The sequence below is a fragment of the Pinus tabuliformis genome, chromosome 2_2 (genome assembly GCF_031772625.1).
Source record: "Pinus tabuliformis cultivar Carrire ecotype Pingquan chromosome 2_2, CPIR1, whole genome shotgun sequence".
In the NCBI taxonomy this organism is placed as follows: Eukaryota; Viridiplantae; Streptophyta; class Pinopsida; order Pinales; family Pinaceae; genus Pinus; species Pinus tabuliformis.
In genome coordinates this window covers 898,333,255-898,405,343 of record NC_142300.1, presented here as the reverse complement: position 1 = coordinate 898,405,343, position 72,089 = coordinate 898,333,255, and positions in this window count along the sequence as shown.

The window sequence follows — 72,089 nt, the reverse complement described above, 5'->3', positions numbered from 1 at the left end:
TTTATCGGTCTATGATTGGCGGTCAAAACTAAGTGTGATGTTGGCCAACAAGCGTTTCACAAAATATCCTCAAACAGATATTCAAACTGCGAGGCAAGTAATGTCTTCCAAATTTGAATAATTGCACATTCTTTGACTCTGGTGTAGGAATGTGAGTGTAGGAATTTGATGTGTGGTACAGGAACTAGGCAATTTTATAATAAACTGGTACAGGAATCCTCATGAGTGTAGGGATCCCAATTGGTACAGGAATCTGATGCATAGTATAAGGAGGTGAGTGTAAGATCAAGGCATGTTGGCATATGTATAAAAAGGTAATAAACTAATTTTAAACCTGCAAACACACGAAATATTATTAATGATTATTTTAATGTTTAAATCTCATTAAAACAAGGGAATTCTGGAAAATAGTAAATACTTAATTTATTTTCTCTAATAATGCACAAAACCACGACAATAACCATTCAAAATAAACAAAATAAGGAGGGATTTCCAAGTAAAAGGTGATATAAAGCAAGACAAGAAAGAGGCCTAACAGGGATAGAGTGCATAAGAGTACACCACAAAATCTAGGAATATGGAAATAATGTTGGGAATCTCTCCCAAGAACTTATATGTATTCCTCAAGTATCTAAGGGTTCTACACATTTGCGAAAGAAAGTGATTATTTTCAAACCAAGAATGGTGGACGAGGTTAGAGTGAAGGCAAAAATGTGGAAAGCATAAACCAAAAGAAATGACAATGAAGTGGTTCAAAGTAGAAGGAACATTTTGAAGATTAAAAATAGATGAAGAAGAAGTAGAAAGAGGCAAAGGATAAAAATATGATGGCCACAAAAAAACAGTGAAAAAATCCTAGCAACCACTACAGCCACTACAACATTGATTTTCACATAGATGAGAAGCGTTGGAAAGTACATCATGTCCTCAAATCGAAGAAATATAAGAAGGATACAAATACAATTCTCATAGCCATAAATTACAATAATCAAATTGAAAGTAGTTTTGACATGGATGAGAATATTATTTACACGTCAATGCATAAATGGGCAAATTTGAGTAGCCGACATCAATAGGAAGAGAAGGAGATGACCAAACTCTTCTACATAAATATACATGTCTAGAAGATGAATATTTATGCTCTTTTCAACTCAAGCTCATAATTAAATCCCAGTGTAGCATATCTTCTCAACCAACTTGGATTGGAGGTCCATGATCATCCTAACACATGCCCATTGAAATGGGTTGACAATGAGTGAAATATAATGGTGACCAAATAGTGTAAAAGAAAATTTCTTATATGTTTTTATTATATTGATGAAGTAAGATTCAATGCAATGCCACTTGGTGTATGTGGATTCATGTTTTGGATTCCCTGCATGCATGGGGGCTTCACTGGTGGAGGAATACCATACCACATGCATTCATATTGGGGGATATATATTGAGGAAAAAATGACACAATATATTGAGCATATAAAAGGGGGTAACAGGGTTTTATATTGGCATGTATAAAAAATGGAGCTCAAAGTTAATGAAAAAATATAAAGGGGTATAAAAAATGTTAATGAAAAAAAAATGGTTACCTATAATATCTAGTGAAATTTTTTGTTTTTTAAATTGGGAAGGTGTATTGGGTTCGTATTGGTAGGGCATTAAATAATGTGTTTTTTAGAGGTAGTTTCCGATATGTAGTCAAATTAAGGGCATTGTTTAGTATTCCACAAATTCATGTGATATGTCAAAGGTTCATTAAGTGAAGCCCTTGTGCCTACATGTATACGAGGGATGCAATGTTCATACAAAGAACTAACTAGTATCACCTTATAAAGGATGAAAAATATTTCACCATTAATGCACACAAGGGAAAGTCAAATATTTCACTTGTAAGTGCTAATCAAGCCAAGAAATTGATCAATTTTAGTAAGAAATATGTTTTATTATAATTAAGAGAAAATCAATTTGTATAGGAATCAATGAGATCAAAGGAATGCCTAGAGGGGTGTCGTAATAAACAAAGAAATAATTTGAAGGGTTGCTAAAAGCATACAGGGGAGTGTTTTAAGGGAATAAAGGGATACCACCCAAGAGGGAAATGGAGCACAAGAACTAATTGTTACCATGCTCTCCATTTCCAAACATTGGGTTGTATAGGAAGTTTGTTCTAGAGGAAAACAATGTGAAGAAGAAATTCTTGGACCAAATAATTCACCATATGGGTCACCCATCATGATTGCTTCAAACAAGAATGGGAAATAATGATTGTGAATTGATTACAAATCATTCAACAAGATTACACTCAATAATAGGTATCCCCTCCCAGGATTGATGACCTTTTAAGTTAGTTGCAACTAGTAAAATATTTCATCAATTTGGAATTAAATCAAGGTATTACTAACTTCAATTCAAATAAGAAGATACCTGCAAAACTTCCTTTGAATATCAAAGTTGTATGGGTGGCTATTCATGTCAATTCATTCTATGCAATGCACTTGCTATGTCTATAAGATTAATGAATGATATATTGTACCCTTATCTAGGTTCATTTGTTACTATTAATTTAGATGATATATTAGTTTACAATGCTACCTAGGATGAGTACATATCACACTTGATGCAAATTCTGGAGACATTAAATAAGAACGAACAACTATAAAATCTAAATAAATATGAGTTTGCATAGCATACTTTGGTGTATTAAGGCTATGGGATTTGAGGAGGGGGTATTAAAATATATCTTGCAAAGATTGATGCCATCATGAAGTGGTTGATGCCTAGCAGTGTTTTGTAAATTTAGGAGCTTTGTTGGAATAACATAGAACCTAAGAAAACTCATAGCTTCATTTTCAAAAATAGCCACACCACTCCACACCATACAACTAGTGGAAACAAGATTTTCTAAAATTAGGAGTTTTGTTGAGGCAACATAGTACATGAGAAAATTCATAAATTCGTTGTCAATAATATCCACACCACTCCATGCCATAAAAGATAATGGAAATAGCTTTTAGTGGGGGAAGGCTCAGTAGAAGGAATTTGAAGAGATAAAAAGCAAAATAAGTTAAGCACCAGTTTTCACATTGCAAAACTTGTAGCAGCCCATTGAAGTGGAGAGATATGTGAGTGGGTATTCTGTGGGAGAAGTCTTGATGTAGGGAGGAAGGAATATATGTTACCATTCTGACGTATTTCATGGGGTAGTTCTTAAAAAGAATACTTGTGACAAGGAGCTCTATACCCTTCATACAAGATGTCAAAAAGTGGAAACAATACTATGATGGGTAAAGAGACCATCATTCACATAGATCATTAGTTTCTACAATACCTACAGGCTCAAAGTAAGCTACAACAAACCACAGATTACAGGTGGATAGAGTTATTATAGTAGTTTCATTTAGTCATCAAGTATAAGAAGGAAAACACAAACAAGTTGATTAACATGTTTTAAAGGCCACTTTCATAAAACATCATAGCTTAAGGAAATTTAATACACATGGATCCTTACATCCATGATGCATACAGAGAGGCATATACATAGAATGAGGACCTGAGGGAGGTGTATCAATAGGTATAGGTATAGAGTCATGTTTATGATGACTATAATCTCCAAAAATGGGTTACTCTAAGGCTAAAAAATAAATGTGTTCTTAAAGGTGAGTGATTGTCACTGATTAGAGAGGCTCACACATCAAAGGTTGCAAGGAATTTTGGTGTTGGGAAGATGGTTTCTAACTTACATAGGTATGTGTACTAGTCTAGGATGCAAGAAGATGTAGCTAGGTTCATTAGAGGATTATACTTTGTTGTAACAACAAACTTATAACAAGAAACATGGTCTATATCATCCCTTACCTATATCCACTAGCCCTTGCAAAATAATTTCCATGGATTTTGTGGGAGGTTTACTAGCTAACAACAAGGGTAGGGAAAAATGTAGGGGCTAATATTTTCACGTGGGCTAATTTTCCATGTTTTTTCTAAAAAAAATATTCTCCAATTTCCATTTTTTCTAAAAATGATTCACCCCGATTTTATATTATAAAATTATTTTACCTTAAAAATCACCAAAATTTTATATTAGTTTTATATATACTAATATAAAATCATTAGAAATATGAATATTTTAATAAAAATATCACCAAGCATTTTACCATTTGCATATGAGGGACTAGTAAGATTCGCCAAGGTTTCTAAAATATAGAATAAACTTCCATCCTTAAAATTTTCCCTGAACAAGGGACATGCATACTTATTAGTGGTAGTTGACAAGTTTAGTAAGATGTGTGTTCTCATGCCCTGTAAAAATACTATCAAGGAAAAAGAAGTAGTAAAGTTGTTCTTTGAATAGGTCTAATGCATTTTGGGACACCAAGGAGCATAATTTTAGACAAGGATACTAGATTTATCGACGCAATTTGGACTATGTTGTGGGACAATATGGGAAAAAATTGAAAAATATGGGAAAGCAGAAGTAGCCAAATGAACTTTGGTGCACATTTAGATGGGGTTCAATCAAAAGCATATGAAGGGTTGGGATGAAAAATCTAGTCTGTATATAGCACCCTTGCAACAGAGAAATCCAAACTTCAACTAGTAAGTCACCATTTGAGACTTGTTTTGAATATTTTCCACCTTCATAATTGGATGTAACATATGGAAAATAAGGAGATGTGAGGGAGAATCTCATGATTGATGTTTTAAAAACGAGAAAAATTGTTGAGAAGATTAGGTAGATCCATTTACGAGTATAAGAGGTGCTAGAAAATTCATAGGAAAATATAGAGCCATGCATGATCAACACATAACAAAGGCCTAATTTAGAGTTAGAGACAAAGTATGCCCATATTGTGCACATCAAATAATAGCTACAAATTTAAAATGCAACAAAATGGCATTATAAACCTCCACATAATTCACAACAACAATTCTCTCTAGGAAAATGAGGAACCATGGATACACTTTTTGACCAAAACCACCAAACAATCCAACCTACATATTTTGTATAATTCAAAGGAAAATGATGAAACCTTGGACATTCAAAAAAATAGACACAATGCAAAAATCAACCACATTTTATGCCAAAAAAACACCACCCAACGCTTTATAGAACTCAAACACAAATTTCTAAATCTAAAACACCTAAAAAAGTAAACAAAATGTGAAATTTCACTAAGGCCTCCACAATAGAATACATAAAACAAAGAATGTCTCATGGCATCCTGGAATGCAAATATCAATGCAAGACCTTGACATGAGTAGAACCAATTAAGAAAACGCATGTTGGAAAAAAACATAAAAGAACCCAACCATGCCATTAAATGTGGTTTATAGCACCAATACACATCACCAAAGACAAACTAGGAAATGCATAAATGTCACACAATGTCTAGTGTCTTTTCCTCCCCTGTAAACATGTTGTCAAATTGTTGACACTCCAGCCCCGATGGTTCTCCACTTATGGTCCATATTCATTTTGTTTGGATTTTAGATTCATGTGAGTCTCATATTGAAGGGAGAGATCTAAAATGCATGTGAGTCACAAGGAAGATAGATGTGCGTCATGAATGGCAAGGTAGGAAGTTAAGGGAAGTATTTTTTGAAAGGGAAAACACATACACGATTAGAAAAAAGAAAAAATTAAATCAAATCACTTGAGCATAATATGTTCAAGAAGATAGATAAGGTAAAGATCACCTTCAATTCCCAACATTAGTTCTTGGTAAATGAGATTGATTCTCAAAATCATAGGTAAGAGTAGATAAGATAGGTAATAGAATTGAGATAAGACTAGTAGATAAGAGTGGATTATATAATATCAATAGGTAAGATTAAGTAAGATGGAATAAAATCCTAGAGGAGAATATATGTTGCCCTTTAGTCCTCATATAGTTTGAAAAAAATAATTCAATCATGTACAATTAGGAGAAACATTATAACATAGTCACTATGTTTTCTTATTGTGATGACACATAAAACCCCCGACACTCATGTCCAGCATAACCCAACTAGAATTGGTCCACAAAAAATAGAGCGAATACCCAAACAACATATAAAGCTCACTACCAACAATTAGCCTCTAAGTCAAACTGCAAAAGAAATTGTAGAAATATATTCAAAATTCCCAACTACATGCATGTTTTGAAAAAAAATAGAAGAGTTAAAAGAATATTTTAAATCCATTCAAACTATGAATTATCACCATTGTTAGAGTAGAAAAGCCAACATACCGAAACATTATACAAGACAATCTAGTTTTCCAAGACCAAAGAACAAATATGAAACACCCAAAACCATGCATGAAAGTCAAGTTCCCACTAGAACAATGAGAATAGTAAGCTACCTTGAAATCACGAGACACAACAAAAAATCCCAACAACACCCACGAATACAAACACCATGAGTAGCACCTCCAACCTAGAAATGAACAAGAAACCACTATTTTTCAGACCATGCAAAAGCACAAAGTAGCACCCATAAGAATACTTAGCCTACGTTACTACAAAGAAAAGCTCCACCATGAGTAGAACACTACATAGATTGGAAGAAAATCATTGTCAATATAAATTAAACCTCAAGTACAAATAATTAAACTATTATTAGATTTTAGGCTTCTGTGGGAGTTTTTTGATTCCTGATCCGGATTAACCACAGTCTTCACTTCATTCTGCCAACGTTTCAAACCCCAAAGGGGGTCCATCATCAGGACAAATAAGAAAGAATAATAATGACAGATTATTGAGAGATTATTGTTAAACTATTCCCAAATGGCTAAAATATGATGACGAAACTACCCCTCTAGGAAACCAAGTCACCCCACCACTATGTCCTTGAATGCAAATCCCCACATAGGATGTCAACATTGGTAGAATCAACAAAGATAAAAAAAAATTGTCGGAAGGAAAATATAAAACATTCACAAGGACAAACACCATGAGCAACACTTCTACCAAACAAATGAAGAGTAAATATTTGTTTCGAAGATGCTATGAAGGGTTCAATGCTAACTAAAATGACATAAAAAAACTAATGCAAAACAACCAAATTTTATATGCATCCTCAACATACATTCCCAACATAAAGAGCTCCACTATTGGCAAAATCCCAAGACAAAACTATCACCAATACAATGCTAAACATCAAGTACACCCACCATGAAAAATACCACGAGTAACACCTCCTCTAGAGAAACGAAAATTTTTGAATATGATGGATTGAATGATAACCAAAAGGAAACAAAAAATCAACATAAGACAAATTAGAAACCATAGGTATCCTCTACGTGCAATCCCCACACAAATAACTCCACTATGCACAAAACTCAAAGATAAAAACATTGCCAATACAATGTTAAGCATAAAGTACAATGAATTAAATTGCTCCACACCATGAGAATAAAATGACAAAATTGTCCCTCCAAAAACCCACATCAACCCATCATTACATCTTGGGATGCATATCCCAATGCGAGATATGAATACAAGAAGAACCAACGCAGATCATCTAGGAAGAATCATGGATTTCAGTTGTTGAGACTACATCTAGGCTAATTGGGGTTTTTGAGGTCATTGAATGCATTTTTACAATTCCAACAATGGAAAATTGTAATTCCAACAACTCTTCTATAATGGGATTTTGGTAAGATTGCTAGAAAATGTGCAAATGATAGAACATTTGCACTCATTCAATGAGCGTAGTCTAAATGCTCTACACTTTGCTCTTTTTTGGACATATTTTCTAATCAAATTTACCTAAAATTTGACTAAAATTGTTGAAATTGTATATTTGAGTTGTTGAATATCTATAATTTGAATGGCTCTAGAGATTTTTTAAAATATTACATCCATTTATATATTCAATAATATAATTTTATCACTAATCTCCAATAAAAAAATAATATATAAAACATTTAAACTCAACCTATTAAAAGAAATTATATATTAAAAATATCCCACCTTCCGAAAAAAAACCAATCTTACCATTTAAATTTAAAAATATTATTGATATAAATTTCAATAAATTTATTAAATATATTAAATATAGAATTCCAAATAAAATTTACAACTTTCTTCGGTCTCACAATATCACAATGAATATGCTAATTTAAACCTACTTTGCATCCTTAATTACTTTATGCAGCAAGTACTCTATATGTTATTGTTTAATGAGTGACTAAATTCCTAACCATGAGCCACTAAATTTGTGCTCTATATGTTATTTTTTAATGAGCACGTGTGTATATCATGTAAATTCCCATGAAGCTCCGAAAGAATTTCTTCACTTCTCATCACGTCAATTTGTATGACTGTTCAACCTTCTTCTCTAACTTTTCTTATGGGCAATGAAAGTGAATTCATACGCAACGCTACATGGATAAAGCCGTTATTTCCATGCTTCTCAGCTTGTTTGGCCTTTTTCATAGATTTTGAAATCACATTGTCGATTGAGAACTTTTATGAAAAATTAACCTTTTTTTTATCATTTTTATGTGGTTTCAAATGTTTTTCATAGGGTATTTGATTAACTTATTTTCAATTTAATTTGTAAATTATGCTTATTTATGGAGTGAAATTGATGATTCTTTGTATTTATATTTTAATTTAGGTAAAAAATTAAATGATTATTGCAATCTTTAAATTTAGTGTATTAAGAAAAATAATTTTGAAAATACTAGATCAAGATAATCAAGTCATCTAGTCAAGTTGGAATATCTTTCTTTATTCATTAATTTTGTGAGTTGAAGTATTGAGCTTCTCTAAGAAGATGCACATCTCTATAAGTATTGGAATTTTTTTTAACAATCGTGTTGGTCACACCCTTTCAACTCTATGAAATTATACTTAGCATTAAGTAATAATTTTTTCATAAACAACTCAAGTGGAAGAATTCTAGTTGAATTGGACTTTTTTTTTTTTTTTTTTTTCGAAGAAAAAGCGAACTTTTTATTGAAGGGATAAAAAGTTACATTGCACATGCGTGGCATTTCTATGCAGGTATGGAACTAGTTGAATTGGACTTGCTATAAAACTTACATTCCTTTATCTATATTCCACAACATGTTGGGATAAAATTCCTCTATCTCTAGGAAAGTTTTCTTCTCTTTTTACAATATCTTGCTTCAAATAAGCTAATTGGTAATATCCTTGAAGTCGTTACCAAATTAGGCAAGTTGACCCTTCTAACTTTTTATTCAAACATGTTAAAAAGAAACATACTTGAGGTAATTTTCATTTAATCAAGTTGGAAGCCTTTATTTTCATACCAATAATCTCAAGGGTATCAACAAATATGTGTATCTAAGACTATTAAGTTTTTCCGCAAACAAGTTGCATGCAAATATACCCATGTATTGTTAAGACCTAGATATTGAGTTATTACATTTCTATTATTGTATTATTGTCATCCTTATTAGTTAACTAGACCTTTCAATGGTCAACTAGACTCTTAAATTGTAGTTGTATCATTTTTCTACTATATATACTAAGAAGACTTTGTTTAAGAGATCATCTCATCTTGCACATTTTCTATATTATGAATGGCAGTTGCCTCCCAAAGAGGCTTATCATTGATTGTTCTCCGATTCTCAAGGCACAAAGTTGCTTCTCTTTCTATTTTTATACTATTTGGGTGTTTAATGCATGGCATTGAACTCATTCAAAGAACTATGCCTCTAGAGAACTCATCCATGACACCTAAAGAATGTGAAGGCTTAGCGAACAAGGTATACTAATTGAGGAACCCATTTAATGGGATGTGTAATATTGTGATGAAAATGTTGACTTGGCATGTTCATAAGAAATCCTTAAAAGAGAAACTGAATGTAAAATCGAAATGTTGATGGATCACAATATGGAAAAGTTGATGGATTAAAACATGGAAGTTAAAGATAAAATGGAGAAGTTGATGCATCAAAAGATATAATCATAGAAAAATACATGGAACCCATGCTCCTACATACCCTAGATAATACGTTCCCTAAAAGTCATATTATTGCTTAAAGAAATCATGGAAATAAGGAGAACTAAATTGTTGAACACTAGTCACATATGGGGAGCATTTTAACACATTTGGAGGAAATAAATGTTGAGTCATAAAATTATGGTCATTCATCACTCCAAGATCCACATCATCAAAGGTTCAACTTGGACCAAGGAACTACTTAATTTGTAAGATTGATATAATAAAATGAATTGATAAAGATACCATAACATGTATATTCTAGATGGAGAAACTCTTTAATCTACAAAAATTCCCAAATTTACAAAAGGTAACTCTTGCCACAAAGGCTTCACTAGGGGATAAATACCATACCACATGCATTCATATTGGGGGATATATAATGAAGAAAGAATGACATAATATATTGTCGAGAAATGACAACAATAAATTCTAGTTTAATTTGTCCTTGAATTAAAATAGAATTCTTTTCTCATAGCAATTTGAAAATAATTAATTAAGTTTAATTAACTTAATTAATTTAGGAATTTGTTTTGGAAGTCTTTTAGAAGACATGTATATGTTCTCCCTAACTTATATGAGTTAAGGATGAGTTATGAATGATTTGTAATTAGTTAACTCAGTTTATTGAGTTAAGTCTAGTGAAATTAGTTTCAATTAGTTTTAGGAACTAATAGTGAGTAAACAGTGAGTTGGGACACTAGTGACCTAATTAGTGCTACTCTAGTTAACTGAAGATTCCACCATCAAAAACACATGCATGTTGATTCTGAGAAATACCTAATTGAGACTAGAGTGCAGGGACAATGTACTATTTATTTTAGATTTTTCTGAGTTCCACTGATAGTGCATGCATTCAGGAATTGATACTTGAGGAATTGTGCTATTTTTAGAGGTTTTATTTCCCTTTAAATATAAGCTAGTCTTCATAGGAATTACACTTTGGAATAGAGACTTATAGAGGTTGTGAATTGGATAAGCTTTGGCATTGATATTTCTTATGATTTGGAGATTGAATTTTCTGGGTGTTAGGTTTGTTCTAGAGAGAACAAGCATTGTAATTTCATCTTAATTTTCTAGATTAATACAAAACAGATAATGTGGTTTTGAGTTGTGGCTTTCCCCAGATATTTATTGTGTTATGTGCCTTTGATTCTCTTCCTCTATTGATTATTGTTTGCTCGATGTTTATGGGCTTCTGCTGTAAAGAGTAGAAGTATATTCCTGTCTCTAGTTTTAGTAGATTACATGAGCTTGTGAATCTACACGTTTTTTTACATGGTATTATAGCAAGATTGTTTTTTGGGTAGAGAGTTTGCAGAGAATATCTGAGAATTTCTGTGAAAAAATTTTAGAAACAAATTGCAGATTTGGATTCCTTGGGAAAGGATACCCAAATTCAAAAAACAAATCGGCCAAATCGGAGTTCAAAAGAGGGAGATATTGTTTATTTAAAACCACCTCTCTAGAGGATATTTTGAAGTTCTGAGTTTCTGGGTTACAGGTGAAAGTTGAATTTGCAATACATACTTCAGGATCGACAGATGACGTTCCATGGGTTGAAGCTTGAGTATGCCTTGGAGGGCAGCTCAAATTTTATAGCCTGGAGGGATAGGATGGTGTTGTGCTAGAAGATAATGGCTTGAAGGAATTCATTAATTAGGAAGTCCCCAAGCCAATAGCTATGGATGCATAGAACTTGGTCAAATGGAAGAAGTGTGTGGTGAAGGCAAGGAAAATAATCCTTGAGGGAGTTTGAGACCACATTGTCTCAAGTCTCCATGGCAAGGAAACTCCACATGCTATGTGGAAAACATTGATGGACTTGTATCAGAATGGCAGTGATAACAGTGGAGAATATGTCTCCAATGAGTTTAAGAACTTCTATGTAATGGAAGGGATTAAACGAGAGTTGACGACACCTCATAACCCTCAACCTAGTGGTTTTGCCAAGAGGAAGAACATGAGCATATTAGGGGAATCAAGGGAAATTTTGCATGATCAGGGCCTACCACTACACTTGTAGGCTGAGGCATGAAACACAACGGTTTATGTTCAAAATTGTAGTCCACATTGGATACTTGAGAGTAAGAGAGGAAGCTTATTCCGGTAAGAGGCCATATGTTTGGCACTTCAGGATTTTTGGGTAATTGGTTTATTTCCATGTGACCAAAGGTGCATGGAAGAAACTTGAGCCAAGAGTAGATTTGGGGATCTTTGTGGGGTACATTGATACTCGCCACAACTATCGGGTGTACATGCAAACCAGTCAGATCACACTAGTTCACATGGATATTAGGGTTGATGAGGAGAAGTCCATGCGAGTATCCCTTGAGAGGGATCTTGAGCTACATGCAGATGAGGAGCTTTTAGCTCCTATGGTTGAGGGGCCTCAGATTGATGTGGAGTAGCGAAATTCATAGTTTCAAAGAGTGGAGACATCCACTAAGGTAGAGTCTTCTAGAGAGGGAAGAAAGTGCACTAGAGAGGTTGGTAGATTGTTGGATGATGCATGGGAGAATGTGGGAGCACCCTCTTCTCAACACAGACATAGGAAGTCACCAGAGAGGTACACTGGATACATGGAAATTATGTGTGTGTGTTGTGACAGAGCCATCTTCCTTTCAAGAAGCAGTGTAGTAGCCAATTTGGGTGGATGGGATGGTGGAGTATGACTCCATAGTTCAAAATAGTGTTTGGGATGTTGTCCCAAGATCGGAAGACAAGTCAGTTGTGAGCTCTCGTTGGCTTTACAAGGAAAAGCAAGCTACAAAGGATGGTGTTGAGAAGCATAAGGCCATATTTGTGGCCCGTGGCTTTCCACAGGTAGAGGGGATTGACTATGATGAGACCTTTTTTCCTGTTGCAAGGTACTCATGTATCAGATCTATTTTGGTACTATCTACACAGATGGGTTGGGGTATCCATCAGATGGATGTGAAGACTACCTTTCTCAATGGCATGATTGAGGAACAGGTGTACATAGAGCAGCCCAGAGGTTTTGAAACCTTAGACCATGAGTCGCAAGTGTGCCGACTCAAGAAAGCGTTGTATGGGCTGAAGCAAGAACCCCGCGCTTCGTACACCAAGATAGATAGCTACTTGACTGGGATGGGCTTCACGAAGAGTGAAGTAGAAGTGAACCTGTATCACATAGTGGTGGAAGGTAAGTTTTTTATCATTGTACTTTATGTAGGTGATCTCATACTAACAGGTGATGAGAAACTCATCAAATCTTGCAAAGAGGACCTTGCAAAGAGAGTTTGAGATGAAGGACATGGGGCTCATGCATTACTTTCTTGGCATGGACATATGGCAAGGAGATGGGGAGTTGTTTGTATCTAAGGACAAGTATGCCAATGAGATACTCAAGAGATTTCGCATGGAGAGTAGTAAACCTATGGAGACTCCTCTAGCTAGTAACTAGAAGGAGGATGCTACTTCAGGAGAAGTAGTGGAAGCTACTATTTACAGGCAGCTTGTGGGTCCACTCATCTATTTGGTGAATACATGACCATATATTTGTTATCCAGTTAACCAACTTATTCAAGCGATGGTTAGGCCTACCAAGCTATATTGGAAGGTCGAAAAGAATGTAATGAGATACCTTAGAGGCACTACTCAGTTTGGGTTGTGGTACAGATGGACAGAGGGAGTGAAGCTTCAAAGTTTCATCGATACAGATTGGGCAGGGAGTCCATCTGACAGGAAGAGCACATTAGGAGGGATCTTTAGTATTGGGTCAACGACAGTTTCTTGGTACAACAAGAAACAGAGATCAGTTGCACTCAGTTCGGCAGAGGCAGAGTACATGGTTGCAAGTCAAGCAAAATGTGAGGCTATCTAGATGAGGAAGATCCTGGTTGGTTTGTTTGGTCAGCAGATGGATTTGACAGTGATTTATTATGATAATCAGAGTTATATCAAACTCTCTGAAAATCCAGTTTTTCATGATCGGTCCAAGAATATAGATATCATGTATCATCATCTCACAGATTGTGTATTGAGGCATATGATGTTGTTAGACTACATTCCCATGGAGGAGCAAGATGCTGACATCTTGAAAAAGGCGTTGCCAATATGTAAATTCAAGTTTCACAGAGACATGATTGGGGTAGTTGTTAATCCCTTTCTTGTTGAGAAGGAGTGTTGAGAAATGGCAACAAGAAATTCTAGTTTAATTTGTCCTTGAATTAAACTGTGAATTAAAATATAATTCTTTTCTCATAACAATTTGAAAATAATTAATTAAGTTAATTAATTTAGGAAATTTGAGTTGGAAGTCTTTTAGAAGACATGTATATGTTCTCACTAACTTATAGGAGTTAAGGCTGAGTTATGAATGGGTTGTAATTAGTTAACTCAATTTATTGAGTTAAGTCTAGTTAAATTATTTCCAAATAGTTTTAGGAACTAATAGTGAGTAAAGATGTTAGATGATCCAAAATACAAAATTCATAGTTCACAAAGTTAGGATAGAATATTTATTTATTTAGAATATTTAATTAAATATTTGAGATATTTAGAAGTAGAATATTGTTGTAAAAGATATGACATCAAGAATAATGTCGTATTTTTGGCTCCAATTTAGGAGTAGAGTTAGTAGATTGGTTAGAATTGCATTTATTGTAGATGGACACTTGTTAATTTAATAAGTAGTAGATAACTAGAATAGGCTAGGAAATTAAGCTTATATATAGTTCATTCTCCTGATTGCAAGTGTATTGGAGTGTGTGTGCAAACTCTTGCAAAATTATTATGTAATTAATTTTTTGATTAATAAATTGTGTGTTTGAGGACACTTCTACCATTATTGTGGTATCAGAGCTTCAGTAAAGTAGTTCATGTGAGGAGGAGATTGCATCTCTACAAGTTTTTGGAAAACTCCATTAAATTGATTAACAAATGATTGGTATGAAAATTGTCCAGTTTCTGTTCAAAAGGAAAATAAATTTTATTATTTTATTGATTTTAGATTTTTAAATCTGAAAATCAATTTTTTATTCTTATCAAAATTTGTTGCCTTGAATTTCTATTATATGCTCCACTTCAGCACACTGTTTGCTTATACGAAAAAAAAAGAATCTTCTCACTACGGCCTCAATGGCCTGGAAAGCCTGCAACACATGAATGGTCATTGAAGGAATGAAAGGGAATTTAGTGGCACCACCAGTAGTCTCCATCTTCACCACCGTTGTAAAATACATGGGGACTTCCAGGCTCTATTGCACGTTTATGAGCACACCCACGATGCTTTGCTAGCCGTTTGTCTCAACCTGACCATTTTCTAGGATATGGGAACGCCATACCTGTCCATTTGCAGCACATGTAATAACACTGCGGTCATCTGTGAAAGGCATAATCCTGGCCTGAAATACGTTACTTCCACAGCCAGAAGGAAAACTAAATACTTTAGTTTTAGCATCCCAATCCCAAAATATGATTTGTTTATCATCAGACTGTGACACAAGTATATTGCCTGTTGGATTGAACTGTACAGTATTTACATAACCATTATGTGCTTCCAGCATTACACATAGCTCCTCACCACCACACTAGTACAATGGTGCACAACGTGAGCCAGCCAACAAATAGCGTGAGCTAGCCAACAAGTAGTGTGGAAGCCAATGAGATAGTGTGAGCTAGTCAGCAAGCTAGCATGAGCCAACCAACAAGCAATGTGGAATCCAGCGTGCAGAACCTGAATGCGTGGAAGTTGCCAGCGTGAAAGTCGATCAGAAAAATAACAGAACCTGCGTGGTGGAAGTTGCCAACCTGAAATTCGATGGGAAAAATACCTTGGAGGATAAGTGAATGAATGCGTTAACTATTTTTTTGCTGTGCGTACATACTATTTTTTGGTGTTGTGTGCTTTCACAATTCAAAAAGGAGACAAGCATTGGTTTTATAAATTACATGTGTGCTTTCACATTTTAAAAAAGGAGATACCCATTCACTTTATGAATTACCTCCACTTACCTTTTAATTCACGTTTCATAAAGTTCTTTTAAATGAATGAGTTTAAAATAAATTAAAAAGGGATTAATGTTAATGGAGAGATAAGGATTTTTCTATTGTTTGTAACTTGGAGAGATAAGGAATTTTCTATTATTTGTAAAATAATATTTTTGGAGAAAAAGGTTGTGAGGGGTTATTTGTAAATGTTTGGGGCAGTAATTTTTGGAGTAATAAGGAGATTTTATTTGTAATTTTTATTTGGAGAGATAAGTGTGACATTGTAACTCAAAGTAATTTTTTACTTTGAGGGGGGTTAGAGTACACTTTTCATAAAACTTCGCAAGGATTTTAAATTAGTGAAATTTTGAAAGATTTCATTGTAAAATTCTTAAGAGAAATTGACTAGAGCCAAGGGCAAAGCTCAGTCGTTTTTCTCCTTCAATGACTATACGAGGGTCAAGGCCAAGTCTTGATAGATTGTTTTTGCGTGGGGTGTTTTGTGTGATGTGTTGCTCATCTTTCTTGTGCTTGATTTTTTTTTTGCAAAGCTTCAAACCTACATTGTCCAAGTTAATTAATATGTTCTCTGATTCTGATAAGCTTGAAGGGGTAAAATCATACAAGATATGGAAACGTCTCATTGAAAGCACTCTAATATATAATGAATTGTGGCAAGACATATGTGATGGAAACATTAAGCCTAATAAACCTATAGATGTAAGTTCACTTGCAAAATGGGAAGTTAAAGATGTCAAGGCACTAGCTCTTATAAAGTCTTCAGTTAATGATGAGATGTATATTCATATTGAAAGCGCCTTAGATGCATGAACCACTTTGTGCACATTCAAAGATTTATTTGATACACAACTTGAATCAAAAAATGTTGATCTAGAACTTAAGTTGCTTCAACAAAAACTAACTGAAGGAGGAGACGTCCTTGAGTACATCTCTAGGCTTAAAAATATTAAGAAAGAAATAGAAAAAGCCAGATTTCCAACAATAGATGACAATTTCATGACCACAATTCTAATTGTTGGATTACCTTATTCTTACACACATTTTTTGGAAACTCTACAAGTGGTCGGAAATTTAGATAAATTAATGTTTGATGAGCTAAGTGAGATGTTGGCTCAACACGACAAAACATTTGGGAAGAAGAAACATGGGGAAGATGTCTTCTTCACAAAGGCCAGCACAAGTAAATCATCAACTGACAATTCTAGAGGAAGAGGACATTTAAATGAACATCTAGCAGCACATAGTGGACAAGGTTGTGGAAGAAGCCAAAATAGAGGAAACTTTCAAGGAAGAGGAAACAGTCAAGGTAGAGGAAACTTTCAAAACAGAGGAAACTTTCAAGTTAAAGGAAACAGTTAAGGAAGAGGTCAAAGTCAAGGTATAGGGAAAACTCAAAGTAGAGGCAGAGGATAGTATCAAGGAAGAGGCAGAGACTTGAATCAAATTGTCTGCAGAAGATGTAACAAAGTGGGCCATTTTGCAGAAGATTGTAGAACTTCCATTGATAAAATTCCAAAGTTACATCAAAACACAGCTCAATTTTCCACTGATCAAGATAATGATGGTTCGGAATATGTCTTCACATCAAGCCAAAGATCAGAATCAATAGCATTAGTTTCCACTTTTTTTTCAAAGTGATTATGAAGATGCATGAATTTTAGATACAGGAGCAACTCAACACATGACTTTTTGACAAGACTACTTTTGGAACTTCCAACCATGCCACCTTAGTTCAATCTTTCTTGTTGATGATACAAAACATACTCCTTATGGAAAATGTGTCGTTAAAGTTTATCTTCTTGACATTGGAGAAAGATTGATTTCAAATGTATGGTATGTACCCACCTTTAAAAAGAACTTGTTGTCTTTAGTATCGATCTGACAAGATGGACATCAGGTGGTTATGGAGGATGGCCTAGTTAAAATTTATTCAATCAAATAAAACATGAAAATAGTAATGACAGGATATGAAGATGGAAAACTATTAAGGATGAAAGGAACAGTTATTCCAAGGAATTCTGACTTTGCAGGGGCAGCAAGCACAAACATTTCACCTATTAGATTATGGCACATGAGATATGGACATCTAAACTTTGACAGTCTCTCTCAACTGCAAAAACATGGAATGGCTAAGGGACTTCCTACCTTCAAGAAAGAAAATGCAAGATGTGAAGCTTGCATTTATGGAAAACAAAGTTGAGATACTTTCCCGACAAGTTCATGGCGAGAAAATAGGCATTTGCAATTAGTACACAAACATTTGTGGACCCTTGCAAGCTTCTCTAGGAGGGTGCAAATATTTCTTACTCTTTATTGATGATTTCAGCAAAATGACATGGGTTTACTTCTTGAAGCACAAGTCAGAGGCATTTGAAAAGTTGAAAACTTTTCATCAACTTGTTGAAAATGAAGTCAAAGAAAATATTGGCACTCTTAGAATTGACAATGGAGGAGAATTCACTTCAAATATATTTCAAAGTTATTGCAAATACAATGGGATCAAACGACATCTTACAAATGTCTACACTCCACAACAAAATGGAGTAATAAAAAGAAAGAATTGCACTTTGTTAGGAATGGCAAGATCTATGTTAACTTTTAAAAGGTTAAGTCCTACTTATTGGGAAGAAGAAATCCATACAGTTGTTTACTTAAGGAACGAGTCTCTCACTGCTTCTTTGGATGGAATCACACCTTAGGAATCATGGTTTGGTTTCAAACCTAAATTTAAATGCCTTAGAGTTTTTGGTTCCGTGTGTTATGCCTTAGTTCAAAAAGAAAAATGAACTAATCTTGACTCACGAAGTTTGAAATGCACAATGATTGGATATTCAAATGAGAAGAAAGGGTATAGGCTTCTATCAAATGGGAAATTTATTATCAGCATAGATGTAATTTTTGATGAAATCAAGAGTAGGAGTGCTGAAGAAATAGAACATCTTCTTCAAATATTGGAAACCAAAGGAGATAAAAGGAAAGGAAACATTCAAATTCAACCAAATTAACAAAATTGGTATGAACTTGATTTTCCTTCCTCTGAAGATGATTCATCCAGTCCATCTATTTCATCAACACAGTTTGGTCTTCTGGTAGTTCATCAGAATCTCCTAGTAGCAGTAGTTCTTCTGACAATGATTCTCCACCCCCAGAATATGCAGTTGATCAACGTACCTCTATTATATTAATCCTCTTTATAATGATGGTGACTTTTCAGAATCTCAAACAAGTGAACATCAATTGCCAAAATGGGTTGTTCAACTTTTGAAAGATGTAAGGCCTAATGAGAAAAATAAAATAGGAACAAGGGGGTCCACCAGGAATGAAGGAAATTTTGCCTTGATCACGAATGATATTACTAAATCCTCCACATACGAAGAGGAAATAAAATATAAAGAATGGAAACAAGCTATGATTGAAGAATATAAGGTAGTTCAAGACAACAACCCTTGGAAACTTGTTGATTTTCCTAAAAATGTTAAACCCATCGGATGCAAATGGTTTACAGAATTAAGTACAACCAAAATGGAGAAATCGACAAGTACAAATCTAGACTTGTGGCTAAGGGTTCTACGCAACAGGAAGGCATTGATTATGAGGAGACTTTTACTCCTACAACAAAATGGAACACCATCCACTTAACATTCTCATTAGCAACACAAAAAGGATGGAAAGTGCGTCAGATGGATGTAAAGAGTGCTTTCCTCAATGGAGATTTACAGGAAGATGTATATATGACACAACAACCAAGTTTTGAAATTGAAGGGAAATAACATAACTTTGTAAATTGATTAAGGCTTTATATGGGTTAAAACAACCTCCATGAGCTTGGTATGCCAAAATGGATGAATACCTTCAGAACGTTGGATTTCAACAAAGTGAATCTGATTTTACTTTGTATGTATGTCAACAAGGTCAAAATATGGTGATTCTTGTTATGTATGTAGATGATTTGATCATTACTGGAAACAATGATGATCATATTATACAGGTGAAAAAGGAGTTACTTGCAGGTTTTAAGATGACAGACTTGGGACTACTTTGCTATTATCTTGGAGTTGAAGTATTTCAACATCCACATCATATTTTCATTTCTCTGAGAAAGTATGCAGCAGAAGTTCTTTAGTGCTTCAGAATGCAGGATTGCAAGCTCGTTCTTACCCCCATGGAACAAAACTTGAAACTTTCAAAATTTGAAGGGGGGAAAGGTGGACAACACTACTTATAGACAGTGGTTTGGCAGCCTGATTTATCTGACAACGAATCAACCAGATCTATCTTATGCAGTTAGTATTCTTTCATGCTTTATGCGGGAACCATGAGACAACCACTGGAATGCAGCCAAAAGTGTTCTACGATATATCCAAGGAACAAAAGATTTTGGTCTTCTTTACAAAAAGACTAAAAACTTTGTACTTGACGTATCTTTAGATGCCGACTTTGCTGGAAGTATTGATGATCGAGCATCCACCTCCAGTTATTTAATGAACATGGGGTCAGCTGCAATATCACGGAGTTGCAAGAAACAAGCTACATTAGCCACTTCTTCAATCGAAGGTGAATACATATCAGCATGGGAAGCAGCATGTGAAATTGTTTGGTTGCGCAGAGTTTTGCAGGACTTGGGCATTCCTCAAGCAAAAGCTACATCGTTATTCATCGACAGCTAGTCAGCCATAAGTCTTTCCAAGAATCTAGTTTTTCATTGCAAAACAAAACATGTGGACACGAAGTATCATCACATTAGATCTCTCATTGCCAAGGACATCATCAAGCCAGTTTATTGTCCTTCAAAAGACAAGGTCTTCGATATTTTCACAAAACTACTTGGCAAGATCAAATTTACTAAGTTTAGAGATGAACTTGGTATCTGTTGTAATGTATCTTTGGATCAATGGAGGGAATGTTAGATGATCCAAAAAAAAAAAATTCATAGTTCACAAAGTTAGGATAGAATATTTATTTATTTAGAATATTTAATTAAATATTTGAGACATTTAGAAATAGAATATTGTTGTAAAAGATATGACATCTAGAATAATGTCATATCTTAGGATCCAATTTAGGAGTAGAGTTACTAGATTGGTTAGAATTTCATTTATTGTAAATGGACACTTGTTAATTTAATAAGTAGTCCATAACTAGAATAGGTTAGGAAATTAAGATTATATATAGTTCATTCTCCTGATTGCAAGTGTATTGGAGTGTGTGTGTAAAATCTTGAAAAATTATTATGTAATTTATTTTCTGATTAATAAAATTGTGTTTGAGGACAGTTCTACCATTAAAATAGTCTGTTGGGACACTAGTAATCTAATTAGTGCTACTCTAGTTAACTGAAGATTCCACCATCAGAAACTCATGCATGTTGATTCTGAGAAAGACCTAGTTGAGACTAGAGTGCAGGGACAATGTACTATTTATTTTAGATTTTTTTTGAGTTGCACTGATAGTGCATGCATTCAGGAACTAATCCTTGAGGGATTGACTATTTTTGGAGGTTTTATTTCCCTTTAAATACAAACTATTCTTCAAAGGAATTACTAATTTCATTGGAATATAGACTTGGAGAGCTTGTGAATTGGCCAAGCTTTGGCCTTGAGCTTGCTTATGAGTTGGAGATTGAATTTGTTGAGTGCTAGGATTGTTCTAGAGAGAACAAGCATTGTAATTTCATCTTCATTTTCCAGATTAATACAAAACAAATACTGGGGTTTTGAGTTGTGGATTTCCATGGATATTTGTTGTGTTATGTGCCTTTGATTGTCTTCCTCTATTCATTATTGTTTGCTTGATGTTTATGAGCTTCCACTCTAAACAGTAGAAGTAGATTCTTGTCTGTTGTTTTAGTAGATTGCATGAGCTTGTGAATCTACAGATTTTTCTACATATATTGAGCATATAATAGGGGGTAAATGGTTTGTATATTGACAAGTATAAAAAATAGACCTCAAAGTTAATGAAAATATATAAAGGGGTATAAAAAATGTTAATGAATAAATGAATACGTACAATATCTAGTGAAAGTAGGGGTTTTTTAATTTTGGAAGGTGTATTAATTTCATATTGGTAAGGGGGTTAAATGATGTGATTTTTAGAGTTATTTTCCAATATGTAGTCAAGTTAAGAATAATTTTTAGTATGCCATGAATGCACATGATATGTCAAAGGTTCATTGAGTGAAGCCCCCATATTGACTCTTGAATCCTTGTATCCAGAACCTAATCAATTAGTTTGATACTAATGCCTTTGTGAATGAAAAAAAGATTATATTATCTCTTGGTCCATTTTTAGGAATGAATTAATAGCGGTTTATGGGGATATTAAGGGAAATATATTTCTTTAGTAAATTAATAAATCTATAACAAAGAGGTCCAATAACAAAACACACTCATCAACTTTAAAACCTAAGTTTCCAATTAAAGAACACTGCAAATCATATTTGTTAGATCTCTTTATGAGCACCTTAAAGGAGAGCACACAATATGAGGTGCATTTCTTGGAACCTAAATCCACAGAACATTATTTTAGTCCAGTATGGAAAATTTAAAGAAAAAATATAGCTATTAGAAGGATTTTCACTGACAATATAGAGATAATCATGTTCCCTCTCCTAGCATAAGTTGACCTAAAATCATGGCACCTCAACAAATGGATGAATGAAGAGAAAATAGATTATGGTTTAATTGTGAAAACAAGTACAATAAAGTATATAAGTGTGGTAAGAGGATATTATCCTACATAGATTGTGAGGAGGAATAAGATCAATAATTGGAATTATTGCAAGATGCGGTATTAGGAAGCACTCAACACTTCTTAAAATTTCTATATAGAATAGTGTATCATAATGAAAATTTAAGAATGTTGATTACTTTTGGTAGTACCCATAAATTCATTTATTTCAAATTAGCCAAAATTCTCAATTGCCTTATATATCTAGCACTAGAATTTCAAGTAACAATTACAGATGGAGGTATTATACATTGTTCAAGGACGTGCATTAGTATTAAGCTCACCATGGGGGAGTATTTATTAGATAGTTCAATATTTTCAATTAAAATGGGTGGCATTGATGTTGAATTAGAGGTCCAATGGTTAAAGTCATTGATAATAATGGGTCTTAAGTATGAGAAAATTTGCATGAGATTTTTCGTAGAAAGTAGGGAAATGGCAAAATCAAAGGTAAGCATTTGAAACTCTATACAATGATAAGATATAATGACATGAAAAAAGTACTAAAAAATGGAAACCATAGTGTAATTGCACAAATGTGATCACTATGTGTTCAAATAGCTAGATCCTCTATTCCCATGGATCTTCTGAAATTTATTAGCAATCATTTTATTGACAGTGCTGGAAATCTTCCAACATACAAGGGGTCTCCCCGATATGAAGTCCCAATTAGACCTCACACTGTTTAGACTAGGAGCCCCATTTGGAGTATCGAATCAATGACCATAACTTAAGGTTTGCCTTGGTTGTGGGGAATATTATAAGAGAGTATGCACATAACCATTAAAATTAGCAAGTTGACATTGTGAAACACAATTTGCAATGTGTAAAGGGAGAGTGAAGAGTTAGTCTCTAGAAGGAAAGTAATAGTACTAACCTAAGAGAGGAACATAAGAGCAAGGAAAGATTCATTAGTTATGTAGAGAAATAGTTCACATAGACACAACGATCATTAAATCAAATAAAACACACATTCAATAATATAATCACCAAAACTAATGAAGTAGTTCAATTTCTTTAGTACATATGAACATAACATATATCGTAAACATATGAAGAATAATATTATAACATTCACGATACATGGATGAAAGTGTGTTGGCTCAATGAGCTTTTGATTATTAAGTGAAATATCCAAGTACATAGTTACAATGATGAGCCACTAACTCTAGTAGTGGAACATTAAGTCGTTCTTGCTTCTCCAAGGAATGATCTTCTCTCCTATGTCAAGGTCAAGAAGCCAAGGATAGCTCTCCAAAATCTAAGGCTCAAAAAATCCCTTTTCTTCAGTTATGAGGGTCTATTTATAATGAGAGGAATGACCTTCCATACCCTCATGAGTCTTGAGATACCCTCATGACTTTTAGACTCCTAAATTACCTTTAAAATTCTATATGACTCTTTGGTCCACATGTGACTTTTCATATTCCAAATGTGACTATTGGACTTCAACATATTACATTTTTTTCATTTTCCCTTTGATGATACATAATTATGTTCCACATGATTTGGCCAGACATATTGACACATGACATTGTGATGACACTTGTACAAGCCATGACTTAGCATTGATGACATGGAGCTTCATGATTATGTGGCAATGTCAAGTTTCTTTCCTTGCTACTATTTCTTGCGTTCTTCATGATAGATATGATTTTTTCTTCATCTTCATCTTCACCCTCTAAAGGGTCTTGGATAAATGTTAGAACCTTCTGATTCATCATGGAAGGTCCTTCTTCTATTGGTGTCGGGATCTCTTGATGTTGTCATGGTGGTTCTTCTTCATGCTTCTTCTCTGCAAGTGCTTATTTATCTCTCCTCCTTGAAATATTCCTTGAGAATATCATTTCCATGTTGAGGTGGTACACTTGTCAATGAGGATCACTCATTGAAAGGCAAGGTTAGTCTTGAAAATAATCTATTCTACTCCTACTTTTCTCATGGAAGAAGTTTCTTATAATGGGCTTATGCAATAACTAAGGAGGAAGGGTTTGTTGAGGATGGCAGATTTGATCTTAATAATGGTGGAGGAAGGGTTTGTTGAGGATGGAAGATTTGATCTTAAAAATGGTGGAGGAAGGTGCCATTTCTCACTAGAACTGTGTCATGCACTATGAGGAGGGGCTCTTCAAGGTCCAATGCATTCATCAAGTGCAAGAGGCAAGGATGATAAACTTGCTGAATAAAACTGGGAAGTGTATATGGCTCAAGGGAGAAGGAGACAATGATAGTGCAGTTGGGCTTCACAGTGGCTAAGGGAAGGCATCACTGTGGACTAGAACTACGTAATTTGTAGAGGGAAGAGGTAGGACAAGCTTCAACACAATGGGGGATTTTAGTGTAAAAGGTTTGATAACCTATTGACTAGAATTATGCCATGCACTGAGAAGGAAGAGGAGGCTTAAGTGTATATTTTCTTGTACATTCATAGCTCATGTATTTGCCTAAAACACAAGGCAAGAATATACTCTAATATTTACAGTGGAAGCACATAAAGATCGATGAAAACAATAATTGACAAGAGGAAGATAATTAATGGCACAAAACACAATATTTATCCGGGGAAAGCCACAACTCAAAACCCCTACTATATATATTGCATTCATCAGAAATCCAAGATGAGAATACAATTCTTGTTCTCGCTAGAACAATCCCTTCACAGGTATAATCAACTCTCAGCTCACGAGCTAGCTCAAGCCAAATCCTTAGACTATTTTCTAGCTCTCCAAGCCCCTATTTCCTCGCGCAATTCTTAGGATGAATAGCCCGTATTTAAATTGAATTCATGCCTCCAAACCTGTGAAATCCTAATTATGTTATTTTCATGATTGCATGCATGATATTTACAACTTAGTCAATCATACAAATGATAATACATTGTCCCTGCACTCTAGTCTCAACTAGGTCTTTCTCAGAACTGACATGCATGAGTTTTCAATGAGTGAATCTTTAGTTATTTGGAGTAGCACTTATGGATGCACCAGTGCACTAACTTACTACTAATCCTCTACTAGTTCAAAAAATAGTTAGAACTAGTTTAACTAACTATAACTCAATAAACTGAGTTCTCTAATTACAACTCCATCTAAACTCATACCGTGCCCCTAAAATTTAGGGAGAAAACTTACATGACTTCCAAAATACTTCTAACTTGAAATTCCTATGTTAACTAAGTCAACTTAGCTTAGTTAACTATTACAAGTTTCTATGAGAAAATAATTACAAATTAATTCAAAATTTAATTAAGGGACAAATTATATTGGAATCTATTTTCAACACTCCCCCTCAACAAGAAAGGAATTCAACTCTATCCTGATCTTGAACCTTTGGAATGTTCTGCATGCAACACTTCTCTCTAGTGTTGTAGGTACAACACCTCCAGAAAGAAAAAAAACATCCAACCAGAATCAACACGATGCATCTTTCATCAAAGTCTCTGACTACTACAGCCTCTTTCGACTGAAAAAATATGTGCTTCTGTTGACTCTGCCTTTCTGCAATGTTGTCAACCCTTCTTTGCACTCTTAATTATTTGACTTATCTAGTATTTTCCACTATGATATATGACTGCATCAATCAACACTGATCCATCCTGCTACTATGTATTGTGGTCTTCCATAGCAAGGTATGGTCCAAGAGATAAAACCTCTCAATGGACCCTGCCAAATTTCAACCCTCTGGGGACTATTATTTCACCTCGCACCACCTCACACCTAGAAATATTGATGCATGTGCCCCCTCAGCCCACTTGTCTTGAAATTTTCCCTTACTGGGGTTATTTGCATAAGTGGATGCCTCCACTCAGTCTCCTCTTTTCTTCTCCAATTGTGGTTGCTCCACTATTTCCTGAAGCTGCTTCTGAGGCTTCTTCTGGGGCTCACGTTGAGAGATAGTTTACTCTCCCTCTCAACCAAAAGGTCTCTAACCTTTTCATTGCTCCTCAAGTCTTTTCTTTCATCTTGTACCTCAAGAGCATACAAGTTCTTGACCCATGCACTGATATGTTTCACTTGTCTTGTGGTGATGTGTCTAAGGAAAAACTTTCCCTTACTAAAAATCACATCATAGCCACGATCTTCCAATACCATGACTGAAACAAGATTCATCTTTAGTCCTAGAACATAGATGACATATGTGATCCTGAGAGGGTAGCCATACTCCCTCTGAAAGGTAATCATAGCGATCCTGGTAGCTCTATACTTCCCATTATCTCCAAACTCTAAGCTCTGCTTGAGGTATTTCTCCTAAAAATCCCTAAAGAGATCTTTGTTCCCCGTGAAATGGAATGAGGGACCACTATCAATATACCACATGCCTCCCATGACACTATTGGCCATGCATGCAATCAGAGTGAAATCAATTTCGACTTGGGAAGCTAGAGCTTCACCTGTTGTAGCTACTATAGTCTTTTCTTGCTTGCTTTCTTCTGTGTGAAATTCATGGCATAATGCTCGTGCTTGTGATAGTGAAAACACTTGACTTTAGACAAGTCAATCTTCTTGTCACCCACCTCCCCTTGGGACTTATTTCCTATGGCCTTCTTTGTCTTACTCGCTAAGTCAAAGTCATCTTCCACTTCCTTGGAAGAGGTTCCATCTCTGGTGTTCCGTCGAAACTCCTATTTTTCCAAATTCGACCACAGTCATTCCCAATCTAGTATCTTCTCCCTCCCATTGACAGATTCCTGATAACTATGCTAACTCTTATGACGTCCTAAAAGAGCTAGGCTCACCATATCATCCTCGATAATAATGATTCCAATAGTTCCAATCTCATCCCAATAATGGGTGAACTTGTTCAAGTATTTTGGAATTGAGTCACCCGCCTCCATCTTGATTTTTCGAAGTTTGTCCTTCAGTGCCAACTTCCTATGGTCACTTTTTTTTTGAAACAGGTTCGTCAATTCTTTCCACATAGTATGCGGAGTTTCCTTGCCATGGAGACTGAAGACAATGTGGTCTCAAACTCTCTCAAGAATAATTCACCTCACCCTTGCCACAAACTTCTTCCATTCAACCACATATTTTTCATCCGATGTTAGTGGCTTAGGAATGTCTTGATCAATGAATTCCTTCAAGCCATTATCCTCCAACACAGCATCCATCATGTCCTTCTAAGCTATGTAATTCAAGCTACCATCCAAGGCATATTCGAGCCGCAAACTGTAGAACACCATCTTCTGATCTTGAAGTATGTAATGCAAATTCGAATTTGACCTGTAACCCTGAACTAAAAAACTTCAAAATATCCTCTATTGTACTGTAATCAACTCTGGTACCATGTAGATTTTCCTTTAGATTCATAGTTCATGTAATTTCCTAAAACATAAGACAAGAATCTACTATAATATTTACAATGGAAGCACATAAATATCGATGAAAAAAATAATTGACAAAAGGAAGGTAATAAATGGCACATAACATGATATTTATCTAGGGAAAGCCACATCTCAAAACACCTACTATCCATATTGCATTAATCAGAAATCCAAGATGAGAATACAATGCTTGTTCTCAAAAGAACAATCCCTACACAATTATAATCAACTCTCAACTCACAAGCTAGCTCAAGAAAAATTCTTAGCCTATTATGCAGCTCTCCAAGCCCCTATTTCGTTGCACAGTTCCTAGGATGAATAGCCCATGTTTAAAGGGAATTCATGCTTCCAAAGCTACGTAATCCTAATTAGGTCCTTTTCCTGATTTCATGCATGATATTTACAACTCAGTAAATCATACAATTGATAGTACACTTTCCCTGCACTCTAGTCTCAACTGGGTATTTCTCATAACTGACATGCATGAGTTTTTGATGAGTGAATCTTCAGTGATCTAGAGTAGCACCAGTGCACTAACTGACTGCGAATCCTCTGCAAGTTCAACAAACAATTAGAACTAGTTTAAGTGACTATAACTAAGTAAACTAAATTATGTAATTAAAACTCAATCTAAACTCATACTGGACCCCTATTTAGGGAGAAAAATTACATGACTTCCAAAAGATTTCCAACTTGAAATTCCTAAGTTGACTAAGTCAACTTAACTTAGTTACCTATTACAAGTTGATATGAGAAAAGAATTACAAATTAATTCATAATTTAATTCAAGCACAAATTAAATTGGAATTTCTAGATGTTATATTTAACATTTTTCATTGCTATTTTCTACATTAAAGGATATGTTAGGCCCTACTTTTGTACCTATTTTTCACATTTTATTTCACAGTCTTTACTGTCATTTACCCTACTCTACCCTTTCTGTATGCTAAAAATACTCCACACTAGCTAAAACCGCACTACTTTACAGCGGAGGTAATATTAGTTGCTAAGTACTATTTTTCATATTTATTTAATTAGTTTGAGTAGATGATAAATGAAACTATAAATTTTGATTTAATTTTTCTAATCTTTTAAAGGACTCGCAAACATTTGAGGTGTATGGACAGGTCAACAAAGCACATCACTCAACAACATAGTAGGCAATGTTTTTTGGACTCAATATGTTGTACTCAGTTTTGTACCTCATTCACTACTCTACTCAATAGCGGGCACCCATTAAACCTTTGGAATCCTAGAATAGGCCTCCTCATTCTTAACATGGTATCAATTTTATCAATGGTGTTGTAATCATATTAAGTTTAGTTGCAATCTCTACGAAGCCATCTGGGAGATTTCACACTGCTTAACTTAGTTTTGATTTTATATTTTTACTTTTCTCAGTCAAAAAGTTGTAACCATTTTCATCGGCTGAACTCTTTAAAAACATTGATCTTCTGTATGTAAAAGTTAATCATGCATAACTTTGTATAATGAGATATATGTTGGTTGAATGGGACTGTGGTGTAACTTCTTGATTATGTTTGGTTAAGATCGAACTCCTAGAATGATGTTTCATTGAAACTATAATATAATTATTGCCTCAGCTTCTACTTTCATGTAATTGTTATGTCTCTTGATTCATAAGGTACTGCGTTAGCTTAAGACTTTCTCTTGGAAGTGGCAAGGGCCCACCACGACTTGGAATCGAGTCTTGTAATTTTTGTAGTATTTAGGAGTGTGTTTTTCTTCAGTAACTAAATTTGTGTTTCATTTCCAAATAGTTTTGTTAGTTAGTTCTCGGAATTTCAGTATGCCATTCCATACTTAAGCTATTACTGTGTTTTCATAAATCTAGAAAAGAACAATGAGTATATTATTTCTGAGTCTATGTGAGATGAGGACATTGTTATAAATATCTCTTGTACATGATAAATTTTGCAATTATACTTTTTACAGTCATGAATGGTTAAAAGAGGGAATTTTTCAATTTAAATCAAATTCTCAAGAAAACCAACTGTCATGTTTCGAATTTGATCTCTTGTTTTAAACTAAGATATGTTTATGGCTATATATGTATACCAGTGACCCGAGGCTCTTGTAACATTGAACTCTGTGTGGAATGTCTAGGACCAGTAGAGACAATGTGTTATCTATATAGGCTATGTGTTATCATCTTAAGAATTGTATGGAATTTACAACATAGTCATTTCGATTTCTTGTGTGGGATTATTTGCGTTATAGTGTAATCATTGTTTGAATAGGTCACTAGTTATTTGTTCCTTTTCGTAGAAAGTTTTGTACTCAAATTAAAGTTTCATGAATTCATTTAGATTAGCTCTGAATTAGAAAGGTAATATTTTTCTTTTGAAGTTAAGTGTGTTGAATTAAGAAATAGGGATTGGTTTGAGTATCATTGAATTGTCCTCAATTCATAGAACCCCGGGATTATTTTATGCAATGATTTCAAATCAAGTTTTTGTTGGATTGGTTTGAGAGAATTAGTAGTGATAGCTGTCACTTTCATTTCTAAATATAGTTCCTGAGTTATATAAGTTTTAGTTAAAATAGAATAGTTATTTGGGTTTCAAATGAGATATATTTGAATAAAATATGTTTATTCGCTTTAACTTTTCAGATTATAATTATTAGATATATAGATTGAACATTTTGTACTTAATTATGTACTAAGTTGTTTAGAACCTGAATCGGAATGCAGTTCAACTCAAAGTTTATGAACTCTGGTTGACAATTTAATTTAGGGAATCGAATGACATATAAAATCCCTAATATTTTTGGCGTTGTTGTTGGGGACTTGCAAATGGTCCAGGTAATACTTTGTAGAGTTTATGTGTGGTAATGATTTTGTTGGAAAATCAAAGGGTGGGGATTGTACTATAAGACATGAGTGAAGAGCCAAGTATCTACTATGGTGGGTTTGCCACAAAGTCTGGTTTTCTTTAGTCAATTTATGTAGTGTTTTCTTTTTCTTATGTGCCAAAGCAAAGGTAGGCCTAGGGATTTTGAGGGTAGATTTATTTCAAGCACAAAATCATTTTCAGAATTATTTCCCATAAAAAAACCCCCAAATAATCCATCTAATCGTTACACGGGTATCAGAGAGGAGGAAGAAAGCTCCACTAGCAAGGTGGCATCATAAAAAGGAACACCACATAAAAAGGAGGCAAAACAACCTCAAAGTATACAACAACAAGGAAAAAATATCTTGGGAGCTACTGTAGGTACAAAATTGGTGGTAATTTCACAAGTGGAATCTACAACAGGAGGACCTCGAAGGGATTTGGAACCTGGTTACATTGAACTTAATTCAATTGAATTCTCTTCAAGTTGTACCACTATACCAGAGCTTACTTTTGGGCCTGTTGTAAAGATGGCTAATAAAGGAGAGGAAAATAGAAACAATGGGGAAAATCACATTGGAGGTAATGACAGAATCCACATCAGAGGAAATAATGATCGAAGGGATGGACAAAGGGGAGGACCCAAGAAACAAGAAGATGATGAAGAGTATACATTCAGATTTCCTATTTTGGACATCATGAGAACCATCAATATGAATAATATACCCCTGACATCTCTTCCACTTTTTCGTGGTACGTCCTCTGAAGGTCTTGACTCGTTTTTGTTTGAATTTTATATTCTTTGCAGAAACTATAATGATTATGATGATGCATACAAGCTTAAACTATTTTGTGCCACCTTAAAATAATCAACCCTGAGATTGTTCATGAGCTTAGGACAACACACCATTTACTCATGGGAGGACATGAAGTTTGTATTCCTTAAGAAATATCAAGACTATTGTAAAATTAGAGATGTTAATGATATCTTTAGGATGAAACATATGGAGGATGAAAGTATGGGGGAATATCTAGAGAGGTTTCTTTATAACTATCACAAATCATGAATGGGTAATTTGGGCGAGAGAACCTTTAGGATTTCCTTTATGAATGGGTTAAGGGAGGAATGCATTGAAACACTAAATCACCTAAGTTCTGGTAATATTTATAAAAAACCATTTTCTAAAATAGTTGAATTATGTAGAACTTAATCCAGAAGTCAAGCTAAGGTAGGAAAAAGGATCTGAGACAACTCAAGGGATTATGTGTCTAGAAACTAGAAACTAGTACAAGGTGGTTTCACTAGAGTTGAGTTGGGAACCTTCTAGAAAAATTTAAAGCAGATATTCTAAACACCGTTAGGGACCAACTAGATACTCTAAAAATTAAAAATAAAGAAGAACAAGAAAAAGTTTCCTTGGCAATTTTCTATTCTAAATGCAGAAGTAAGCATTCCAAAAGAGAATATACCATAAATGTGGTAGAAGTGTGCGGGATTTGTACATAGGAGCATGCCACTGATCAATGCCCATCACTACCAAGAATACAAGCTATTTACAAAGGGGGCGCTCAGACTAGTGAATTTACTCAAACAATCAGAAAACTGTCATGGAGAGGGTTGAACCATAATGTTTATGAAGATCCTAATATGCAATATTTTTCCCAAAATCCGTCATGGAATTCTCCAATGCCCTATCCTTCATGGCCTACTCAACCACCTCAAAATTTTCCTTGGAACCAGGGGTGGAGAGTAAGTCCTTATGGGAATACATTTTAGCCTCAAAGCCAAGCATAGCCCTAGTACCAATGACCACCTTGCATGCCTTATGCGCCCAATATGCCTCAATTTGAGCAAAGGATACAACTCATCCTATTATCAACAACCTTCAATGCCATTACCACCTACAACATGTCGACCCTTTCCTTAACTCAAAATTATAATTCCTCTACACAAAAAGTGCAACAATCACTTAACCCTCCTCACCCAACTTAGCTGCATGAACAACCAATTTCCAATCCTAATAATAGACCTCATTAACCTATACAAAATATTGAGCTGCAAAATTTTCCCACATATGTTATTACTAATTTTCCTCTTAATGAAATTAAATTAAGATCAGTAAAAATAATTAATAAAAGCAAATTCGCTATAATTATTCAAGAGGAGGATCCCCATGAAGTACCTGAAAATAAAAATAATAAACAAACAAAAAATGATAAAAACAATGAACTAAAAGAATCATAAGAAGAACCTAGGGAGCCTTCTTATCCTGAGAAATAAAGAAAACGGAAGCTCCCATAAAATATGACTTGGAATCTGAATTGAGGAATGTTTGCATAAAACTTCCTCTGTTGAAATCCATTAGAGACATTCTGATTTATACCAGATCATTAAGGATATTTGCATCAAAACGCCAAAAGGGAAGAGAAGTGAAAATCAGAATATTAAAGTAATTAGCCAAATGTCAGAAATGATCTATGGATTGCCACCAAAGTATAATGATGTAGGGAACCTTGTGGTAAATAGAAACCAATGGAACTCTTTTTCCTAATACTTTAGTAGACTTGGGGGAAACCATCAATGCCATGACTATTGATAACATGACATTATTACAATTAAAAGAAGTAAGGCTCACACCCATTGTGTTGGAGTTGGAAGATAAGTCCATTGTTAAATTTGTGGGGGTCCTGGAAGACATAGTGGTAAAAATAGCTTCTTGGGAATACCGAATTGATTTAACTATAATTTCCCCAAAAAATTCTAAACCCAAACATCCAGTAGTTTTAGGGCGACCTTGGTTGGCCACTGTTGATGCTATTATTGGATATAGAAATGGGGAAATGACTATTTCTAATGGATCAAAAAATTATACATTCCATTTTTCCATCTACCCAATTGGCTGTTGAAATACCTCTTTGGCTGGAGAATCCCTATGGAGAAGAAGATTGTACGCTCCCCTTATTAACTCTAGAACAATCAAGAGGATTTCAAGAACAATATGAAGACCATGTTTTGCAGCGATTCTTGTCTGATCGTAATTGGATAATTATCATGTTTAGTTTAATGGCTATTATCATGTTTTCAGCAGTGAATTTTAGGAAACCTGTCACCCTACTATATCTTCATCATTTACTATGGCAGCCATGGAAGAAAGAAGCGAAGAAATTTATCAACTTGTTGTAATTAGCGTTTCAAAAACACTGTACATTGGTACAAAATTAAGTACAAAATAGAAACAACAGGTAATAAATATGGTTTGAAAATAGTCCAAATCATTTTCTTGGGATTATTTGCACATGAAAGGTATTCATCCTGACACCTGTACACATCACATTTAGATGAATGAAGAAGTTAGGAACGTGGCAACCATAAAGATGAATGAATCCAGCTGTAAAAGAAATTGTTAAAGATGAATTGAAGAAACTGTTAAGTGAAAAAATCATATATCTTCTCTTTGATAGTGAATAGATATTCCCCATGGTCATAGTTCCCAAGAAAAATGGGAAATTGAGAATTTGTGTTGACTATAGAGAGCTAAACAAAGCTACCTTGCGGGACTATGTTCCTTTTCCTTTTATTGATCAGGTACTTGATACATTATTGGGGGAAAAGTAATTCTCTTTTTTGGATGGGTACAATGGCTCAAATCAGATTCAAAGAGACCTAGAAGACCAAGAGAAGACTACTTTTACCTATCCATGGGGCATCTATGCTTACCAAGTTCTTCCTTTTGGTTTGTGCAATGCTCCAACTACCTTTCAAAGGGTTGTTTTACCTATTTTTGTTGATTTGATACATGACTGTGTGGATGTCTATATGGATGACTTCACAGTGTACGGTGATGACTTTCAACAAGATTTGAAGAACTTGGAAAAGGTATTGATTGATTGTCACGAAGACCAATTGGCCCTTAGTAATATTAAATGTAAAATGATGGAGACTAAGGCAATTATTTTGGGACATCATGTATCACAAGAAGGGAGAAAATTTGATCTTGCAAAAATTGAGGTAGTATCACATATTCCAACTCCAATGTCACAAAAAGAGGTAAGAATTTTTTCGGGACATGCAGGGTAATATAGAATATTTATTGAAAAATTTACTAAAATTGTAGCACCCATGTTTAAATTGCTTACTAAAGATGTCGATTTTTTATGGGATATTGACTATTATAATGTCTTTCAGGACCTAAAAGACAAATTGTCTATTGCTCCATTGTTGAGAGGACCTAATTGGTCTCTCCCTTTTCACATTTGTACCAATGCATCAGACACCACCCTTGGAGTTGTTTTGAGATAAAGGGAGAATCACTTTTCTTATGCTATCTACTTTGCTAGCAAAAATATCTCACCTATAGAGCTAAATTACACAGTTACAGAAAATGAATTATTAATAGTAGTCCATGCTATCAACAAATTTATCCATTATATTACTCGTTATGAAACTTTTTGTCCATACTGATCACTCTGTTATTAGGTTCCTTATGAATAAGCCCATTATTAATAGAATAATTACGAGATGGTTACTTTTGTTACAGGAATTTAATATCATTGTGATTAATAGGTCTGGATGAGATAGTTTGGTTGCAGATTTCTTATCTTGAATGAACATTGCTCAAGAGAAAACTTCAATAACAATTCTTAATGATCTTCTAGACGAGAATTTATTTGTTGTCTCAACACATACTCCTTGGTTTGCTCATGTGGCTAAATATCTAGTCTCAAGCAAGTTACCACAAAATCTTTCCACCAGGGAGAAACATAATATTGTGTAGTAAAGTGCTAATTATTCTTGGATAGAGGGGGACTTGTACCACACAAGACTTGATTTAATCATGAGAAAAATGTGTGTGGGAAGATGAGATGTATGATGTCTTGATATCTTGCCACAATGAACCTTGTAGTGGCCATTTTGGAGACAAAAGAGCAAACTATAAGGTCCTACATGCGGGTTATTACTGGCCCACTCTTTTCAAATATGCCAAAAGGTCTGTTTCGAGTTGTGATGCTAGCTAAAGAATGGGGAGCCCGATCCTAACTGATGAAATGCCTCTCCAAACTCATGTATCAATAGAGCCATACAAAAAATGAGCATGGGATTTTGTGGGACCCATTTCTCGCATGTCCAAAAGGATGAGATACATATTGGTTTGTACTAATTATGTGACTAAGTTGTTGTTAGCTAAGGCTTTATATTCTTCCACTAAGAATTTTGTTGTAGATTTCCTTTTTGAGGAAATATTCACTCGATTTGGGGTACCTAGAGAGATTTTCACCGATCAGGGGACACAATTTACATCCAAACTAGTGAAGGCTATTACTGAACAATATCAGATCAAACACTGGAGATCTACTCCATACCACCTTTAGGAAAATAGATAGGTCAAATCCACCAAGAAAGTCTTGGAGTCTATCTTCACTAAGACGATTCAAATTCACCATGGCGACTCGGCTGAAAAATTAATCGAAGAATTATAGGCCCACCCGATAACTTGGAGGAATGTGATGGGACATAATCCTTATGAGTTGGTATATGGGAAGTAGGTGCTACTCCCCATTGAGTTTCAGGTAAAAGAATTTTGGAAAACTACTCAATTAGGAATGAATCTAAATGAGGCCCAGAAGCAAAGGACACTTCAATTGAACGAGATTGACGAGATCAGACAATATGCAATCCAACGAACCATCCTAGTACATGATCAGGTAGCTTGATGGCATGATAAGTACATTAACAAAAAGAACTTTCAACTAGGAGATTGGGCATTGTTATACGATAGTAAATTTAAACATTTTAAAGGGAAATTTTCAACTAGATGGTTGGGACCCTATGAAGTGGATGAAGTTTTTGATAATGGCCCAATCAGGATAAAAACCATCAACGATGATCATACCTTATTCATGCTAAATGGTCACAGATTCAAAATCTACCACCTACTTCTCTCTCACCAAGAATTTTTGCAGAATGTAATGTGGGATCCAGGAATGGAGTTGGTTCAAAATGGGGACCCATCTCCTACAGGTTCTTCAAACTGATTATATATATATATATATATATATATATATATATTATATATATATATATATATATATAATATATATATATATATATATATATATATATATATATATATATATATCTATATATATATAGATATATAACAGTGTGATGACTTTTTATTTTCCTCCACATCTCATTTCATGAACGGTAAGTTTATTCCTTTATCCGGACTTGACATATTATTTACGGAAAAGGACAATTTGGAGTTTCCTATGAACGTTTCACATTCCCTAAAATTGAATGTTCCATGCAAGGAATAACCTAAGCTCATAAAATTGATGGGATAGTAGTACTTAAGGATCTGCTGAGTACATAATTATTCTCTTACTCGCTCTACAAAATAAGTATAGAAAAGAAACCCCTTTGGTGTGTGCTTTGGTTTTTTCGGACTCTTTAAAAATGAATACCCTGATCAGTGGCTAACTTAGGCTCGATAAATTTATGAGGTAGTAGTAGCTAGGAATCTGTTGAGTACAAAATTATACTTTTCCAGGCTAAGCGAAATAAGTATGGAAAAGAAACCCCCTTGGAGCCTTCTTTTATGCATTTCAGACTCTCTAATAATGAAATTCCTCGGAAGTGATCATTCCAGGCTTGGCTAACATCCATGGAATGATAGTACCAGACTATTCTATAGCAACCAAAAGTCAAATGTTAGTGAAAGTTCTACATCTAGTCTACATGTAATTTCAAAGAAAGGTTATGTTTATTTTTTAGTCTAGTCACAATGACCAATAAAAAGTTAAGGGATTTCATACTTAATTCAGTACTATGCTAAAACAAAATTAGGTACTAAATGATTTCTTATTAATTTATATAACAAGTTTAGAAAAAGTATATAGGGATCAACTTCAGCCTGCCAACACCAAAATCAATGAAGATGGTAATTGCACATTCTCTAAATTATTTATAATTATATGAACCAAATCATCATCTCGGATTCACCAATGAAGATCATACTCAACCAAAGATCAAGTTTTCGCGGTCATCATTGTTCTCAAGTTCCTTAACATTAATTGGTAGTCAAATCAAGGTATAGGGTAAATTTTCATTTTCTTAGACTATATTAAGGGATATGAATGATAGGCTAGTAATAATATATCTCCATTTATCGTAATGATTTAAATATATTCCCATATTCATGCTATCATATCCCCACTAGCTTTCCCCCCGATTTCTACTCGTGTGGCACATATGCCAAGTACTGACTCATGATTGCAAAACCCAATCCACATCATAATTCGAATGTCACAATTGTCATTCAAAAATAAATTTAAATTTTTGTGAGCCCAATAGGACAATCGTCTATCTTCTTAATAAGTTTTAGCTGGAAGAAGACTCATGATCCCTTGAATTCTCTGTTAGCCTCCAGTATTTCTTTACGTTCGACATGGGGGACGATCGTCACAAACCCACATTTTCTCAATTCTCCAAGAGCGCTGAATATGATAAGTGTCATGCAAGTTTGAAGAAAAAGATTGGATGGGGTTCTCAAAAGTTCCATGGTTACAACGATAAAGTGGCTATGGCCTTTGCTCAAAGTTATGATGGGGAAGTTACAAGGGTTGGGAGTATGAAACTCAAAGTAACCAAAAAAATCTATAAACAAGGCAATTGGGTTGCCATTTGGTGAGAAGTTTTTCAAAGGAGGGCTGCTTGAGCGAAGTGGCTGCACCAAATTGTTGAAAAGTGTGCAACAAGAAATGCTAAATTAAGAATGTGCTAAAAATAGGACTCCTAAAAATAGCATGTCTAAAAATAGTAGTTTGACTAGTGAGGTCATTGGCCACCTTGGGTGAGAGGTGAAACTGCTAAAAATAGAAAGTTCTAAAAATAGCATTTCTGGGTCCCTTCCTATTTATAGTAGTCCCTGGTCTATCTATAGGAAGTAAAAAAGAATTTGGTCTTACCAGTAGTTTAAAATATTAATTTATTAATCTCCATGAGTTAATTAGTTATGGAAAATTAAACTTGAAGTCTTTGCGAGATCATGCAATTATTTTCTCTCTTCATTTAGGAATTTATCCCTTGATTAAAGGAGATAAGGTTCGGTTCTATATTGAGAGGATCAGTTGACTTAGTTTAACTTAGTCAAGTCTAGTTAGATTATTTTAACAAGTTGTTAAAATAATGAAATATAGTTTGTTAATGCTTGCATGCATGTGACAACTATTATTTTCAGATAACTGAGTATTCTCTCATGAATAACTTATGCATGGCAGTTCAGACAAAGACCCAGTTGAGATCAGATGAGGGACAGTGTACTATCAGATGCTTGGATATTTCTAGTAATTATTCCTTGCATGAGGAAGGAATCTATTTTCTTCTATGACTATGTAATAGGACCTGATGTGACAGCAGGTATGATTAGGCCAATTTTCAGCCTATATATTGAGGCCTAGGTAGTCCATGATTTTCATCCTCTGATTACAGAGAGAGCAGGATAGCTATTGAGCTGATTCTTTTTGTATGTTTTTGAGGATCTCCAATTGATTGATAATACAGTGTTGGGGTTTTATGCTGGTGCTTTCCCCAGTGATATATCTTGTGTTATGTGTGATTATTTCTCTTGATCAGTTATATGTGTTTATGCTTCATGATGCTCATGAAATCAATTTTGATGCTGCTTAAGGTTTTGTAGAACTAGATCAAGTATTATGCTTTAGGACATTGCATATATCACTTTGATCTACAGGTGAAATTTCTACATGGCATCAAAGCTATCTGATTTGTAGAAAAATTCTACGTGAATTCCTTAAGCCATCATACAAAACCATTAACTGGTCAAAAGGGCTCCTACAAAACTACATGGAGGAAGAATGGAACCCACTTATTACTGCATTACAGAGGTTTGTTACTTGTGAAGGAAGGTATGATGTTGTGTTTCTTTATCATATTCAGCTGCTTTTGCAATTATCAGATGGTTCAGAAGTAAATTTTCCTTTTTTCCTACATAAGAGTTTGTATAAGGTTGTGAAGGGGGTTCAATATGATGTTAGAAACCCTGATACTAGTTCGTTCCATCACAATCTTATTAAAATATTGGTTTTCCATGAGTTAAGAAGACGAAAGAAATCCTGGGAAGATTTTCTAGTGGAAATTTTTCCAAGGGGAGGAAACCCAAGTTAAAGGCTGACAGAGACTCATTAGTCCTTGGTCAAAGAAACTAAATGTTGAAGCTGAAGCTACACCCGACTCTAGTTCTAAACAAGGTCAAAGCCCTGTAATAGCACATGTGTCCATGATGGAGGGGAATTATTTGGAGACATCCCCAAAGAAGTTAGCAAACCCTAGTACATCCACAGAAAAAGTAACGCTAGTGTCGAAGGGAAAGAAATGTAAAAAGAGAAAGGTACATAGAGATGAACTTGTTTGCAAGGAAGCAATAGTTAAAGAAGCCCAGCCAAAAAAAAGGAAAAATCCTTAAGCAGAAGTTGTGGAATTGGTCATCGTACCAGAAGAATACTAATCTAAGAGGGCCAATGTTGCCTCTAAGAAAAGGAAAAGTAAACTGATGAGCCTCAGTATTGCAACAAGAATGTTGCAACTCCTAAGGCTACTGACTTTAATTATCAAAACGGGGTTCGTACAAACTTAAGGGGTATCGACACTATATCTGCAACATAAAATGTGTCCTTCCTTTGTTGTCATGATTTAATGGAGTGCATGTGCTGAAGCCAAATCCTAAAATAATTGCAGAAAATGAAGTGTTCGAAATGGAACCTTAACCTATTGCAAGAAGGAAAGAACAAGGAAAGAGACTGAAATCAAATGCTAAAACGTACCATTTTCTAACTAACTGCTAAGAGGCTTTGCTTCAAAATAATACTAAGTTAACATGTATGCAATCCTACTGCCCTAAGCATGCAGATTCAAACCATCAAACCTTCTACAGCTATGCATGTAAATGAATAAAATAAATCTATTTTTCCTTTTGTCCTTTTTCATGTGAGAGTGTGAAAGCTAATCTCTTTTGGTGATGTGGCAGGTGGCTTGGAGATGATGGTGAATGGTTAGAAGGCTTGGGAGACAAGTAGAGACCCTTTTCTTGCTTCATAAAGGATTTTCCCTCAATTCTGCCTCAAAACAGGATTTCCTACAGGATGTTACAAGATTTCCTACAAGTTGTCCTAAAAACCTACAGGATCCCCTAAAAACCTATAGGATATAGTTGAGAGCAAATGGATGGATGTTGAAGGTGATGGAAAGCTTAGGGAAGGTGGTTGGTCAATGGAATGAGGCAAGGGAGTGCCTAGGACTACTTCATAACTTAAAACCAAAGTTAGGATATGACTGGATTTTCTCAAAAAGCTTGGAGAAGTTTCCTTGTGAAATGATGAAATTGGTGAGGTTTTAGTGAACGAAAGTGAGGACCATGGGTGGATGAAGTTGGGATGAGGTTTCTAACTATGAAATCTTTCTATGCTCTTGGAACACCTGCACTGCATCAAACATTGAAATTTACCCAAAAATCATGCAAACAAGAAGAATTTCAATTATCTAAAGGAAACATAATTTCATGAGCTAGATGTCTACTTCATGCATGAGGAAAACTTTGTAGAATGATATAAAACATTGATGAGATCTAATGTAAGACTGAAGATAGAAGAAATGGAAATCAAATCCTACTCTTCAAAACTAGAAAAATGTCGACCTAAGTGTGGAGCAAGAGGGTTAAAATGGTCTTGATGGCATGGAGGTCAAGTAGAGGCCTAATCCCAGCTTCAATGATGATTTTTCTCAATTCGGGCTCAAAACAGGATTTCCTACAGGATGCTACAGTGATTTCCTACATGATGTACAAATTTAATATAATTCATCGAATGACCAAGAAAACCAAATCCAAATTTGATGGGACAAAGATTTTATTAAATAGCATGTCTTAGGTCCCCATTCCAAGCGGAATCACTCAAAAATACGTCTATTAACCCATGCTAAAAAATAGAAAAACATGACTAGTTGAAAATCTAGAAATTCGAGAACTAGTGAGCTAGTAAATCTAAAAAATGCCTAACCTAATAAAGCGCAAATGAAAGGGAGTAATTTTTGTTATGAACTAGATTTTTTTTTTGATCTAATGCAAGTGGAACCAACTCGATTGAACCTCATTAGCATGCTCTAAAAAATGGCAGAAATTTAATGTCCTTTGCCACAAAGGAGTTCCAGAAATCTAGATTTGGGAATAAGAAGATTAATCCAAGCAGCTCAATAATTACTATGAATTTCCAAAACATTTCCAAGGATGAAATAATACTTGTGATCCTGCAAAATAATTTATATCAACCATTTAACTCAATCCTACAACAAGAAATCATTAATACTAAATGCATAAATAGAAAGAAATAAAAACAAGAGATGCATGTGAATAAGTAGTGAAAAGAAGGAAAGAAATGATACAAAAGGGATTTGAGGCTCCTCAGATGGCCAAGCCCAAGGAAAATCAGAGGCATATGGAGGAGAAAAAGATTTATAAGTTGAACATGACACCAATCTTCATTACTTTCATCAATAGAATTACATCCCTGCAAGAAAATACATCGCAACTACAAAAATACAATTTCTATCCACAATAACAGTAATGAAAATCCCCCCCTAGAGGGAAATTTGACTTGGTACTTATAAAAAATGATTAGGAATCATTCCCCATGAATGGAGGAAGCTTTCCTCACCAAAATCCCTTGATTAGTGGATTTGGTCCCCAATACTAGGAATCTGCATTAAATGGCAAGGAACACATTCCTAGATTTTCTCAATCATTGGAGTTCCACAATCTGTGCCATAATTCCATAATATCTTGTTGATTTATTATTTATTATTGATCCTCTTGTAGTAGGGAACAAGTCCCTAAATTATCTCCTCCTCCAAATCTTCATAATCTGCCCAATATTCTCATAATATTCCACAAAAATAAATAATATTAGGCACAAATATCGAGTTATTCATAAACCTTTCTAATGAATATATTAATGTTAAAAATAAATTATCCAATGTAGAAAGAGAGGTTTAATGTGTTGAAGGATGGTCATAGGCCTTAATTTATGTTTTTATTTAGAGGCATGGGCCTTAATTCATTTCTAGTTTAGAGGCCCATCATACCCCCTGCTGAAAGTGTTGCTCATCCTCTGAGCAACTTAGTGACCTCATTGTGCCTCATCCATGGCCCTGGTGGCCTCCCTCTTGTGCATTAAGAATATTGGCTGCAAGTTTTTCAAGGACAAGCCCAAAAACATATTTGTGAAAATAAAAATTATTGTTTCTTGAGACCATTAGCTTGCCTTCTTCCCCTTATTTAATATGGGTTCTTGAATATTTTTCAGTTTGGTAAGGTCTTCCACACCCTTATCAACCTTCTGCTACTTTCTTATGCCATTTGGACACCTCTAACACCTCCAAAATGCATTTAAATGAGAACTATGACATCCTATAGTAATTGCTATCGAAACTATAGGAAACCCTGTTAAAACTACATGATACCAGTTTTGAGCATAAACGATAGTCTAAGGTTAGGGCAGGCCATCAACTTGACTCCCATGCCTTCTTGCCATTTTAGGCCTTGGACAAAAGCTAGAAAGAGATTGGGAACTTCTTGGTAAACATCTTTTCATCACTGTAGTTTGAGTTTTGTTTTGATGGAGAGTGCCTCATTTCCTTCTGTTGCCTTCTTCTTCTTTCTTGTGGCCTAGATGACTGTCTAATGGCCTTGGAGTTCTCTTTTTTTATTAGGTCTCTCTTAAGCTCTATCATATTGGGGTTTAGGATAATTTGTTAATTTCTTTCTTCTTGTAGAAACATTATTCCTTCCTATAGTATTCATTCCTCCTCTTTCAGGGTCTTCTAACTGTATGGGAGTGATGAGAAATGATGAAGATGGATTAGATGATGATGCTAGGGCTCAAAGGGAGTAGTGTAGGTTTATGAAAACGGAGAGGATGCTCTTCTTATTTTTTCTCAAGAATGAAATGGGATGGATGAATGATGAATAGATAGTGAATATGAAGTCGATCGAGGGCTTGGAGAGTTGTGGTGACTTGGCCTTTGCAAAAATTTCTTCTTTTAACAGTTGTCCTCATTCCTTGAAATCATCACCCTTCATAGTTTGACTTTTTAACATTGCATGAGTGAAGGAGTGAGTTGCAGTTAACCAGTTGAAGGTGGTTGAGACTGTTGACCCATCCATAGCCTATAAAACCTCATCTCTCATGCATTGACAACAAATTTATAATTATAATATGCTCAAGAGAAGAGGTCAAGAATATTGCATACCTCTACCTACCTTATGGTTGTTGGAAAGACATGCATGTTGCTACTGAGTTGATGTTGATGTTTAGGTGTGGGATGGTGATGCCGATGATCTTGATGTTGTTGCTAATATTTGGAGGAGCTTCTTTGACCTCTGGATCTCCATGTTGAAGTTGACTGCAAATCTCTGGCTACTTCATCATCATATCCCCTCAATTTTTCAAAGAAACCCATCCAATTGTGCCTTGTGAATATCTCTAGTATAGAAGGGTGCTGATGAATCCTTGATGGGTTTCCCCTGTCATTTTTCTTTGATGGATGGAGGTTTGTATATGTATGATACCAAATTTAAAAATTCCGTGTATACAATTCCCCTATACTGCAATCTTGTTTGATAAACTAGGAGGTGTTTCTATATTCTTTTCACTTGGAACATGTGGGAAAGTATAGAGCCTACCTCCTTATCATTTATTGATGAACCCAACCTCTATTTTTCCCTTTTAAAACTACTCATTGCCAATCCTATAGGTGTTGTTCTATATCATGTAGGATATCTTGCAGGATCTTGTAGATTTTCAAGGAATCCTGTAGGTTTACAGGACAACGACTTGTTTTGTCCATATCTTCCAAATCGTAGAATGGATTCACCTGAAACTTTCTAAGAATGTTTCCATCATCATTATGCACCTCCAAATAAACAAATTTTGGTCAATGGATGCATGGATCTCGAGAAAAAATAAAAATAGCCGATGGTGATGGTGGCTGATTTCTTGGAAACCGTGCAATTGAATTTGATGAAATTTCTTGATCATGTTACCATCATCCATATGCATCTCTCCATGAAACAACTTTTTAAAAGAATGCATGAATATCAATAAAATGAAAAAATAGTTGTAGGTGACAGAGGTCGATTTCTCGAAAACAGTGCAATGGAATTTGCTAAAATTGCTTGCGCATGTTACCATCATCCATATGCATCTCCCCCTGAAACCTCTTGGAAAATGGATGCATGGTTTTCAAGTTATGGCAAACACAAATTTTTTCTCTATGTATTTTCATATCATGCAGAGGACTGCAAATCCTCCATCCCCAGTTCGAATCTGGGTGTCGCAGTAAAACAGAGCATCTTGTAGTTTTTTAGGACAACAAGCAAACTGAATGGTATAAGCTTGAGAATTATGGGTGGATGGTGGAAATATATGAGGGTGATGGATTGGCATGGCCTTGGCCTTGTTGGAGCATTTGAGCAAAGGAGGCGAAAGTCAAAATTTGACTTCTTTTGACTAGGCTTGACAAATTTTCCTTTCTTTGGTGACGATTTGTTTTTGTTCCTTGTAGATGTTAGAGACTACATGCATTCATAAGATGGAAACATGAAGCAATTTCTTTTTCTCTTTTTTTTTTTCTTCTAGGCATACTAGCTACCTCAAGGAGGTTTTCAACTAGTAGGTCTGCCTAGGTGCCTCAAAGGAGGTTTTCACCTAGGATTTTTTTTCCTCTTTTTTATTTTTTCCCAACTCATTGACTGCCTCATGGAGATTTCCAATCAATGAGCCAATATGAGGTGCCTCAAAGGAGGTCTTCACCTGAGCTTTTTATTTTTTCTCTTATTTTTCAATTTTTTTTTTTTTTTCTACCCTACTCTACTTGAAAAACAAAATCACTTTCAAGTATAAGAATAATTCCCATGGAGCCATGCGCACATCAAGATGATAGACAAAATGATGTGGAGGCTTGAAATGTGTGCTTTGACGTGTACCTGGATGTGAGTGATCAAAATTCAAATGCTTTGACTTTCTTGATATCAATCACAATTGAAGAAGGGAGTATTGCTGCAACTTAGTGAATGTCTGGAACCATATTTCAATATAGTTGTGATGCCTCTGGTCCACTTGCTAATTTGGATCATCTTGGATGTCTTCTTCTACCATGACCTTCAAGTCTTCCTCTTTTAGCTGAATGATCTCTTGAATACATGGAGGATTTGATGGTAACCATGAGGGAGGTTTCTCAATCTCTGATTTTGCTGTCTACTCTTCATCAAAAGCAACCCATGGTTCTTCGATCTTCTCTTTTGCATATTTTTCTTATGGATGTGGTCCTTCAATGATATCAAGATAATATCTTTTTTGCAATACTCTTCCTAAGCTATGGTGAATACCATTGATCTTAAGAGGAGATGTTTGGAAGTGTTGTACCTCAACATTGTAAGTGGGCTAAGCTACTTCAATGTGTGGGTTTGGAAATGGTGGTACAGGTAGTTGAGTGGGAGTGTATACTTGAGATGGATGTGGATGGGGTTGTGGTTGTGGTGGAGGTGAATGGTAAGGATAACATGGAGTTTGGTATGGAGGATATGTAGAATTTCCCATTGTAGATCAACAAATTATGCAATATAGTAATGCAAAATACAAGATCTACTTCTACAAAAAACTTTGCGGAAGCTTAATCAAATATGAGCAAGATCAATAAGAATACATATAAGTAAGAATGAGAAAGCAATCACACATGAACACAAAAGAATAATCCCGGGGAAGGTCTTAGCCTAGGACCCCAATCTCTGTAATATCATACAATTGGAAAATAGTCTGGATTACAAAAAGAATCAACTCACAAGCTATCCTGCTCTCTCTGCAATCCCTCTGCTACTCATAGACAGTCAAAGGCTTCTCACAAAAATTCTCCTGTACCCTCCAAGCCTCATATTTCCTTGCGCAGTTTTTCTTGGGGTCTAGTGCTTCCAGAAGTGTAAATTCCCACCTCACACTACTCACTTGTCTCAGTAGTAACTGTGCAATCCTGAAGGAGATAATTCCTTCTGCATGGATTAGTTTCCTTTATAGGAAAAATCCTCCAACTGATATTACATTGTCCCTTCCTCTGATCTCAACTAGGTCTCTGACTGAATTGACATGCATGAGTTATTTATGAGAGAATACTCATTTATCTGGAGAGCAGTAGTTACATGCATGCAAGCATTCACTAACTGAACTCACAATTAATTCTACAAACTGTTAGAACTAATCTAACTGGATTTAACTAAGTTAACTGAGCTAACTAATTATAACTCAAAGTACAACTCATCCTGATCTCCTTTAATCAAGGGTTAGCTTCCTTAATCAATGGAGAAATTGTTGCATGTCACTTCATGTTTGATTTTCTACAACCAATTAACTCAAGACGAATTAATTAATTATTTTAAAAATAGTTGCTAAGATCAAATTCAAATTTTTACTTCTCAATTTTAGTTTAGGGACTAACTAAAATTGGAATCCATCCCGAAATGCTATTTATAGCAATGCTATTTTTATCACTTCCATTTTTCATTCCTTGTTGCTATGTCTAACACTCGTACCCGAACTGCTATTTATAGCAATGCTATTTTTAGCACTTCTATTTTTACAATTTCTTATTGCTATTTTCAACACTCCCTCTCAACAAGAAAGGAATTCAAATCAAACCCGATCCTGAACCTTTGGAATGTTCTGCATTCAACACTTCTTCCAAGTGTTGTTACTCCATCAACTCTAGAAAAAAAAAACTCCCAACTGACCTTCCTATTGGGCTAGAAACATCCTTTGATGATGAAGCTCCATCTGCCACTGACAAGTGCTCCCTCTTTGACCTCTGAGCTGCTTCAACACTCCATTCATCTCGCACCATTGCACACCTCTTTGTGCCATCCTGCACTGGTGCAACACTCATGTGCCTCTCACATTGTTGTAGCCTACTAGCTCTGCACTGTCTTGGGATTCCTGCACTGTAGGTCTCTCTGCCGCTCCATCTGCATCTGCCTCTACCCACTCTGCTAGTCCTGTTACTCCTCATCGGGGCTCCCGTAGCAAGGTCTAATCTAAGAGGCTGGGTACCTCAAGGATCCTACCCCTATTTCAGCCTTCTTGGGACTATCACTTCACATCGCCCCACCTCTCACCTGGAGGTATGGCTGCATGTGATCCCTTAGCCCACTTGGCTCAAAATTTCCCCCTACTAGAGGTCTCTGCATGAGTAGATGTCTCTACTTGATATTCTCTCCACTTTCCCAGTTGTGGCTACTCCACAACCTCCTGAATTTGCTTCACCAATTGTGGCTCCTCCACAATTGTTTGAGACTTCTTTTGGCACTGCATGTTGTTGAAAAGTGTGCAATAAGAAATGTTAAATTCAGAATGTGCTAAAAATAGGACTCCTAAAAATATCATGTCTAAAAATAGCAGTTTTCCCAGTGAGGCATTGGCCACCTTGGGTTAGAGGTGAAACTGCTAAAAATAGAAACTTCTAAAAGTAACATTTCTAGGTCCATTCCTATTTTTAGCAGTCCCTGGTCTAACTATAGGAAGTAAAAACGAATTTGGTCTTACCAGCAGTTTAAAATATTAATTAATTAATCTCCATGAGTTAATTAGTTATGGAAAATTAAACTTGAAGTCTTTGTGAGATCATGCAATTATTTTCTCTCTTCATTTAGGAATTTATCCCTTGATTAAAGGAGATAAGGTTCAGTTCTATAATGAGAGAATCAGTTGACTTAGTCAAGTCCAGTTAGATTATTTTAACAAGTTGTTAAAATAATGAAATATAGTTTCTTAATGCTTGCATGCATGTGGAAACTATTCTTTTCAGATAACTAAGTATTCTCTCATGAATAACTAATGCATGGCAATTCAGACAAAGACCCAGTTGAGATCAGATGAGGGACAATGTATTATCAGATGCTAGGATATTTCTAGTAAGTATTCCTTGCATGAGGAAGGAATCTATTTTCTTCTATGACTACGTAGTTGGACCTGAGGTGACAATAGGTATGATTAGGCCAACTTACAACCTATATATTGATGATTTTCATCTTCTGATTACAGAAAGAGCAGGATAGCTATTGGGCTGATTCTTTTTGTATGTTGTTGAGGATCTCCACTTGATTGATAGTACAGTGTTGGGGTTGTATGCTGATTCTTTCCCTAGTGATATATCTTGTGTTATGTGTGATTATTTCTCTTGATCAGTTATATGTGTTTATGCTTGATGATGCTCATGAAATCGATTTTTCTTCCGTTTAATGTTTTGTAGAACTAGATCAAGTATTATGCTTTAGTACATTGCATATATCAGTTTGATGTACAGGTGAAATTTCTACATGGTATCAGAGCTATTTGATTTGTAGAAAAATTCTACATGGTATCAGAGCACATGTAATCAAGCAAGGAACAATATACAAGCAAGAGAAAGGAATTCGAAGTTTATTATTTGGGATATGGATATCTAGTTCTCATCACAGTTTAGATTTCATCCAGATGGCATTTACTAGTTTGAGGCTTGAGTATGCCCTTGATGGCAGTTCAAACTATATAGCTTGGAAGGATCGCATGGAAGTAGTATTGGAAGATAATGGCATTAAGGACTACATTGATCAAAATGTCCCTAACCCTATTGATGCTACTTAGGTTGTAGACTGGAAGAAGAATGTGGCTAGAGCTAGGAGAATCATCCTGGAGGGACTTCAAGATCACATAGTCTTGAGCCTCCATGGGAAGGAGCCTTCATTTTCAATGTGGAAATCATTGAAAGATTTATATCAGAATAGTAGTGATTAGAGGAAGCTGGCACTAAAAGACAAGCTTCGAAAGAGCAAGTGTGAGAAGGGCGATACAATCACTACATTCCTGAACAAGCTCACCAATTGCAGAGATGAGCTTGCAAGCGTAGGGATCACTACCGCTAATGATGATATGGTGAGTATAGCACTTCTTGGCCTTCCTAAGAGCTGGCTTAGTTACCAGGACTCGGTTAATGGAAGGGACAAATTTCCAGATTGGGAACGACTATGGTCAGATTTGATGTAGGAGGAGATCAGACAGAACACCATAGATGGAGCTTCGTCATCAAAGCACGATGAGGAAGAAAACTTGGCTTTAGCATCTAAAGCTAAGAAGGGGAAAGGGAAGTCATCCCAATACAAGTCTTCTCAAGGAGGGAAGAAGTTTGACAAGTCGAAAGTGAGATGCTTTCATTTTCATGAGTTGGGTCACTTGCTACTAGTTGCCCAAAGAAGAAGTCCAAGAAAGGTTCCTACAAGGAATCTGATGGTGATGCATTAGCTTCACAATTTGAGATGGATTTCTCACTTATTGCATGCATGGTTTCATCCAGCATGGGATGTGTTTGGTACTTGGATAGTGGAGCCTCTTTCCACATGTCAGGTGACAAGAATATTTTCAGCACTTTGGAGGAGAAGGATCTCCAAATACGGATTAAGATGGGCAATGACGGAAAGTACTGTGTCTCAGGTTCAGGTATGGTTGTGTTTCAGAGGGAGCATGGTTCTCCCCTCACTCTTTCTAATGTTATGTATGTACCAGGGCTGAAAAAGAATCTTGTGTCTATTGCCATGCTTGAGGATAAAGGCTATGATGTAGTCTTTAGTTTGGGAAAGGTTTTCCTAAGGCATATTGGTACCGGACAGACCAAACAGATAGGGATTCAAGTTAAGCATCTCTATAAGTTACAGGTAGAAGACTGTGCTGCTTTGAGTACCAAAGTAGAGGTGATGCATGGCCAAGATATTGGTGAGTTATGGCATAGGAGATTGGGCGGCTTGCATCATGGGGCCTTAAATATCATGCAACAGATTTCTATTGGATTACCCAAGTGCAACCTGGAGCAAACGAGCACATGCAAAGGTTGTACTTTGGGTAAGTATGCAAAATCTTCCTTTCATGATTAGGATGGTAGAGTAGGAGCAATTCTAGAGTGAGTTCATTCAGATGTATGTGGGCCCTTCTCTATAGCCTCCATCATGAAGCAAAGGTATTATGTTATTTTTGTTGATGATTTTTCTCATAGATGTTGGATCTACTTTATGCAAAATAAGGATCAAACCTTCTTGAAGTTTTGTGAGTTCAAATCTTTGGCAGAGAAAGAATCAGGGATGAAAGTAAAGGCCTTGTGTAGTGATAACGGTGGAGAGTATATTTCCCATTAGTTTAAGGAATTATATACTTTAGAAGGAATTAAATCGAAACTCAAGACACCTCATAACCCACAATAGAATGGGGTGGCTGAAAGGAAGAATAGATTTATTGTGGGCGCAGCTTGATCGATGTTGCATGACCAAGGCCTACCACTTCATCTATGGACTAAGGCATGCAATACAATAACATATCTTCATAATAGAAGTCGTCATCATATTTTTGGGATGAAAACACCTATGGAGGCTTTTTTGGGGAAGAGACCAGATGTGAGTCACTTTCGCATATTTGGATCACCAGTCTTCTGTCATGTGACCAAAGATGCTCGAAGGAAGCTAGACCCAATAGTTGAGTTGGGAATACTTGTGGGGTACATGGATACACCTCACAACTATTGTGTGTTTCTGCCTACCAGTCAGAGGACCATAGTGCGCAGGGATCTAAAGTTCGATGAGCAGTGAGCCATGCAAGTGTCACTTGAGAGGGAGCTCAAGTTGCATGGTGATGATGAGGAACTATTAGTTCCTAAGGAGGAGGAGCCTCCTGATGATGCAAATCAACCACATGCCAAGATTCCAGTAGTGGAGATCAACACTACTGGAGAGTCTTCTAGAGATGGTTGGAAACACTCACGGGAAGCTGATAGATTGATGCAAGGTGTGAGAGAGAATGTGGGGTAGCCGTCCTCTCAGCACAGACAGAGGATATATCCCGAGAGATACACTAGCTACATGGCCCTGGTTGGGGAATGTGTAGTGACTGAGCCTTCTTCTTTTAAGGAGGCAGTGTAGCAGCTAGTTTGGGTGGATGCGATGGTAGAGGAGTATGATTCTATCATGCGAAACAATGTGTGGGATGTTGTTCCTAGACTGGGGCACAAGTTAGTGGTTACTTCCCGATGGCTTTACAAGGTAAAGAAGGTAGCTGATGGTAGTATTGAGAAACACAAGGCAAGGTTTGTTGCCCATGGTTTCTCATAGGTTGAGGGGATTGACTATGATGAGACCTTTGCTCCTGTTGCAAGGTACTCATCGATTAGATCGATTCTAGCACTGTCATCTCAAATAGGTTGGAAGATCCATCAGATGGATGTGATGACAACATTCCTCAATGGGGAGATTGAGGAAGAGGTATACATAGAGCAGCCATAGGGATTTGAGACCTTTGATCGTGAGTCACATGTGTGTTAGCTCAAGCGAGCATTGTATGGGCTGAAGCAAGCACCCTGTGCTTGGTATACCAGGATCGACAGCTATTTCACCGGGTTGGGCTTCACCAAGAGTGAAGCGGATGCGAACCTCTACCACATCATTGTAGAAGGTAAGCTATTGATTATTGTACTTTATGTCGATGATCTAATTTTGACAGGTGATGATCAGTTGATCAAGTCTTGCAAGGAGGACCTCGCAAGAGAGTTTGAGATGAAGGACATGGGCCTCATGCACTACTTTCTAGGCATGGAGGTGTGGCAGAGAGATGGGGAAGTATTTGTGTCTCAAGGAAAGTATGCCAATGGGATACTCAGGCGCTTCCACATGGAGATGTGCAAGCCCATGGAGACTCCTCTAGTAGGAAATTGGAGGAAGGAGGATGCTACTTCAGGTGAGGTAGTAGTTGCTATAGTTTATAGGCAGCTTGTGGGTTCACTCATGTATTTGGTGAACACACGATCGGATTTGTGCTTTGCAATGAACTGACTGAGTTAAGCTATGGTTCAGCCAACCCAGTTATTTTGGAAGGCAGCAAAGGATGTGCCAAGATATCTCAGAGGCACTACACAGTATGGATTATGGTATAGGCGGGTAGAAGGAATGAAGCTCAAAGGCTTCACAGATGCAGATTGGGTAGGTAGTCCATCAGATAGGAAGAGCACTTCTGGAGGAATCTTAAACCTTAGGTCAGCTGCAGTTTCTTGGTATAGCAGGAAATAGAGATCAGTTACACTTAGCACAGCAGAGGCAGAGTACATGGTAGCTATTTAGGCTGCATGTGAGGCCATCTGGATGTGGAAGATTCTAGTGGGATTGTTTGGTCAGATGATGGATCCTACAATGATATATTGTGATAATCAGAGTTGCATTAAACTCTCTGAGGATCCTGTTATCTCAAAATTAGACCCTGGAAGGCTGCTGACCAGGAAGACCTTAAGTAACTACTTCAAACCTACTTTAGGCTGAGGCTTAGCCTCCCCAACCTGAGAGGGCTCTTTCAAAGGATTAATGATTTTTTGATTATGATTAAGATGGCTAACTCTTGTGAAGCAAAGATAGAAAAATGGGAGTGGTGGAAACACAATTAGAAAGTATCCATTGGGCTTATGGAGTCAAAATCATTTCAATAGAACAATGATATCAACCTTACATAGAAGTCAGGACATTTAGATTTCAACCACTCAGAACACACCAGAAACATATAGGACAACACAGTTTATAAATATGTGAAGGAAATTAGAGCACAATCAGTGATTTCTAAGTAATCACACATCTATACCACTGCAAATACTGAGGAGAGGATAATACACAAAATTCTGAACAATAAACTCCTTCTGATTCTTGAGAAGTAAAGCCAAGTATTGTATTACTAAAACAGAGTCATATACATAGCACAATAGTTCCAATTTCTCTAAAATTTTCCAACCCTTGGTACATTGCTCTCTCTCCTATATATAGAATTCTTTACACAGCTGAGATTCCTCCTCCTGCATGAGAGGAAATCGAATTATTCTTATTATGACACCTATTAACATTTTAAACTAACTATTAAAAGAAACTTACTGCTAATTGAAAGCTCTAGAAAACTAAGACAATTAGGAGTGTATCTCCACATCACGTTGGTAATATCATTTATTACTGTTATCACAAAATCAGGTACTAAAGGCTGCCAATCAGCATGACCCTGTGTAAATGTTTCAAACCAAGCTTTTAACTAAGGCTTAGCCTCCTTAGTCTGAGAGGGCTCTCTCATAGGTTATTGATATTGAACAAGATGGCTAACTCTTACAAGACACATGAAAAATGTACTGGCTGGACAGAATTGCTTCCCATTGGGCTTATGGAGTCACTAATATCTCAGTAAACAGTAACACTATCCTTTCATAGAAATCAAGGCACTTTACATCTAATGTTCAAACATAACTTACATGAAACACAGTTTGCCTAGGCATACAGGAAGTCAGAGCATGATTCATGAGTTCTGAGTGATTATGCATTAACCAAACTGTAAAAGAACATTAAAGAGAATAAACCATCATACATTTGAACAATAAGATCTATTGTGAATCCTGAGAAGAAACAACAGTCATTTGCATTACTGAAATCTACTATACATAAACCAAAACAGTCTTCTCCAAAAACATCCAACCCCCATTACATCCAAGTCTGATCTATATATAGGGATACATTCTTAACCACCTTGATCTTCCTCCTCCAGCATGAGGGGAGCTCGAAGACTGCTATTAACTACTCCTATCTACTGTTTAACTAATTTATTAAATACATTAAGTGCTGAACTGTAATTACAAAGAGTCCTAATTTAATCAAAACTCAAATTATGTCCTCCTCGTAGCATGATTCCTTCTTGATTCTTGACACCTGTCTTCTTTCTGTTTTGGCCAAGATAGCTTAGAGGAGAATCCAATGAAAAAGCTGGCTTTGGATGATGCGTTGATGGTTCATTAATCATCAAGATAAGTCCCCTGTTTTCCCGGTCCTTGTCTCCCATCATTCTTCACAAATTAAGTAACATGTTCCCAGCCCTTTAATTCCTCAAAAACTACGAGCATCACCATATTCCCCAATGTGCTGGAAGCCTTGTTGATTGAACAGGTGTATAAACCAAAATCTCCGTATGCATTTCCTATCAGAACCCTAACAACCGGTAATAAAGTACCTTTATCAAAGCTTTCACTAAAGACAAAATATTTCACCTTTTCAAAAAGGCACACTTGTCATTCTCTGAATAGCTAGGATAGCCTCAAGTGGTCTCCCTTATGTTCCTTAGGCGTTTCCTTCAAAAATTTTCTGATCTCATCATTAAACTGTTTGTTTTCATCATAAAACAGCACCTACAGCAGTTTCATAGCACGCTACGAAACTGCTGTTTTTGCTAAAACAGAGTATATTTACATTATGGCGTCTTTTGCTTGAACTTATGACTCTTTAGACTTCTTCTACAGGTGTCAGAGACTTAAATGACTTCAAAATAATGGAGCTTAAACAAAATTTACCAAAACTAAGAATGGCACCTTTTTCTTCAAATCAGTGAGCTAGTTGACCTAGCTGTATCTTCAAATTTGCAACCTCCTTCTTTAAGGCTTTGTTTTCAGCTCTCAGGCTCATGTTCATTTTTCTGATGAGTTTAGCTTGCTTGAGGGCTGGAACCGTCCATGTATACACATCAGCCACTGAATCTACCTGACCCACTAGGTTTTTGCTACCTTTTAACACAGCTCTTTGATAGTTGGCATATCTAACTGCAAGCTCCTTAGTAACATTCTTCACCTGGGCAAATTCATCTTTTGCTGCTCCCGCTTGGTTCTTTATGGCTATAACATTTCCTCCTTGGGTAATAATAACCTTTCTATTCTTGTCTTTATGCTTGACTGCCTCCACTGTTTTGGTCAATACTTCAATTACCTCTGTTCTGGGCATCTTTACAGCTATCTCTCCTTTATGCACTTTCTCAGCTTCTCTAACTTGTTTCCTTGTAACCGGCCTTCGTGGTTTGAACATAAACTCCTCACTACGTTCATCAAACCTTAATCTCTTCAAAGCTTTTGATTTCTTAGTGCTCTCAGGTGATGATTGAGTCAAATCAATATGCACCGGTTCTACCTGCTCAAACTCAATGGCCTCAAGCAAATCACTTAAGCTGGCCTTTGATATTGGAATTTCCTCAACAACTACTGATTTGCCCTTCTCTTTGCTTAATTGACTCCTGGTCTTTACTCTTGATACCTTTTCAAACCCACTTGATCCAGGTGCATCTTTCTTGTGCTTAACCCTTTCTTTTAATGATGGCTGAGATGTCTCTTTAATAACCAAGGGCTTTACTGGTTTTTTCAACTGAGACCTGGTTTTCTTTTTATCCTTAGCCTCCTTTCTAAGCTCAGCTATTGTAGGTTCCTCCACTGATTCTTCTCTTTCTCTAACCGGCTGTGGGGTGAGTCCTGTCTTACTCTGAAAACCAGCCATATAGATGAAAGAATTCGAATCCCTACCAATTTTCTGAAGACCATCCAACACTAACAGTTTGACTAGACCATGGTGAAATAATGATGTCTCACAATCATCCTTCCTCAATTGGACTTTGTCACACATCTTTTTGAGGCTACGAAACAAGTAAAATGGGATATCTATAGATGCTTTACCCGTAAAATGCAGTAACAACTTAAAATGATAGGAATAAACCTTATTATATCTGCCCTCACAGGTTAAATACTTTTGAATACAGTTAAGAAGCATGGCATAGTGCTCCTTAACATAACTTCTAGGCACAACCTTGGTTAGATCTTCATTCACATAGGCTTCTTTCAAGAACTCTTTGCAGGGTTTCATATCAAATTTGAAGTTTTTAAACCACTCCTGCCCTCCTCTCGGAATCTCAGTTACATTAGAAATAGCCTCTGGAGATACTTGGAATTCTAACATAGACACTTTAGAATTTAAACCTGTAAAGTTCAAGGCAAACTCTTTTGTTACCTGAGTGTGGCCACCCTTCAGTTTTTCACAGAAACTCCAGCAACCAGCATCTTTGAAAGCCTTTCTTACACCTTCATCTCTCAATGCAAGGTCCAATCCTTCAGGATCTGCCCTCTGACATCTTCCAGACCGATGCTCCTTCTTCTCCATTCCGCTTTTGAAATCTTTCACACAGAGAAACACCACCAGCCTCAACTCAAATGGAAAATTCAAATTTTAGAATGCAGGCTCGCTTGCAATCAGGCTCTCTTGAAGAAGAAACTCGGGCTCATTTGCAATTCAATTGTCTTATCATCCAAGCGGGTTAGTTTATGCATCATTAACAAACATCATAACACAACCATGCATGACAAAACCGTTTGAATGATTTTTATGTGCGTGGCTATGAACCTATTGGTGGAGTGATGGCTCATAATTTCTTGGAAAGAACGCCAACTGACAATAACCGGACGGACACAATGACTCATCCCTAGACATGACACTTTAAGAATCTGCGCTGCAAAATCCCCGAATCCGCGATTTCGTAGCGCAGATAGTAATAAATTAGCAAAATGCGCTGCGAAATGGCTGGATACTGACGCGCTGCGAAAAGGCTAAAACATCATTGCGCTGCAAAATCAACCAATAAAACTGCGCTGCGAAAATCCGGAAAGGACCAGTGACGTATACAAGATAAGACATGTCTTATACAATCATGATGGAGGATGACTAACGGTATTTTAAAATGATTCACATCAATATCCTTTAGAAACATGACCCCTAAGTAGTAAACATAGGACAACAACCATTTGACACCCATTTTTGACAATGAAATTTTTTGGACAAAATTTATGTACATGTGACTGCAGTTCTAGGTGATAACAATTACATTCAACACTCATTCTATGACAAGTGGTCTCCTTCAGTTTTGCTTTGGTGGATGTTTGAAGCTCCTTGCTGGCCCTTAATGTCTTATCTCTTTACTCCTACTGGAAAGTAGGAAACTGCCCCTATTTTTCTGCTATTGGTCTCCACAAAGATATTTGAAACCAATTATCCATCTTGTTCTTCTTTGATTACACAAAAATGTACTGGAGTGCCACATTCTTCATGTGCTGTAGACCCTGGTTCATGCACACGTGTTAAGGCAACACCCGTCTAATGTTGTGTGAAGCATTATGACCAAAGCTAGCTATGAATAATAACCACTTTATAACACATAGCTTGAGAGCTCATATATGTCCTTCCTCGGCTTGTTCTGCCCCTACTGGATGATCATATTTTGTTAATGATCCTCTTTATACACCTCCTTTCAAAAATATTTTCTGCTTTGTCAATCATAATTGATCAACCGAATTATAACATGCAGCTACAACAGTTTCATGGCGCGCTACGAAACTACTGTGTAATTTTAAAAACACAGTCTTAATGCCAAAATTTGACTCTCTTGAGCTTCATTATTTTGAAATGTCTCTTTTCATGTGCCCTGAAGCTGTTGAAAACTGAATGCAAAGGCCCCTTTTAACTCTTAAACACCACATTCCTTTTGAGAGATAGTTGCTTTACCTCTACTGGAACAGACACTGCACTTGCAATTTCCTCCATCTGTTTTCTATTGAGATCCATAAATGACAATAAAATCACCGTCTAGGAAACTTTTTTCATCCACAGTCTTCCTTTCATTGCTAAATGATTGCGACTATTCATGGCTTATGCCCCTTGCTCCCTTGATCACCTTGACAAGATTTGCTTGCAACTTTTCAAGAAACATATATTTCTCCTGAGGAAGAGATGCAATGACACCAATAACACCATTGAATGTTCCAAATATAACTGTAGGAATCTGGCAGACACATAACAAGAGATCCATGCCTAAAAAGATATAACAAACTCTCCTAAGTGGTATTCATCTACAACTTCCAATTTTCCTCTCTCTTCATCAGTTGCAGCATCGCTATTTTTCCTCACTGTAAAAAGGTTGAAATTGTTCTCTGCTCCATGGTATATATCATCATCCAGAATTTCAACTGTTGTCATTTAATTTGCATTATAATCACGAGCCCTCTCTTCCATTGCTCCCTCCTCATGTTTGTATATCAATAAAGAGATTGATTTCATCAAATCACCAACTACAATAAAATCTCCACGAGATTGAACATATAGTGCAAGAATATGACCATGATGGCCACATTCAGACTGCAACTCTCTTGAACCATCATCACGGAGCACCCATTTGTATAACTGAATCTTTTGATTGATGCCAGCAAGCACTTTCCATTAAATGCATTCAGATTGTAAACAGAAACCTTTGTCTCCTTCTCAGTAACAAGTTGCAGTTTACCATCTTCAACTGAAAATACTAAAATTCGGCCCTTGTTAGGTTCGTTCTCCTCGGGCAATACATATGCTGTCCCAACACAATAATAAGCATTGTTGTCATCTGTAAATGAACAACTGAGGATGGAACATCCATTTTCATAAGTATCAAGTTGATAAAGAACTTAAAATGTCTGATCATCTAACAGGCGCACAAAGTGTGTTTCAGTCTCCTCAATATTTGTCTGAGAATACTTCACACTGCAAATGGAAAAGGTGCGAAATTGCTCCTGATGGAAAATACGACGAGCATGCTCTCCAAGAGGAACTGCACGGATATGAAGTTTCTGAATGTCATCAATTTACCCAATAGTAAGCAGGTCCTCCTTTGCAATTGAGACAACATAAAGACAGGAAAGTTGTAGCTATGTTGCAGAATGCCACCTCCAACGGGATTCCATAAATAGGTCTTGTTCTCATAAGGGGAAAATTCAGCCTGTGGAAACGTCTTATCAGGAGAAAATCCTGATGCATGAATCTGATTCCCAAAACCATACTCAATAAATAGCCCTGCTACTTGCTGAGCAAACCCAGGTTCATCTAATATCCTGTTGAAAACAGCTTCCATTTCATGTGAAGGCAAAAGAAGAGCTAAAGGTTGATCCAGATGTTCCCCAGCATTTTCAAGTCGCTTTATTGGAGCAGTAACTTTTACACGACCTGGATTTGCGCATCCAATTTCACCCGAAATATTCAAAAGCCTCACGCAAGGAGTTCCATCAACTCTTATATACATGGCCCTTTCAAGCTCTGGAATTGATTCTATGGAGCTATGTTGCACACCAGCAGCTACAGCCACATGAATGAGAATGGCGAAGTAGAAGAAATGGATCGCCATTGTCGCATGAAACCCTTGAATTAATGGAGTATGTGAATTATAGCCCTCTCGCTCTGCAAAGATGTTTGGAAAGGAAATTGAATTGAAAGGGCACATGTGATTTACTTCCTTGAGATTCACATTGCTATACGGAACCTTCTGATTGCTACAGTACATAACTGTTGGCCTGTTAGATGCCGCAAAAGCATGTGCTGTGTTCTTAGAGCGAAAAGTCCTCAAGGTGATAGATTCTGTACCCAACGAAATCTTCTTCCAGTCAGACAACTCTCCAGTGCTCATATTCAATATGAAGTTGAATAGATGCCCATCCCCAAGACCACATGGAAAACTAAAACTGAGCTCAAGATTGTTTACAAGGAATAGTTTCAGACTGCCCCAAATCCAAAGAATAGATGCAAAACCCAGAAGGACATTTCCCCAATTGCTCTGATACCATTTCGAAAAGCCTAGTTGAATGACCAAAACTGCAGAGCAAAGTACAACTGTAAACATGTGCCAGTACCAAGACACCTAACGACCTAATGATGAGGATAAGCAGTTGGATATGATAGACGAAGTGTATAGGCTGACAAATTTTGATGTAAACATAACGGATTTTGATAAATATGACAGCTGGGTGATATTTTCTACAGATCTGAATGAATCGCTGATTTCGTATCGCAGCTAGTGTAAATTCTAGGTTTTGCGCTACGAAAATACCTAGATAGTTTCATAACACATAAGAAGCTTAAAAAAAATTGATATAATGGAATCTGTGTGAGTTATGTAACCAATGATGAATGAGAACGAAGTGTTTAACCTTTATTTAACCATACCACCAAGACTCCTAGGACTTAGATACTAAGAAAATTTGAAAGAAAACTAAAGTCGGACTAACACCAAAACTTTACAATCAAAATGATGTAAACAATTTAGAAATTGTTTCTTAGGTGATAATAGGTGGCTCCACTTGGGATTGTGTGCTCCTGTAGTATGCTAAGAACTCACAGGTCCAGTGCTTTATCCTCTTATGACAAACAGACAATTGCTTGACAAGCATCCCCTTCAAGCTTCTTGGGCCTTCCCCTCGGGCTTAAGCTTGATGATCACTGTAGGAGAAAGAAATCTACATCTACTGAAAAATACTCAGTCAACCTTGAGCTTATTTTCATTTTCCTACCTACCTACCCTATCAATTTCAAACTTCTTTCATCTCAATCAATGTGAAATTTCCAATGTAGCCAATCATTTGTCTTATCTGATATTTGAGTTTTTTGACTGCATCGGAGTTCAGAGCCACTATGATATTGTGATGACCACTGCCACTGAAATTGCCTCTGATCTTCATAGAAAAACTGAAACACTGGAGAGTAAAACTCTTCCATGTATTTAGCTATAGGATCCCAGAATACATGATCAGCTTGATGGTTCTCGTAACTTTCTGGTTGTGCCAACTGATCTTCAATAACAATGTATTCTTCCTCAATCACGAAAGAGAAAGGAAGCAACACCCTCTCCTTGTGTTCTGACATAGAAACCTTTTGAAAGGAATGATCATGACCATGAAGACTATATGATTGAATTTGACCTTGTAAACCTTCAATGTATTTCTCAATGTCCTTAGCAACTTCATCCAAAAATTTCATCTTATCTGTTGTCTTGCACTGAAATGATTTTAGATAAGAAGACAAGGACAAAGGAAAATTTTCATCTATTTCTTCATGAATATGATCATTATTCCATTGTTTGAAACCTTGAATTGAAGGAAAGTTTGCCACCAAATCTGATCTATCTATCCATTCCTCCAAAAACATAAACCAAAAGTCTTAAAATGACTAAATAGATTTGGCAGGAAAGCTTTCAATCCACTGTTTACATTTCCCTTGAAATGAATCATAAAACAACATAATGCAAACATCCTCATGTTTAACTCAAAGAAGCTCAGTAAAATCACATAAATCTGATATATGCTTCAAAGTTAAACTCAAGTATTCTCCATTGAATTCTGGACCATTCCTAAGAAAATATGCATCCTTGGGAAAATGATTTGGGAAACCATGAATTCCTGAAAAATTCATGCATGAATACCTTGAAATAAGAATGGTAGCATCTGGGTTCTTCATAACTCCAGTGGAATCACTAGGAATCTATGAATTTCAAATTATTCCCTAGTGGAGTCGGCAAGGTAGTTTTGCAACCTCGAAAGATTTCTGAGCTCCTACTACCTTCAGAAGTTCAGCTTCTTAATTTCAGGAATGATTAATCTTCAGACTCCCGGCAGACGCACAAAAATGTTATCTCAAAATCAGACCCTGGAAGGCTGCTGACCAGGAAGACCTTAAGTAACTACTTCAAACCTACTTTAGGCTGAGGCTTAGCCTCCCCAACCTGAGAGGGCTCTCTCAAAGGATTAATGATTTTTTTATTATGATTAAGATGGCTAACTCTTGTGAAAAAAAAGATAGAAAAATGAGAGTGGTGGAAACACAATTAGAAAGTATCCATTGGGCTTATGGAGTCAAAATCGTTTCAGCAGAACAATGATATCAACCTTACATAGAAGTCAAGACATTTAGATTTCAACCATTCAGAACACACCAGAAACATATAGGACAACACAATTATAAATATGTAAGGAAATTAGAGCACAATCAATGATTTCTAAGTAATATCACATCTATACCACTGCAGATACTGAGGAGAGGATAATACACAACATTCTGAACAGTAAACTCCTTCTGATTCCTGAGAAGTAAAGCCAAGTATTGTATTACTAAAACAAAGTCATATACATAGCACAATAGCTCCAATTTCTCTGAAATTTTCCAACCCTTGGTACATTGCTCTCTCTCCTATATATAGAATTCTTTACACAGCTGAGATTCCTCCTCCTGCATGAGGGGAACTTGAATTATTCTTATTATGACACCTATTAACATTTTAAACTAACTATTAAAAGCAACTTACTGCTAATTGAAAGCTCTAGAAACCTAAGACAATTAGGAGTGTAACTCCACATCACGTTGGTAATATCATTTATTACAATCAACACTCGTTCTATGACAAGTGGTCTCCTTCAGTTTTGCTTTGGTGGATGTTTGAAGCTCCTTGTTGGCCCTTAATGTCTTATCTCTTTACTGCTGCTGGAAAGTAGGAAACTGCCCCTGTTTTTCTGCTTTTGGTCTCCACAAAGATATTCGAAACCAATTATCCATGTTGTTCTTCTTTGATTACACAAAAATGTATTGGAGTGCCACGTTCTTCATGTGTTGTAGACCCTGGCTCATGCACACGTGTTAAGACAACACCTGTCTAATGCTGTTTGAAGCATTATGACCAAAGCTAGCTATGAATAATAACCACTTTATAACACATAGCTTTAGAGCTCATATATGTCCTTCCTCGGCTTGTTCTGCCCCTGCTGGATGCTCATATTTTGTTAATGATCCTCTTTATACACCTCCTTTCAAAAAGATTTGCCGCTTTGTCAATCATAATTGATCAACCGAATTATAACATGCAGCTACAGCAGTTTCGTAGCGCGCTACGAAACTACTGTGTAATTTTAAAAACACAGTCTTAATGCCAAAATTTGACTGTCTTGAGCTTCATTATTTTGAAATGTCTCTTTTCATGTGCCCTGAAGCTGTTCAAAACTGAATGCAAAGGCCCCTTTTAACTCTTAAACACCACATTCCTCTTGAGAGATAGTTGCTTTACCTCTACTGGAACAGACATTGCAGTTGCAATTTCCTCCATCCGATTTCTGCTGAGATCCAGAAATGACTCAATCAAATCACCATCCAGGAAACTTTTTTCATCCACAGTCTTCCTTTCATTGCTAAATGATCGCCACTGTTCATGGCTTAAGCCCCCTACTCCCTTGATCACCTTGACAAGATTTGCTTGCAACTTTTCAAGAAACATATATTGCTCCTGAGGAAGAGATGCAATGACACCAATAACACCATTGACTGTTCCAAATATAACTGTAGGAATCTGGCAGACGCATAACAAGAGATCCATGCCTAAAAAGATATAACAAACTCTCCTAAGTGGTATTCATCTACAACTTCCAATTTTCCTCTCTCTTCATCAGTTGCAGCATCGCTATTTTTCCTCACTGTAAAAAGGTTGAAATTGTTCTCTGCTCCATGGTATATATCGTCATCTAGAATTTCAACTGCTGTCATTTAATTTGAATTATAATTATGAGCCCTCTCTTCCATTGCTCCCTCTTCATGTTTGTATATCAATAAAGAGATTGATTTCATCAAATCACCAACTACAATAAAATCTCCACGAGATTGAACATATAGTGCAAGAATATGACCATGATGGCCACATTCAGACTGCAACTCTCTTGAACCATCATCATGGACCACCCATTTGTATAACTGAATCTTTTGATTGATGCTAGCAAGCACTTTCCATTAACTGCATTCAGATTGTAAACAGAAACTTTTGTCTCCTTCTCAGTAACAAGTTGTAGTTTACCATCTTCAACTGAAAATACTAAAATTGGCCCTTGTTAGGTTCATTCTCCTCGGGTAATACATATGTTGTCCCAACACAATAATAAGAATTGTTGTCATCTGCAAATGAAAAACTGAGGATGGAACATCCATTTTCATAAGTATCAAGTTGATAAAGAACTTAAAATGTCTGATCATCTAACAGGCGCACAAAGTGTGTTTCAGTCTCCTCAATATTTGTCTAAGAATACTTCACACTGCAAATGGCAAAGGTGTGAAATTGCTCCTGATGGCAAATACGACGAGCATGCTCTCCAAGAGGAAATGTACGGATTTTAAGTTTCTGAATGTCATCAATTTACCCAATAGTAAGCAAGTTCTCCTTTGCAATTGAGATAGCATAAAGACAGGAAAGTTGTAGCTATGTTGTAGAATACCACCTCCAACGGGATTCCATAAATAGGTCTTATTCTCATAAGGGGCAAATTCAGCCTGTGGAAACGTCTTATCAGGAGAAAATCTTGATGCATGAATCTGATTCCCAAAACCATACTCAATAAATAGCCCTGATACTTGCTGAGCAAACCCAGGTTCATCTAATATCCTGTTGAAAACAACTTCCATTTCATGTGAAGGCAAAAGAGGAGCTAAAGGTTGATCCAGATGTTCCCCAACATTTTCAAGTCGCTTTATTGGAGCAGTAACTTTTACACGACCTCAATTTGCACATCGAATTTCACCCGAAATATTCAAAAGCCTCCCACAAGGAGTTGCATCAACTCTTATATACATGGCCCTTTCAAGCTTTGGAACTGATTCTATGGAGCTATGTTGCACACCAGCAGCTACAGCTACATGAATGAGAATGGCGAAGCAGAAGAAACGGATCGCCATTGTCGCGTGAAACCCTTGAATTAATGGAGTACGTGAATTGTAGCCCTCTCGCTCTGCAAAGCTGTCTGGAAAGGAAACTGAATTGAAAGGGCACATGTGATTGACTTCCTTGAGATTCACATTGCTATACAACAACTTCCGATTGCTACTGTAAATAACTGTCGGCCTGTCTGATGCTGCAAAAACATGTGCTGTGTTCTTAGAGCGAAAAGTCCTCAAGGTGATAGCTTTTGTACCCAACGAAATCTTCTTCCGGTCAGACAACTCTCCAGTGCTCATATTCAATATGAAGTTGAATAGATGCCCATCCCCAAGACCACATGGAAAACTAAAACTGAGCTCAAGATTGTTTACAAGGAATAGTTTCAAACTGCCCCAAATCCAAAGAACAGATGCAAAACCCAGAAGGAAATTTCCCCGATTGCTCTGATACCATTTCGAAAAGCCTAGTTGAACGACCAAAACCGCAGAGCAAAGTACAACTGTAAACATGTGCCAGTACCAAGACACCTAATGACCTAATGATGAGGATAAGCGGTTGGATATGATAGACGAAGTGTATAAGCTGACAACTGTTGATGTAAACACAGCGGATTTTGATAAATATGACAGCTGGGTGAGATTTGCTACGGATCCAAATGAATCCCTGATTTCGTAGCGCAGCCAGTGTAAATTCTGGGTTTTGCGCTACGAAAACACCTAGACAGTTTCATAACACATAAGAAGCTTAAAACAAATTTGATACAATGGAATCTGTGTGAGTTATGTAACCAGTGATGAATGAGAACGGAGTGTTTGACCTTTATTTAACCATACCACCAAGACTCCTAGGACTTAGATACTAAGCAAATTTGAAAGAAAACTAAACCCGGACTAACACCAAACCTTTACAATCAAAATGATGTAAACAATTTAGAAATTGTTTCTTAGGTGATAACAGATCCAGTGTTTCATGGCAGGTCCAAGCATATAGATATCCAAAAATATACGGGATTGTGTGGTCAAGAGGATCATGATGTTGTAGTACATTTCTACCGAGGAACAAGATGCAAATATTTTGACAAAGGCATTGTCAAAAGGCAAGTTTTAGTTCCACAGAGACAAGATTGAGGTTGCTAATAATCCCTTTCTTGTTGAGAAGGAGTGTTGAAAAGTGTGCAACAAGAAATGCTAAATTCAGAATGTGCTAAAAATAGGACTCCTAAAAATAGAATGTCTAAAAATAGTAGTTTGTTCAGTGAGGTCATTGGCCACCTTGGGTGAGAGGTGAAACTTCTAAAAATAGAAACTTCTAAAAATAGCATTTCTGGGTCCCTTCCTATTTTTAGCAGTCCTTATTCTAACTATAGGAAGTAAAAACGAATTTGGTCTTACCAGTAGTTTAAAATATTAATTAATTAATCTCCATGAGTTAATTAGTTATGGAAAATTAAACTTGAAGTCTTTGTGAGATCATGCAATTATTTTCTCTCTTGATTTAGGAATTTATCCCTTGATTAAAGGAGATAAGGTTCAGTTCTACCATGAGAGAATCAGTTGACTTAGTTTAACTTAGTCAAGTCTAGTTAGATTACTTTAACAAGTTGTTAAAATAATGAAATACAGTTTGTTAATGCTTGCATGCATGTGACAATTATTATTTTCAGATAACTGAGTATTCTCTCATGAATAACTGATGCATGGCAGTTCAGACAAAGACCCAGTTGAGATCAGATGAGGGACAATATACTATCATATGCTAGGATATTTCTAGTAAGTATTCCTTGCATGAGGAAGGAATCTGTTTTCTTCTATGACTACGTAGTTGGACCTGAGGTGACAACATGTATGATTAGGCCAACTTACAGCGTATATATTGAAGCCTAGGTTGTCCATTATTTTCATCTTCTGATTCCAGAAAGAGCAGGATAGCTATTGAGCTGATTATTTTTGTATGTTGTTGAGGATCTCCACGATTGATAATACAGTGTTGGGGTTTTATGCTAGTGCTTTCCCTAGTGATATATCTTGTGTTATGTGTGATTATTTCTCTTGATTAGTTATATGTGTTTATGCTTGATGATGCTCATGAAATCAATTTTGCTTCCGCTTAATGTTTTGTAGAACTAGATCAAGTATTATGCTTTAGGACATTACATATATCAGTTTGATCTACAAGTGAAATTTCTACATGGTATCAGAGCTATCTAATTTGTAGAAAAATTCTACACATGTTGAGAGGTAATGTACTCTCCCTCTCAACCACCAAGTCTTTATCAGTTGCCTTGCTCCTCAAGGCTTTGCATGCATCTTGAACCTCAAGAGCATACAGGTTCTTGACTTGTGAACCGATCTGCTTCACCTGTCTCATGGTGATGTGTCGAAGGAAAACCTTTCCCTTAGTGAAGACTACATCATAGCCTTTGTCTTCCAGCATTGTGATCGACGCCAAATTTCTGTTCAGTCCTAGTACATACTTGACATATGTTATGCTCTTGACCTGCGAGAAGATACTAGAATACCAAATATGTGAAGAAATATGCCCAAAACAGAAAACAATAAGAAATAACAACATGTGTTTTATTATTCAGAAAGGAAAGCAATGTTCACTTGCCTCTTCAAGGGGGCAACCTCCAATAGAGCTGGGCTCGATTACAAAATAAGGCACGACGCTCATTAAGGGGAGTCTCTATCCTTTATATAGGATTCATACATGTAATACCATGGGCCAGTACCATCGTTATTATTAATACTATCTATCTCAGACCATGGCCCATTTGCAATTAACTATGGTCCCTTCTTTAAATGCGAGTCAATCACTTACAATTATTAATATGGGCTTTATTAACTCTTTAACTAACTATAGCTATGACTTCACCCTATTAAATAAATAATGGGGTTAGGGTTGGGCCCTAACATGCCCTCCCCCATAAGAATAGCCTTGTCGTCAAGAAGAAAAGTTGCTGGTTCCCAGGTTGCATCTTCTGGGGACTTCCTTGATTGTGTGGCCACACAGGTTCCATTCTCGTGTCTCAAGAACCTATTCAGGTTGGAGTCAGATTGAACCTTCTTCATCCTATTCTAGTAGACTGATTTGAATTCTACAATTGTTCCCAACCACTTTCTTGAGGCATGAGACATGGAATATGGGATGGATTTTTGCAGTGGTTGGCAAGGCTAGCTTGTAAGCTACTTCTCCGATGCGCTGAAGTATTTGATATGGTCCATAGAATTTTGGAGATAATTTCTGACAACCCTTGTCTTTGAGTGATGTTTGCTTATATGGTTGCAGCCTCAAGAATACCTGATCCTCTTCTTGAAATTTGCACTCTGAAAGATGTTGGCCTGCCTATTGGTTCATGCGATTTTGAGCTTGATGGAGATTCTCTTTGAGGTGGGCAAGCATGGTTGCACGGTTCTGTAGGAGTTGATCCAATGCTTGTACCTTAGAGCATCCTTGGATATAAGAAGTAGGTGAAGGGGGGAGTTGACCATAAACTGCTTCATATGGAGTCATCTTGGTGGTGGCATGATAGTTAGTATTATACCATCATTCAGCTATAGGTAACCATTGTACCTATATATGTTGATTTTCTGAATTGAAACACCTGAGGTAGGTCTCCAGACATTTGTTGACTGCTTTAGTTTGACCATCAGTTTGGGGATGATAGGAAGTATTGAGTTGTAGTTGGGTACCTTGTAGCATGAAGAGTTCCTGCCAAAAGTTACTGGTGAAGATTGGGTCATGATTAGACACAATGGAAGTGGGCATTCCATGCAATTTGAAGATCTGGTCCATGAAAGATTGATCCACCAAAGCAGGTGTAAAAGGGTGGGGTAGGGCACAAAAATGAGCATACTTAGAAATTCTGTCCACAACCAGCATGATGACCGACTTGTTGCCTGACTTTAGAAGACCAGTAATGAAATCCATAGAAACCTCTGTCCAGATTGAGGTAGGAACGGGAAATGGTTGTAAGGTGCTTGGGGATTTGACTGTTTCTCCTTTGTGGTGCTGACACAAGTCACACTCAGGTACAAAATTAAGAATGCCCTTTTCATGCCTTTCTAAAAGAATTAATTTCGAGTGCGAGCATAAGTCTTCTGAAATCCTGAATGGCTTGTAGTGGGAGATAAGTGTAACTCTGCCAAAATGCAATTTTTGAGGGTGGATGCTGGTGATATCACTACTTTGTCCTTGTAGTGAAGAACCTCATCCTACCAAGAGTAGCCCGCTGTGGAATTTGGATCTGCCCGTAATTTATTAATGAGTTGGGAGAGCGAAGGATGTGAAAACCATTCCTTGTGAGCCTCTTCAATCCACTCTGGAATGGGAAGAGAGATTTCTAGCAGGGTTCTTTCCTCCTCAAATTGGCATGATAAAGCATCCATTACGCCATTTTCGTACCCTTTCTTTTAAATTATCTCATAATCATATCCCAACATTTTGGCTAGCCATTTATTTTATTGTGGCTAGGATAGGTGTTTCTCCAAAAAATATTTAAGGCTTTGATGGTCTGTGCGGATTTGGAAATGTCACCCTAATAAATATGGTCACCAGGTATCCACTACATGTAAGATGGCCATCATCTCCTTCTCAAAGGTTGATTGTCCCAGATTTGTCCCACTTAGTTATTGGCAAGTGAAGGTCAAGGGTTGACGTTCCTACATTAAGACAGCCCAAATACCTGTACCTGAAGCATCACATTCAATCACAAAATATTTGGTGAAGTCGGGTAGTGCCAATACGGGAGTGGAACACATGGCATGTTTGAGAGCTATAAATGCCTGTTGCGCTTCATCATTCCAGAGGAATGAATTTTTATTGAGAAGGTGAGTGAGGGATCTAGCAATGCGACCATAATTGCGGACAAGTTTGCGATAGTAGGATGTGAGACCCAAAATCCTCTCAAACTCTTCAAGGTCTTTAGTTGAGGCCAATCCTGCATTGCCTAGATCTTTTCGGGATCCACCATGACACCTTCAGGCCCACAATGTGGCCCAAATACTCGACTTCTTCCATGCCAAAAGAGTACTTGGACAATTTGAAAAATAATTTATCCTTCCAGTGCAGTTGCAAGAGCAGATCTACATGTTGAAGATGTTTTTCCTAGGTGAGGCTGTAGATGAGGATGTCATCAAAGAAAACAAGGACAAATTTTCTAAGATATGGTTTGAGTAGGTGATTCATGAGGCTTTGAATGGATGGGGCATTATAAAGACCAAATAGCATGACCAAGAATTCATAATGGCCTTCATGAGTTCAGAAAGCAGTGTTTGGAATGTCTACTTCGCGAATTTGGTGATAGCCTGAGCGAATGTCAAGCTTAGTAAAGAATTGAGCCCCATTTATTTCATCCAACAAATCATCAACAACCAGGATGGGAAATTTATCTTTACCATCATCTTCTTGAGGGCCCTGAAGTCTAGACACATATGCCATTCCCCATCTTTCATGAGCACCATGGCCACAGACGATGAATAAGGACTAATGCTAGGATGAATGACACTGGCTTCTAGGAGTTCCTTGATGATTTTTTCAATTCCATTCTTTTGGGTGAAAGGATATATATATGGGAGCACATTTGGTGGTTGTGCCCATGGGACCAAAGTAATGCTATGATCATGTTCCCCTCTGAATGGTGGAAGCTCATGAGGCTTGTCAAAGACCTGCAGATGGTTGTTTAAGACTTGTTGCATCTCAGGATGAATATCAAGAGAAGTGGGCTCAAAGATGTGGATGGCATTAAATTGGGCTATAACTCCACGGTGGCCCTTTTTTAACAAATTTTCCATCCTATGCGAGATGATGATAGAAGAAGCACTTGTCTGGAGTCCGCAGAGGGTATGCGTGTGGTCATTCTACTTAAAGCTCATATATAAATCCTAGAAATGCATTGTGATTGGGCCAAGTGTGTGGAGTCGTTCAGCACCCAAAAAATTGTCACACCCACCCATGTTGATGGAAAACATGTGAGTCTTTAGGTGATAATCCCCCATTTGAAGTTTGACATTTTCACAACAGCCTTCACATTTCATTGTTCTCCCATCAACAATCTGGACCTAGAAATTAGAGACTGCTCTGACAAAACAATGTACTGCTTCGGCAACTCTTTGATGGATAAAGTTATGCATACTGCCACTATCAATCAAGAATACTACAGGGTGATGCTTAATAAAACCTCTAATTTTGAGATTTTGGGGAGAAGAAATTCCTGCCAAAGCATGAAGTGAGATAACTGGTTCTTCTAGTGTAGCTGGGAGCTCATTGTCTGGCTAGTTGTCCTCATCTTCCTCCTCTGGTCACTCAAATGGTGGGGCTTCCTTAGATGAACTGTGACCAATAGCATCAATTTGAAAGAATTTGGGTTCCTTGCATTTATGCCCCGGGGAGTATTTCTCATCACAGTAGTAACATAATCCTTGCTTTCTTCTTTCCTCCATTTTTGTTGGTGACACCTTTTGAACCTTAAGTGTTTGGGTAGTGCTTGGAGCCTGGGTGGGGTGTCGCTTGGCTACGAAATTTGGACAAGTTGACTGGGCCGCTAACGCACATTCTACTTCACAAGCTGTCTTGCAAGCTGCCAGCCTTGAGACTGGGTGGTGCATTCAGATGTGGGCTTGTATGGCGTCTTTGAGACCACTGATAAAACATTCCAAATAGAATTCATCTACTAGACCTCCTGTGTGGAAGGCTAATGCTTCAAAGGATTTAATATATTCTTGCACTGTGTCTATCTGTCAGAGCTTAGTAAGATGACCCAAAAAGTTAGAT